The sequence below is a fragment of the Aegilops tauschii genome, chromosome 7 (genome assembly GCF_002575655.3).
Source record: "Aegilops tauschii subsp. strangulata cultivar AL8/78 chromosome 7, Aet v6.0, whole genome shotgun sequence".
NCBI lineage: Eukaryota > Viridiplantae > Streptophyta > Magnoliopsida > Poales > Poaceae > Aegilops > Aegilops tauschii.
The window spans coordinates 22,341,618-22,413,706 of record NC_053041.3 but is presented as its reverse complement, the minus strand read 5'-3'; the positions used below and the strand labels follow the sequence as shown (position 1 = coordinate 22,413,706).

Sequence of the window (72,089 nt, the reverse complement as noted above, 5' to 3'; positions counted from 1 at the left end):
ACCAGAGTACCATAGACATGCTTCGAGATAGCATTGACATGGTCAATAGGTAAGATCAGGCCATGGATTCGCAAAGGTTCCATCAGGAACAACTTATGGAATAAGTCTTACAATTTCCTCATGGAAGAAGGGCTAACCTTGGTAAGGAGGATACTATACCAATAGGTCATCCGGCCATGTGTGCTAGGCATGACATCATCTTACCGGGTTATAAAAAGACTAATGTTATAACTCTTGGAATTACGTTCCAACCATCATTTCTGACCAAGATTCGGATCAGATTGGTGTCAGGTTACCTCAGACTTAGGATGTCTGAGAAGAAAGGTGCAACACAAATTGATGGGATGACATTGTAAGATTCTCGGGAAATGAACCATGAAAGCAAGTTCCGAAACAAGAGTTCCTCATTAAACCAAGGAGAGGTGAGGAGGTGATTGATTGACTCAGCGACAATCCATTGAGACTTCCAAAAGATGGATTTCCAAAACTATGTGAACAAGGAGATAACATTAGCTAGATCGAATGACTTAATGAAGTAGGCTCGAGGAAAACATACACAGTTAAACATTGGCTGAAACGTGCACCCGAAATATGGGCTAGGTAGCACGATCAATGTTCGAAAGATGATTCATTAAGCCATAGACGTAGAATGGAACTATAGACCAATAACTTCAAAGCAATAGGGTTGCTAGAAGTTTAAAATCTACACATCACAGACCATTTGTCGGTATTTCGTTTAGAAACTACACGGGGACCAAGAAAGAATGGTGATGGTGAGAAGTATCACTGTACCAAGAATTCTTAAGAGGTGGAGTAATGTTCACGACATTCTTGACATCAAAAGTGGTAATACTCCACGGTAGAACATAACATAAGTTGGATAGCAGGGGAAATCAAGATACATCACAAAATATGAACAAGTTCGTGTTGGGGGGGGGAAGGTAAGAATATTGTCGATGATAACATAATTCATCGAGGGGCAAGGATGGTATTTCTCATCCTGAATTTTGACACACAACTTGGAAGAAGTCAAATTGTTGACGATGATCACGACAAATTTGTCGAGAGGTTTTCAAGAAGATGTAATTGATCGATGATGACATCAAGTCAAAGGAATGATGAAAGCGAGAGGTTATTGGAACCACGGGTAGCACACAAACTTGGGGTCAAGTATGTTGTTCGAGGTGAAACGATATGACGAGGAAAATCGACGTAAGCTTAGCTCATCGTCGAAAGTGGTGCTCCGGGAATAAGGACCAGGTAGCACAGTTAAAATCATCAAGATAATGATATAGCCAAACAGGCTAGGAATGACGCGATCGGGTACAAACTCGTAAGTAAGGAGCATTACTAAAAGTTGTTGAACCGTAGTGCGGACTCGATTCAATTATCGGTGGTTTTGAGTGTTTAAAAACTCAAAGCCCGTGAAAATTTGGAATCAATGAGAATGTAGCACTTGATGAAGAACTCATAAGAAGTTATGCAGTTCCATGATAATCTCGAGATACCAGGGGGTAATACTCGACGACAAACCAAAGTAGAGGTTGGACTGGGGTATTGCTCTTAAAGAAGACAAGTGCTTAAACTTGTACGAGAAATGGTATTTAAAGGAGAACATGGTCGGAACGACGTCCACGGATACCAGATGAACTTATTACAAGGGGGCAATTATTTTAAGAGAAGCTTCCATGATAAGGTATACATCGTGTCCATGGGCATGAACACAAAGGTTCAAGGTCGACTCCCACTTCTCCAATGCATAACCTTTCATTCACTTCTCATTTTTCAAATAAGTTGTAGTGTTGAAATTTTATATGGCAAAATACCAGAAGAGTATGACTCGTGAAAACTTTCGAGTTCACACATATTAAGGAAGGCATAGGTTCAAGCCATCAGGGCTTCTTAGAACATATACCACGAACTTCAGAAGTAAATAACACAAGCTCAAAAATAGAGCATGGTTGTCAAAGAAGAAGATACAATTTACCAAAGGCATTATATACCCGTGGAAAGGCTCACAAGGTTATTCAATATGAAGGACACTGTCGGATAATAATCTAACAAAGGATTTGGTGGTCCACAAGGGATCAGATGTGAGCATCGGTACTCAACTAGAGGAAGAAAGAATGCAAGGGGATCAGATTATAGAAACAACTGACTAACTCAAAGCTCAAATGCAAAGGAATTATGATTTCCAAATCAAGGGATCAGAAGCAAACGCTCTGATTAAGGATGGATAAGTTGAATAGCCTTAGGGGTACAATCGATGGCAATTCGATTCGTCGATACTAGCTCATGTTTAAAATGACGTTTGAGCCAGAAGGAAGAATTCTAGGATCTGATTGAGGATTGTGAGCATCCGCAATATTTTGAATCAACTGACTCAAAATGATAATGACAAGGAATGACAATAAGATTACGAGACTTATGGGATTAATCATAATGCAAACAAGCAAGAATTTCAAGAGCAATAGGCTGCTTAGGATTTTCGGAAGTTCAAATAGTATTTCAAAGACTTTTGTGAATTACTTGAATCAACTGGGGACGAGCGGATACTCGGTAAGTGCGAGAATTATCCGTAGGGGTATTCAGGTGACAAGGAACAGCGAGGCAGTAAGCTCAAAGGATTCTCGGAACAACAGAGAGAATTTCGGGGTATCTTGTAATAACAAGATCAACTGGGAAACATTGTATGAATGGCGAGTATACGTGGTTATCCATAGGAGTTTATCGATAAAAGGGAATTGCAAAAGCAATGAACACAAGTTCTCGGGTTATCAGCGGAGAGTATCTTCAGGGTCTTCACGTGCAGCAGACGATCATCAGTAATAAGGGGCTCTCCGGGTGAAAGTGATAACGAGATCCTAATGTTAGATTTAGTAAAATTCACTTAACCCGAATAGAAGAGAGATCAGAGTCCCAGAGTATAGACAAGGAGTAAAAGATCCTAATACCACCCAATGGCGACGTGGGCCCGTAAGCCACACAACCATGTTAGTAAAACAGTTTTCACTGACTAGACTCAACTTCGGCCAAGGAGTTGGAAAGGGGGATTCCTACAGGCAGTTGGCTCTGATACCAACTTGTGACGCCCCCGATTTGACCGTACACTAATCATGCACGCAAATGTGTACGACCAAGATCAGGGACTCACGGGAAGGTATCACAACACAACTCTAAAACATAAATAAGTCATACAAGCATCATAATACAAGCCATGGGCCTCGAGGGCTCGAATACAAGTGCTCGATCACAGACGAGTCAGCGGAAGCAACAATATCTGAGTACAGACATAAGTTAAACAAGTTGCCTTAAGAAGGCTAGCACAAACTGGGATACAGATCGAACGAGGCACAGGCCTCCTGCCTGGGATCCTCCTAACTACTCCTGGTCGTCGTCAGCGGCCTGCACGTAGTAGTAGGCACCTCCAGTGTCGTAGGAGTCGTCGTCGACGGTGGCGTCTGGCTCCTGGACTCCAGCATCTGGTTGCGACAACCAGATAGAAAGGAAAAGGAGGAAAAGAGGGAGAGAAGCAACCGTGAGTACTCATCCAAAGTACTCGCAAGCAAGGAGCTACACTACATATGCATGGGTATATGTGTAAAGGGGCATATCAGTGGACTGAACTGCAGAATGCCAGAATAAAAGGGGGATAGCTAGTCCTGTCGAAGACTACGCTTCTGGTCATCTCCATCTTGCAGCATGTAGAAGAGAGTAGATTGAAGTCCTCCAAGTAGCATCGCATAGCATAATCCTACCCGGCGATCCCCTCCTCGTCGCCCTGTTAGAGAGCGATCACCGGGTTGTATCTGGCACTTGGCAGGGTGTATTTTATTCAGTATCCAGTTCTAGTTGTCATAAGGTCAAGGTACAACTCCGGGTCGTCCTTTTACCGAGGGACACGGCTATTCGAATAGATAAACTTCCCTGCAGGGGTGCACCACATAACCCAACACGCTCGATCCCATTTGGCCGGACACACTTTTCTGGGTCATGCCCGGCCTCATAAGATCAACGCGTCGCAGCCCCACCTAGGCTCAACAGAGAGGTCAGCACGCCGGTCTAACCCTATGCGCGCAGGGGTCTGGGCCCATCGCCCTATGCACACCTGCACGTTGCGTACGCGGCCGGAAGCAGACCTAGCCCCCTTAATACAAGCGCGAGCTTACGGTCCAATGCGGCGCGCGCCACTCAGTCGCTGACGTCAAAAGAGCTTCGGCTGATACCACGACGCCGGGATACCCATAACTACTCCCGCGTAGATGGTTAGTGCGTATAGACCAAATGGCCAGACTCGGATCAAATACCAAGATCTCGTTAAGCGTGTTAAGTATCCGCGAACGTCGACCAGGGCCAGGCCCACCTCTCTCCTGGGTGGTCTCAACCTGCCCTGTCGCTCCGCCACAAAGTAACAGACGGGGGCCGTCAGGAACCCAGGCCCGCCTCTACCGGGGTGGAGCCACCTGTTCTTTCAGCCCCCTCATCAGAATCACTTGCGGGTACTCCTCGAGCCGACCCGACTTTAGTCACCTCATGTGTCATGTATATAGTATATAAGTATATACCCGTGATCACCGCCCAGGTGATCACGACCCGATAGTATAGCATAGCAGACGGACAAGAATGTAGGGCCACTGATGGAAAACTAGCATCCTATACTAAGCATGTAGGATTGCAGGTAAAGGTAACAACAGTAGCAGCAAGGATAGGCTATGCATCAGGATAGGATATCGGAAAGCAGTAACATGCTACACTACTCTAATGCAAGCAGTATAGAGAAGAATAGGCGATATCTGGTGATCAAGGGGGGGCTTGCCTGGTTGCTCTGGCAAGTAGGAGGGGTCATCAACTCCGTAGTCGAACTGGCAGCAGCAGTGTCGGTCTCGTAGTCTACCGGAGAGAAGAGGGGGAAGAAACAGTAAATACAATGCAAACATAAACATGACGATGCGTGACATGACAACGAGCGGTGCGAGGTGTGTCCTAACGCGACAGTAGGTGGTAACGGCGAAGGGGGGGGAACATCCGGGAAGTATTCCCGATGTTTCGCGTTTTCGGACAAACGGACCGGAGGGGGAAAGTTGCGAGTTCGATAGGTTAGGGAGGTGTGGTGGACGAACGGACTGCGTATCCGGATTCGTCTCGTCATTCTGAGCAACTTTCATATTGAAAATATTTTAATCCGAGTTATGGATTAAAAGATATGATTTTCTAAAGATTTTATTAATTTCTGGAATTTAACTAATTATTTAAATTAATTTGAAAGTGGAATTATGACATCGGCATGATGTCATGCTGACGTCAGCAGTCAACGTTGACCGTTGACCTGGTCAACCTGACAGGTGGGTCCCACCTGTCAGGGGTTGTTACCTGATTAACTATTGTTTAGTTAATTAATTATCTAATTAGATTAATTTAAACAGGATTAATTAACTTAATTAATTTAGTTAATTAATCAATTAATTAAATTTATTTTTATTATTTGTTTTATTATTAATTTTATTTTTATTTATTATTATTATTATTTTATTTATTTATTTATTTATTAATTTTTATTAATTAGTTTATTATTTTTATATAATTTTCTTTAATTCTTTTTTTTAAACGTTCAGGGGCATGGGCCCTTGTGTCATTGGCCCAAAGGCCATAGCAGGCATGGGCGCTAACGGGCATAGCCCCGAACGGGCGCTGGCCCGCGGGGGCGCACCCGACGGGGCGGTTGGCGGGCGCGGGCGCCGGTGTGCCGGCGAGCTGGGCGCGCGGGGCGGCGAACGGCGGGGAGCTACGGTGGAGCAGCGGCAGGGCCATCGTGGGGGGGAGGGGGGAAGCGGGGCGACGGTGCGGGGGGGGGGGGGTGAGCGCCGGAGGCGGACGCGTGCACGGCGGTAGGTGAGCGACGAGAGCGGGGCAACGCAAATCGACGGTGGGATCGACGGGGAAGAGGGGAACGGACATGGCTCACTGGGAGGAGGTCGATGGAGAGCTCGGGACGGTCGGAGTGGCGTCGGAGAGGTGGGCCAACGCGGTGGTGGTCGTGGCCGAGGCGGACGGGGACGGCGAGGCGGCGACGTCCAGCTCGGGGGGGAGTTGCGCGAGGGAGAGGCAGGGACGGCGCGGTCCGGTGCGACGGGAGGGGGGGTTTGGGGGCGAGGCGGCGGCGGGACGCGCCGGGCGGCGGCGTCGCGACGTCGGGGCTCCCAGATCGGGAGAGGGGGGAGGTGAGGAGGACGACGGTGGCGTTCCGGCGACGGAGTGGTGGGGCGGGGCAACCCGGCGACGGCGGGGCGGCGTCGGGCCCCCGCGTCGGGCTCGGGGGCAACGGGATCGGGGCGGCGATGCGTTGGGCGCCCCTGATCCAGATCGCGCGCGGGGGGGGGGGGGGGGGGGGGGAAGGAGAGTGGGGATCGTGGGGGTGTGGGGTGCGACTAGGGTTTCGGGGGGTAGAGGCCTAAGTAGGCCATGGGCATGGGCCGGCCTGATTGGGTCGTGGCCCAGTTGGGCCAAGGGGTCCAGTGGGGAGGGGGAGGGGTCTTTGTCTTTTTTTTTAGTTTCCTTTTGTTTTTTTGTATCTTATTTCTTTTCTGTTTTATTTTGTTCCTCATTTTATTTTAGTTTTGTAAAGTACAAAATGATCCCTAAATTAGTACTACCACTAAACCCACTGCGATAAAAAGTTTAACACCTAATTAGAATAGTTTAACATTTTATTAATTATAAAAGGCATTTCAATAATTGTTTTGACTACTATTTTATTCATTTAAGAGTATTTAAAGATTTTATATAAGTGTGGTTTTCTCCATCATAATTATCCATGATTTATTTGAATCCACCCGAACATTTTAGTTTTAATATTTGAAAACTTTTATTGTTTGCTTGATTTTAAACTTTGAATTTTGGACCGGTTTTGATCTAACGATAAATTAGCAACAGTAACGGAGGTAACGTGGCACCATTAGCGTGGGATTACTGTAGCTTAATTACCCGGGCGTCACAATTACCTCCGTCCGAAAACTGTTGGTTTAGATTTGTCTAGATACAGATGTATTCAACACAAAACGTGTCCAGACAAATCTAAGATAAGAATTCTGGGACAAAGGGAGTATGATATTAATTGGGTGCTAAAATTTGTTGGTGCTTAATATTGAAAAGTTTTAAATTGTTAGGTCGGGTGGATCGATGGTTGAGATGGTTTGTATCAGCCTCACTTATAACTTTATCGGAGTAGTTGATACGAAAATTGCTAAGGGAGCTCGAGCTACATGGAGCCCTTAAATTGAAAATTTTAAAAATTAAAAAATTTAATTTAAAAAATATCAAAAAACCAATTCACATGTACATATGGGTGTATACTACTTCTCCGCAAAGTCTCATGGCGAAATGCTTTTATATGCGAGCTACACAAAAATAAGAAAATCACGAATTTCTAGCACATGTACTACAAAAGTGCATGATTTTATATTTTTTATGGCTCACGTAACACTTATTTCTGATGAAATTTCACACATGTGTAGCATAAATATATACGTATGTGTGTGTATTTATTTTCAGTTTTTTTAACATAATAATTAATTTTTCAATTTTTGGAAATTTTGTGCTCCATGTAGCCCAAGAGAAAAAAATTCCACTCTCCAGTAGATTTTTTAGGGGAAACATGGTCGTTTATTGATTCAAAATATAAGGTACAATTACAGTATGATGTGGCTTGTATAAGCCAATTGTGGCGACCATGAGCTAACGACAAAACACTTTTTACAAAATTATGAGCCTCCATGTTGGATGCTCTACCCTCATGAATTATTTTCTTTGAACTCCCGCAAACCAAGCTTGATCTTTTGCGGTATAGGGCTTTATAAACACATGCTTCCTTCATTGATTTGCTTGACCTCGGCATCAGACGCGATAATGCAACGACTCAAGTTCAGATCAGCAGCGAGTGCTAACACCTCTAGGTGCCTGCTACTTCTTGAGCTTGCGTTGGTTTTCCCTTGAAGAGAAAAGGATGATGCAGCAAAGTAGAGATAAGTATTTTCCTCAGTTAAGAACCAATGTATAAATCCAGTAGGAGGAACACACAAGTCTCCAATAGTTGCACCTACACAAACAAACAAATACTTGCAACCATCGCAATAAAGGGTTGTCAATTCCTTCACAGTTAATTGCAAGGGTGAGATCTGATAGAGATAGGTATAAAAGATAAATAAAAGTGCAAAATAAAGTAAAGATAAATAAATTACAGCAATGTTTTTTTGTGTTTTTGGTTTATAGATCTGAAAATAATATGATGAGAATAGACCCGGGGGCCATAGTTTTCACTAGAGATTTCTCTCTTGAAAAAATGCATACGGTGGGTAAACAAATTACTGTTGAGCAGTTGATAGAAAAGCGCACAGTTATGATGATATCTAAGGCAATGATCATGAATATATGCATCACGTCCGTGACAAGTAGAGCGACTCTTGTCTGCATCTACTACTATTACTCCACACATCGACCACTATCTAGCATGCATCTAGTGTATTAACTTAACAAAAACGGAGTAACGCCTTAAGCAAGATGACATGGTGTAGAGGGATAGATCCAATCAATATGATACAAACCCCACCTTTTTATCTTTAATGGCAATAGTACAAATACGTGCCTCGCTACCCCTTCTGTCACTGGGTGAGGACACCACAAGATTGAACCCATTACAAAGCACCTCTCCTATTGCAAGAAAAATCAATCTAGTTGGCCAAACCAAATCAATAGATCGAAGAGAAATATAATAGGTCCCATACCACTGTCCTCCTAACCATCTCACCATAGATTGATTCAAATGATTTTGGATGTCTGGGCTTGCCTGGAGCAACAACCTGGGTTGTTTAGTCACATGGCTCAAGAAACAGGGTGTCAGGGGAGAAACTTAATTGCAATGTCAGAGGCAAAAGCAACTTCTGAGGCCCTTCCCAGTGCTTTCAGGTGTACTGGTGCTAAGGGTGCCACAGATTACATGATGCAAATAATGATTATAAGGTACATGTACTAAACCATAAGTGTTGGGGTTTGGGGTGTGGGGGGGGGGGGGCAAATGCCCCCTCTCCACACATAATATGACTCGATCTACTTGGTGGTGTGAGCTTTGCATCGGTACACCCCACTTTTGAAAGTTTACAATTTTTGATGTAGATTAAGGGACAAGATTAAAACCTAACCTTCATTTGAAAATGGTAGAATAGCTACTCGGTCAATGCGTGGACTAGAAGCTGTTACTTCTTGAGATTGCATTGGTTTTTTCCTTGAAGAGGAAAGGGTGAAGCAGCAAAGTAGAGATAAGTATTTCCCTCAGTTGAGAACCAAGGTATCAATCCAGTAGGAGGTACAAGCAAGTCTCCAATATATGCACCTGCACAAACAATCAAACACTTGTACCCAACACGAGAAAAGGGTTGCCAATCCCTTCACGGTCACTTGCAAGGATGAGATCTGATAGAGATAGATATAAAAGAAATAAAAGTAAATAAAATTGAGCGAGGTATTTTTGGGATTTTGGTTTTATAGATCTGAAAATATATGATGGAAAATAGACCCGACGGCCATAGGTTTCACTAGAGGCTTCTCTCTTGAATAAAGCATACGATGGGTAAAGAAATTACTGTTGAGCAATTGATAGAAAAGCACATAGTTATGACGATATCTAAGGCAATGATCATGAATATAGGCATCACGTCTGTGACAAGTAGATCGAAACGATTCTGCGTCTACTACTATTACTCCACACATCGACCGACTTCTGCATGCATCTAGAGTATTAAGTTCAAGAGAACAGAGTAACACATTAAGAAAGATGACATGGTGTAGAGGGATAAACTCAAGCAATATGATATAAACCCCCATCTTTTTACCCTTAATGGCAACAATACAATATGTGCCTCGCTGCCCCTTCTGTCACTGGGAGAGGACACCGCAAGATTGAACCCATCACAAAGCACCTCTCCCATTGCAAGATTGATCAATCTAGTTGGCCAAACAAAATTAATAAATCAGAGAGAAATACAAAGCTATCAAATCATGCATATAAGAATTTAGAGGAGACTCAAATAATATTCATAGATAATCTGATCATAAATCCACAATTCATCAGATCTCAACAAACGCACCGCAAAAGAAGATTACATCGAATAGAACTACAAGAATAGCGAGGAGAACATTATATTGAAGATCAAAGAGAGAGAAGAAGCCATCAAGCTACCAGCTATGGACCCGTAAGTCTGTGGTAAACTACTCAAACATCATTGGAAGGGCAGCAAGATTGGTGTCCGTGATTGAATCCCCCTCCGGCGGTGTGCCGGAAAAGTCCCCAAGACGAGATCTCACAAGAACAGAAGCTTGCGGCGGCATAAAAGTATTTTTGGTGTGCCCCCTGGTGTACGGAGAATATTTGGGTATTTATGGAGCCAAGATTAGGGTTAGAGGAGCCACGGGGGCCCTACAAGCTCTAGGGAGTACCCCCCCTAGGGCACTGCTACCTCTTGAGCACTGCGTTGGTTTTCCCTTGAAGTGGAAAGGGTGATGCAGCAAAGTAGCGTAAGTATTTCCCTCAGTTTTTGAGAACCAAGGTATCAATCCAGTAGGAGGCTACGCGTGAGTCCCTCGCACCTACACAAAACAAATAAATCCTCGCAACCAACGCGATAAGGGGTTGTCAGTCCCTACACGGTCACTTACGAGAGTGAGATCTGATAGATATGATAGGATAATATTTTTGGTATTTTTGTGATAAAGATGCAAAGTAAAATAAAAGCAAAGTAGAAAGCAAAGGAAATAACTAAGTGTGGTGCTACTTTGAAGCACAAGTGTGGTAAAAGGATAGTAACATTGTCCCTTCTCTCTTTTTCTCTCATTTTTTTTATTTGGGCCTTTTCTCTTTTTTTTATGGCCTCTTTTTTTTAGTCCGGAGTCTCATCCCGACTTGTGGGGGAATCATAGTCTCCATCATCCTTTCCTCACTTGGGACAATGCTCTAAAAATGATGATCATCACACTTTTATTTTCTTACAACTCAACAATTACAACTCAATACTTAGAACAAGATATGACTCTATGTGTATGCCTCCGGCGGTGTACCGGGATATGCAATGAATCAAGAGTGACTTGTATGAAAGAATTATGAATGGTGGCTTTGCCACAAATACAATGTCAACTACATGATCATGCAAAGCAATATGACAATGATGGAGCGTGTCGTAATAAACGGAACGGTGGTAAGTTGCATGGCAATATATCTCGGAATGGCTATGGAAATGCCATGATAGGTAGGTATGGTGGCTGTTTTGAGGAAGGTATATGGTGGGTGTATGATACCGGCGAAAAGTGCGCGGTATTAGAGAGGCTAACAATGGTGGAAGGAAGAAAGTGCGTATAATCCATGGACTCAACATTAGTCATAAAAAACTCATATACTTATTGCAAAAATCTACAAGTTATCAAAGCAAAGTATTACGCGCATGCTCCTAGGGGGATAGATTGGTAGGAAAAGACCATCGCTCATCCCTGACTGCCACTCATAAGGAAGACTATCAATAAATAAATTATGCTCCGACTTCATCACATAATGGTTCACCATACGTGCATGCTACGGGAATCACAAACTTTAGCACAAGTATTTCTCAAATTCACAACTACCCAACTAGCATGACTCTAATATTACTACCTCCATATCTCAAAACAATCATCAAGCATCAAACTTCTCATAGTATTCAACACACTCATAAGAATTTTTTTTTACTATTCTTGAATACCTAGCATATTAGGATTTTTAAGCAAATTACCATGCTATTTAAGACTCTCAAAATATTCTAACTTAAGCATGAGAGATCAATAGTTTCTATAAAATAAAACCACCACCGTGCTCTAAAAGATATAAGTGAAGCACTAGAGCAAAAACTATATAACTCAAAAGATATAAGTGAAGCACATAGAGTATTCTAATAATTTCCGAATCATGTGTGTCTCTCTCAAAAGGTGTGTACAGCAAGGATGATTGTGGTAAACTAAAAAGCAAAGACTCAAATCATACAAGACGCCCCAAGCAAAACACATATCATGTGGTGAATAAAAATATAGCTCCAAGTAAATTACCGATGGGAGTAGACGAAAGAGGGGATGCCTTCCGGGGCATCCCCAAGCTTTGGCTTTTTGGTGTCCTTAGATTATCTTGTGGGTGCCATGGGCATCCCCAAGCTTAGGCTCTTGCCACTCCTTGTTCCATAATCCATCAAATCTTTCACCCAAAACTTGAAAACTTCACAACACAAAACTTAACAGAAAATCTCGTGAGCTCCATTAGCGAAAGAAAACATAAGACCACTTCAAGGTACTGTAATAAATTCATTCTTTATTTATATTGGTGTTAAACCTACTGTATTACAACTTCTCTATGGTTTATAAACTATTTTACTAGCCATAGATTCATCAAAATAAGCAAACTACACACGAAAAACAGAATCTGTCAAAAACAGAACAGTCTGTAGTAATCTGTAACTAACGCAAACTTCTAGCACTCCAAAAAATTAGCCAAAATTGGACGAACTAGACAATTTGTATATTGATCAGCAGCAGTTGGAATCAATATTTTATCACGTTCTGGTGATTCTTAACAATTGTTTTCGTGAACAGAAAGTTTCTGGAAATTACAGCAAGATCAAATAACTATCATCCAAGAAGATCCTATAGGTTTAACTTGGCACAAACACTAATTAAAACATAAAAACACATCTAACCAGATGCTAGATCAAATATTTATTCCTAAACAGAAGCAAAAAGTAAAAAACTAAAAATAAAATTGGGTTGCCTCCCAACAAGCGCTATCGTTTAACGCCCCTAGCTAGGCATAAAAGCAAGGATAGATCTAGGTATTGCCATCTTTGGTAGGCAATCCATAAGTGGCTCTCATGATAGATTCATATGGTAGTTTTATTTTCTTCCGAGGGAAGTGCTCCATGCCTTTCTTTAATGGAAATTGGAATCTAATATTCCCTTCCTTCATATCAATAATTGCACCAATCGTTCTAAGGAAAGGTCTACCAAGAATAATAGGACATGAAGGATTGCAATCTATGTCAAGAACGATAAAATCTACGGGCACATAGTTCCTATTTGCAACAATAAGAACATCATTAATTCTTCCCATAGGTTTCTTAATAGTGGAATCCGCAAGGTGCAAGTTTAAAGAGCAATCATCAAAATCATGGAAACCGAACAAATCGCACAAAGTTTTGGGAATAGTGGAAACACTAGCACCCAAATCACACAAAGCATAGCATTCATGATCTTTAATCTTAATTTTAATAGTAGGTTCCCACTCATCATAAAGTTTTCTAGGGATAGAAACTTCCAACTCAAGTTTTTCTTCATAAGATTGCATCAAAGCATCAACGATATGTTTGGTAAAAGCTTTATTTTGACTATAAGCATGAGGAGAATTTAGCATGGATTGCAACAAGGAAATACAATCTATCAAAGAGCAATTATCATAATTAAATTCCTTGAAATCCAAAATAGTGGGTTTATTAACATCTAGAGGCAATAATAAAGTTATTATTTATTTCCTTATTTCATGATAAATGTTTATTATTCATGCTAGAATTGTATTAACCGGAAACATAATACTTGTGTGAATACATAGACAAACAGAGTGTCACTAGTATGCCTCTACTTGACTAGCTCGTTGATCAAAGATGGTTATGTTTCCTAGCCATTGACATGAGTTGTCATTTGATTAACGGGATCACATCATTAGGAGAATGATGTGATTGACTTGACCCATTCCGTTAGCTTAGCACACGATCGTGTAGTATTCTGCTATTGCTTTCTTCATGACTTATACATGTTCCTATGACTATGAGATTATGCAACTCCCGTTTACCGGAGGAACACTTTGTGTGCTACCAAACGTCACAACGTAACTGGGTGATTATAAAGGTGCTCTACAGGTGTCTCCGAAGGTACTTGTTGGGTTGGCGTATTTCGAGATTAGGATTTGTCACTCCGATTGTCGGAGAGGTATCTTTGGGCCCACTCGGTAATGCACATCACTATAAGCCTTGCAAGCATTGCAACTAATGAGTTAGTTGCGGGATGATGTATTACAGAACGAGTAAAGAGACTTGCCGGTAACGAGATTGAACTAGGTATTGAGATACCGACGATCGAATCTCGGGCAAGTAACATACCGATGACAAAGGGAACAACGTATGTTGTTATGCAGTTTGACCGATAAAGATCTTCGTAGAATATGTGGGGGCCAATATGAGCATCCAGGTTCCGCTATTGGTTATTGACCGGAGACGTGTCTCGGTCATGTCTACATTGTTCTCGAACCCGTAGGGTCCGCACGCTTAAAGTTCGATGGCGGTTATATTATGAGTTTATGTGTTTTGATGTCCCGAAGGTAGTTCGGAGTCCCGGATGAGATCAGGGACATGACGAGGAGTCTCGAAATGGTCGAGACATGAAGATTGATATATTGGAAGCCTATATTTGGATATCGGAAGTGTTCCGGGTGAAATCGGGATTTTACCGGAGTACCGGAGGGGTTACCGGAACCCCCCGGGGGTTAATGGGCCATAGTGGGCCTTCGTGGAGAAGAGGAGAGGCGGCCAGGGCTAGGGCCGTGCGCCCCTCCCCCCTAGTCCGAATAGGACAAGGAGAGGGGGGCGACGCCCCCCTTTCCTTCTTCTCCTCCACCTCTTTCCCCCTCTTCTCCTAATCCAACAAGGAAAAGGGAGGGAGTCCTACTCCCGGTGGGAGTAGGACTCCTCCTAGCGCGCCCCCTCCTGGCCGGCCGCACCTCCCCCCTTGCTCCTTTATATACGGGGGCAGGGGGGCCCTGGAGAAACAACAATTGATCATTGATCTTTTAGCCGTGTGCGGTGCCCCCCTCCACCATAGTCCACCTCGATAATATCGTAGCGGTGCTTAGGCGAAGCCCTGCGTCGGTAGAACATCATCATCGTCACCACACCGTCGTGCTGACGAAACTCTCCCTCAACACTCGGCTGGATCGGAGTTCGAGGGACGTCATCGGGCTGAACGTGTGCTGAACTCGGAGGTGCCGTGCGTTCGGTACTTGATCGGTCGGATTGTGAAGACGTACGACTACATCAACCGTGTTGTGCTAACGCTTCCGCTTTCGGTCTACGAGGGTACGTGGACAACACTCTCCCCTCTCGTTGCTATGCATCACCATGATCTTGCGTGTGCGTAGGATTTTTTTTGAAATTACTACGTTCCCCAACAAGACATACATCAAGTGTTCTCAAATCATTAAAGACTCAATCCGATAAGATTACTTCAAAGGGAAAACTCAATCCATTACAAGAGAGTAGAGGGGGAGAAGCAACATAAGATCCAACTATAATAGCAAAGCTCGCGATACATCAAGATCATGCCAAATCAAGAACACGAGAGAGAGAGAGAGAGATCAAACACATAGCTACTGGTACATACCCTCAGCCCCGAGGGTGAACTGCTCCCTCCTCGTCATGGAGAGCGCCGGGATGATGAAGATGGCTACCGGTGAGGGTTCCCCCCTCCGGCAGGGTGCCAGAATAGGGTCCCGATTGGTTTTTGCTGGCTACAGAGGCTTGCGGCAGCGGAACTCCCGATCTATTCTGTTCCCCGATCGTTTTAGGGTATATGGATATATATAGGTGAAAGAAGTACGTCAGGGGAGCAACGAGGGGCCCACGAGGGTGGAGGGCGCGCCCCCTGCCTCGTGCCTTCCTTGTTGCTTTCTTGACGTGGACTCCAAGTCTCCCGGGTTGCTTTCCTTCCAAAAATAACTTCTCCAGAAGGTTTCATTCCGTTTCGACTCCGTTTGATATTCCTTTTCTTTGAAACACTGAAACAAGGGAAAAAACAGGAACTGACACTGGGCTCTGGGTCAATAGGTTAGTCCCAAAAGTAATATAAAAGTGCATAGTAAAGCCCACAAAACATCCAAGATGGATAATATAATAACATGAATACTTCATAAATTATAGATACGTTGGAGACGTATCACGGCGCCAGAAATCCTTCTTGCTACCTCTTGAGCACTGCGTTGGTTTTCCCTTGAAGAGGAAAGGGTGATGCAGCAAAGTAGCGTAAGTATTTCCCTCAGTTTTTGAGAACCAATGTATCAATCCAGTAGGAGGCTACGTGCGAGTCCCTCGCACCTACACAAAACAAATAAATCCTCGCAACCAACACGATAAGGGGTTGTCAATCCCTACATGGTCACTTACGAGAGTGAGATCTGATAGATATGATAGGATAATATTTTTGGTATTTTTGTGATAAAGATGCAAAGTAAAATAAAAGCAAAGTAGAAAGCAAAGGAAATAACTAAGTGTTGGAAGATTAATATGATGAAGATAGACCCGGGGGCCATAGGTTTCACTAGTGGCTTCTCTCAAGAGCATAAGTATTTTACGGTGGGTGAACAAATTACTGTTGAGCAATTGACAGAATTGAGCATAGTTATGAGAATATCTAGGTATGATCATGTATATAGGCATCACGAGACAAGTAGACCGACTCCTGCCTGTATCTACTACTATTACTCCACACATCAACCGCTATCCAGCATGCATCTAGAGTATTAAGTTCATAAGAACAGAGTAACGCCTTAAGCAAGATGACATGATGTAGAGGGATAAATTCATGCAATATGATAAAAACCCCATCTTGTTATCCTCGATGGCAACAATACTATACGTGCCTTGCTGCCCCTACTGTCACTGGGAAAGGACACCGCAAGATTGAACCCAAAGCTAAGCACTTCTCCCATTGCAAGAAAGATCAATCTAGTAGGCCAAACCAAACTGATAATTCGAAGAGACTTGCAAAGATAACCAATCATACATAAAAGAATTCAGAAGATTCAAATATTGTTCGCAGATAAACTTGATCATAAACCCACAATTCATTGGTCTCAACAAACACACCGCAAAAAGAAGATTACATCGAATAGATCTCCACAAGAGAGGGGGAGAACATTGTATTGAGATCCAAAAAGAGAGAAGAAGCCATCTAGCTAATAACTATGGACCCGAAGGTCTGAGGTAAACTACTCACACTTCATCGGAGGGGCTATGGTGTTGATGTAGAAGCCCTCCGTGATCGATGCCCCCTCCGGCGGAGCTCCGGAACAGGCCCCAAGATGGGATCACGTGGATACAGATGGTTGCGGCGGTGGAATTAGTTTTTTGGCTCCGTATCTGATCGTTTGGGGGTACGTAGGTATATATAGGAGGAAGGAGTACGTCGGTGGAGCAACAGGGGGCCCACGAGGGTGGAGGGCGCGCCCTGGGGGGTAGGCGCGCCCCCTACCTCGTGGCTTCCTCCTTTGTTTCTTGACGTAGGGTCCAAGTTTCCTGGATCATGTTCGTTCCGAAAATCATGTTCCCGAAGGTTTCATTCCGTTTGGACTTCGTTTGATATTCTTTTTCTGCGAAACTCTGAAATAGGCAAAAAACAACAATTCTGGGTTGGGCCTCCGGTTAATAGGTTAGTCCCAAAAATAATATAAAAGTGAACAATAAAGCCCAATAATGTCCAAAACAGAAGATAATATAGCATGGAGCAATAAAAAATTATAGATACGTTGGAGACGTATCAGGCATGCCTGGTGAGCATGTGGCTCACCCATGGACCATCTGGCCTCCTCCCGAAGCTTCCTAGGTGTCTTCTGGTCCAAGAAAAATCTTTAAAAAGTTTCATTATGTTTGGACTCTATTTGGTATTGATTTTCCGTAAAAGACAAAAACAAGGAAAAAACAACAACTAACACTTGGCACTAGGTTAATAAGTTAGTCCCAAAAATGATATAAAATAGCATAATAATGCATATAAAACATCCAAGATGGATAATATAATAGCATGGACCAATCAAAAATTATAGATACGTTGAAGATGTATCAAGCATCCCCAAGCATAATTTCTGCTCGTCCTCGAGTAGGTAAATGATAAAAACAGAATTTTTGATGTGGAATGCTACCTAACATACTTATCATGTAATATTTCTTATTGTGGCATGAATATTCAGATCCATAAGATTCAAAACAAAAGTTTAATATTAACATAAAAATAATAATACTTCAAGTATACTAATAAAGCAACCATGTCTTCTCAAAATATCATGGCTAAATAAAGTTATCCCTATAAAATTATATAATCTTGTCGTGCTCTATCTTCATAACACAAAGTATATCATGCACAACCCCGATGACAAGCCAAGCAATTGGTTCATACTTTTAACGTTCTTATGCTTTTTCAACTCTCACGCAATACATGAGCGTGAGCCATGGATATAGCACTATAGGTGTAATAGAATATGATAGTGGAAGTTGTGTGGAGAAGACAAAAAATGAGAAAGTCTCACATCGACGAGGCTAATCAATGGGCTATGGAGATGCCCATCAATTGATGTCAATGCAAGGAGAAGGGATTGCCATGCAACGGATGCACTAGAGCTATAAGTACATGAAAGTTCAAAAGAAAACTAAGTGGGTGTGCATCCAACTCGCTTGCTCACGAAGACCTAGGAAAATTTGAGGAAGCCCATCATTGGAATATACAAGCCAAGTTCTATAATAAAAAAATTCCACTAGTAATATATGAAAGTGACAAAATAGGATACTCTCTATTATGAAGAACATGATGCTATTTGAAGCAGAAGTGTGGAAAAGGGATAGTGACATTGTCCCTTCTCTTTTTTTCTCTCATTTTTTATATGTTTTTTGGGCTCTTTGACCTCTTTTTTATTTTAAGTCCAAAGTCTCATCCCGACTTGTGAGGGAATCATAGTGTCTATCATCATTTCCTCACATGGGGAAATGCTCTAATAATGATGATCATCACACTTTTATTTACTTACAACTCAAGAATTACAACTTGATACTTAAAGCAAAAATATAACTCTATATGAATGCCTCCGGCGGTGTACCGAGATGTGCAATGATCTAGCGTGACATGTATAAAAAATATGAACAGTGGCCAAGCCACAGATACTATGTCAACTATATGATCATGCAAAGCAATATGACAATTATGGTATGTGTCATAACAAAACGGAACAGTGGAAGTTGCATGGCAATATATTTCGGAATGGCTATGAAAATGCCATAATAGGTAGGTATGATGATTGTTTTGAGAAGATATAAGATGGCTTATGTGTGAAAGAGCCATACGAGACAATCAAAAATAAATCATGCTCCAACTTCATCGCATAACGAGAGACATACGTGCATGCTTCGGGAATCACAAACCTTAACACAAATATTCTTACTAATCCACAATTACTCACTAGCATGACACTAATATCACCATCTTTATATCTCAAAATAAATACAAGGAAACAAACTTCTCATATATTCAATGATCTTCATAAAAGTTTTTATATTATCCCTCTTGAATACCCATCATGTTAGGACTAAATTCATAACCTAAGAAAATTGCCAAACTATTTTTAAGACTCTCAAAATAATATAAGTGTAGCATGAGAGTTTATCAATTTCTTTAAAATAAAACCATCGCCATGCTTTAAAAAGATATAAGTGAAGCCCTAGAGCTAGATACATCCATTTGAGCGAATATAAGTGAGAGGTTTTTGTGTTCCTTTTCCGGTTTTCTTCCGGTTCCTTTTTATCATTTTTCCTTGTTTTCAAATAATGTCTACTTTTTTATTACACATTATATATCTCTACTATTAAAGGAGGATCGAACGTCGTGATGGTTCGACCTCTCCTTCGCACCTACAACAGCCATCGATAAAAATCTCTGAGCGTCGCGCGAGGGCGGCTATCGCACCAGCCCAAAAAAACATGCCAACTCAGCCCACGTACATGAAACTGATCCTTTTTTCCCACGATCGATCCCACTCCCTTTTCTCCACGCGAGCCTCACGATGCACCCGCTCCTTGGCCACGATCCCCACGAGCCCCATCCTCGTTTTCGATCCCCTCGATCAAGGGGCACTCTCCCTACGCGACCTCGAGCAGCCGCCGCCGCCGCCATCACCATCCCAGCGTGGCCGCTCCCCGTCAGCCCTCGTGGGAGATCGTCGTGCGCATGCCGAGACTTGGTCTCCGGATCTCCACTACCAGCAGCAGTCGCCTGCTACCACGCCCCGGCCCTCCTCCGGTTCGTGGTCGGTGATGGGTTTAGCGGATCACGCCGTCCTAGGCCTCCGTTGGAGTAAGGTGACGACCACCATCGCCTGGCTCCGCCACCATCTTCGGTCGATATGCCGTACGCACCATACCCATCGCGTCTCACTCTCACCTCCTTCCCGCTTCCGACACACTCGCCCTGCCGGCCATCTGCGCCGCCGCCGACACTCCCACATCTCTCTCTCCCTCTCGATCCGATCGCTCTCTCAGTCGGACGCCGCTACCTCTCTCCCGTCTCTCCCGATCTGATGACGGTGATGGGAGGAGGAGCAGCGAGGTGGCGGAAGGAGACGAGATCAAGAGGAGCAGCGCAAGTAGCAGTGTCAATAACAAGCGGCAGCGGCCGATTTGGCAGGGAGCGGAGTCAACGAAAGGTTGTTGGCAGCTGATTCGGCTGGGAGCAGAGCAGCCTGAGCCACGGCTGGCCTCTTCCCTGCTTTTTTCTCTTGGGTGTTACCCTTTTACTCTCGGGTGGCAATGAGTTTGATGGGCAGAGGAATTGCCTATCTCTTGTGGACTGGTTGGTTCTTCGCTGAGGAATGAACAGAGGAATTGATTATCTTTGCAAGTCTACTGAATTTTCCACTCAAGCTATGTATGATTGATCTTTGTGCTTATGTTGATCGATGACGATACAGATTTTGGTGATATACTATTTTTGTTATACGTAAATAGGAGTGGTTATTAACAATCTATTGTTAGTTCTGGAACCTATTACTTATATACATAAAACCTTTCAGATTGGGTGGTCTCCGGTTGAATTTCAATGGTCAATGGATTCTGTATTAGTACAAAATTTCAAAGAGATAGGGCTCAGACATGGTCACAAGAATGAATGTGGAGTCGAAGGAGGAGCGGAGAGAAAGATGTCTCCCTCTCTCTCCGTCACAACTCACAAGTATGCCTCCATTATCTTTTTTTTATCTAACCATGTCAGTATTTCCTTCTATCACTATTTCTGTCACAAGACAAGTTTGTTTCCATGATGTAATGTTCACAAGGGGATGCCCATTCTATGCCTGCACAATATTGTCTTCCATTTTATACCTGAATAAATATAGTCCGAGGTTACTTAATCTTATACTACAATTTTAGAATTTCCCTGTATGTTTTTTACAGGTTCAAACGTCATTGGACAGTGGACACCATTCTTTTAAATAATTGGTATTGTGGTATTTGTGTGGCACTAATCAATCAACATATAAAGCATTGTAATCACCTATAATATATTGTATGATAGAAAAGCTGAAACTTAAAAACAACTAGGAACTATCGGTAGGTACTGAGTCCCAATAAATACATTTTGAACCTACTATCTTTGGGAGAAAGATCTCAGCATCTAAAGGTGTGGCAAAAAAGTTTGATAGATAGGTCAAGAGTAAGGAGCATAGGATGGGGACAAATTTTGTTCTCATGGTCCTGCTATATATTGTGTTAAGTTCTGTTTTCAAGGCTTTTATGGGATTCAAAAATAAGGACCATCAAAACATGAACTCTCTTCTTTATCTACTGAAATGTTCTTCCTTGCAGGTTATCATGTGAAGAACGACAAGAGAGGAGTTGGGCCATTTGGTATAGCTAGAAGTTAAAAAATTATCTTTGGTAAGTTTCCAAGATTGTTGTATGCGCTTAATAATAATAACTGGTTAAAGGTGATTTCTTTGAAGTTTTCAAGATTGCTGTATCAGCTTAACAATTTAGAATAGTACTCAGCTTCTTACTGGGATTTAGCAGCACAAACAGATTTTTTACACGCCGTCTATAGGGAGTTCTCAATTTCAAATGCAAGCAATTGTGTAGTAGTCAAGAATATCATCAAGGAATGTATATAGTTTAATAAGACATAATTACTTCTGTTTTTCACTTGGATACGGTGGAGAGCAGGGCGGTTGGCGGGATGAAAAACATAGGGCGCCATGGCGAAGGAGAGGTGGACGCCATCTGGTCTCGCTAGAAAATCAAGCGGGAAGGGGAGGTTGTGGCAAAAAAAGGGAAACGTGTCGTGGGGTGGTGCTTTTGTTGGGCCCGCGTGTTTGAGATAAAATGATAAATAGTCTGGACAACCACATTTCTCCTCCACGTATGGTCTGGATTTGGGAGAACCTGAACTGTATTTGGGGATCCTGTTGGGCGCCCGTTTAATGTTCAGACACGCCCGGACATATGTTCGACCTTGAAGACAACTTTAATCATTTGTTTGATTCATTTATATGTATTGTAGCCCGTAGCAACGCACGGGCGTTCTACTAGTTATTATACAAATGTGGAACTTTTTTAATGCACATTGAACATTTCTCAAATACATAATGATCTTTTTTAAGTACATGTTTTAATTTTTTTTGACATGTGCTAAAAAATTCTCAAATACAGGTTAAATTAGAGATAGATACATCCATTTGAGCGACAAGTAATTCCAGACGGGGGAGTATGTGTTTTTCAAATTCATGTTGAACATATATTTAATACTATGAAACATTGTTTCAAACTACGCGAACATTTTTTTACACTATATAAACAAAAAATTTAAATGTCACAAACACATTTTTGGAATGTGTGAATATTGGTTTTAAATGTCATGAACATTTTTTTTGAATGACACAAAAGATTTTTTTCTAAATGTCATGAACATTGTTTTTAAAATTTTGTTTACACAATTCAAAAAATGGTCGCGTGTTAATATAAAAAAATGAATTTAAAAATAGGGGGAAATTGGTCGCTACAGTGTAGGTGCTGCTACGGTGGAGGTCGCTACAGTAAAGTGACTTGTTTAAGTGACGCGCTGATGGGCCGGCCCACGGGGTGACGCCCCTGTGCCAAAAGCCAGCATCTTGACTCCTAGGCGTTATTTAGGGAATCTCATATAGAGGGGGGCAAACCCTACTTGGCATTTAAGGCACTCGTTATAGTAATTCGTGCAACATGGCGCATACCCTCTCCCCCGGCCGTGGTGGGATCATCCCATTTAACTTCTTTTTTCTTCTTTCTAAGCTCCAAAAAATACGACTGCCTTGAGGGAAAATCGAACTCAAGCCCTCTGCATTTAGACCTGGCGGCAATAACAACTAAGATCATACCTTGTTGTTCATAGTTTCTTCATTTTCTCTTCTTGTAGAAATGTGACGATAGTTTTTTTTATGTTTTGGTCATTTTTCTATGATTTTTTTCTTGTTCTTCTTTTTTTGTGTTCTTTTCTGTGATTCACAAACTTTCTTCAAATTCATGAACTTTTATTGTAAATTGTCTTCTTCAAATTTGATGAACTTTCAAAATCAACAAACTTTTTTCTAAGTTGATGAACTTTTTTTTAAAAATCGATGAACTTTTTTGAAACCGAAGAAGATTTGTTGAAAATCGATGAACTTTTTTCAATGAACTGTTTTGAAAATTGGCGAACCTTTTTTCAACTTTGATGAACTTTTTTTGAAAATCAATGAACTTTCGATGAAGTCCTTTTCAAAATCGTTAAAAAATTTATCGAAATTGATGATTTTTTTAAATTGATATATTTTTTGAAAATCAATGAACGTTTTTCTGAATCGACTAACTTTTTTAGGGAACGGTTCCAATGGTGAACTGATCTCGCGAGAATCGAACAAGCGAGCAATTTGGTTTTTTTTGTCAAGCGATCAAGCCAGCGATCGGTTTGTGCTAATTGGGCCGGCAGAAATGACCTTCAAGTGAGCGCCACTAGGCCTAAATAGAGCGCTGAACAGGAGGTGCCAATCTTGCTAATGGTCCAGGTACTTACTCCAGCGGGCTACATCGTCACAAGAAGGAACCCGTGTATCTCCAGCCCACTAGGGTTCAAATCCTGGTGCTCGCATTTATCCTGAATTTATTTCAGGATTTTGGGGATACTTGTTCAGTAGGAGCCTGGGAGGAGACGTTCCCGTCGACAGGCGCTTGCGATAATTTCGTAAAATCTCAAGATGACATGTCGGCTCAGTCTCTCGGAGGCGCTCATATGGGTAGGATGTGCATGTGTGCGTTCATAGGGATGAATGTATGCGCATATATATAAGCGCTTGCGCCTGTACTGTGTTAAAAAAACTTAAGTATTATACTCAAATCTGCTCAAAAGAAAAAACTTAAGTAGTATACTCCCTATCTCTAGTATACCCTTCATTCACAAATATAAGATGCTTTGAATATTTTAATATGAACTATATACGAGTTGAAATGAGTGAAACATCTTATATTTGTGAACAGAGGGTGTAGTAATGTAGAAGCAAATTAAAAGCTACTGCGTCTGGGTTTAGAAATGGTCAACCAGATGCGCCGAACCTGACATAAGACTATACGTGTGTGGAGCTGCGGATATCCACCAGCAGGCAGGCAAGAAAACGGCAGCTTGCACATTGTCAACCAAGCAAGCAGCTCAGTTTTAACAAACGAGCTGACACTATACCAAGTAATCAGATGCCACATATTTTTTTAAAATATTTTTCAGTGCCACCCTTCCATGATTCCATACATGGGATAAAATGTCAACGGCCACGAATGATAGAAAAGCTGGACATGGAGGCAATAGACAAACTTGCAACAAAATATCGGCTCCACTGCTACGAAACAGCAGTGCATCTTTTCGCTTGCATTGGACATATGCTAATGTTGGTATTTGGTTCTAGCTTCCTAATCCAGCCTTCTTGTTGTGTTGAGTGTCTTCATAGTTAAAGCAAATTTTAGTCGCGGTATTGATATATCAGTTTCTCCTATTGACTCGTGGGACATTATAGCTTCACTTTCTCCAATTTAAATTTTGGTCTTTGAACAAAACAAACCGGAAAGACCGAAAATTGCATTCTATCAAGACGCATGGATTAATGGGTGTGCGGTTAGTCATATTGCCCATGATCTTCTTCCCTTCGTGCGGGTTCTGGAAAATATATACTATTTGGTCGAGTATAGTTTGTTCTATTGCGAGTTAAAAATAATAATTTTGCCATAATTGACTATAGCATCGCTCCGCTTGGGGCGACTCGGGTGGCGACGAACCGCGTCGCTCCGCTTGGGGCGACAAACCCTAGCCGCCGAACCTTTCCTCCCGCCTCCCTCCTCCCCCCCTCGCCGCCGCCCGAGGAGACCTCCGGCGCCGTCCGCGGGGTCGTCAAGGACGGCGGCGGCGAGGATCTGTTGCTCCCGACTGGAGGGCTCCGGACGCCGAGGCGGCGGCCTCGGGTGGCGAGGCGGCGCTGTCTCTTCTGCAAGCGGCGTCGCAGGTGGTGGCCCTCCGTTTCCTCGGCCGCGAGGGTGGCGAGGGACGGCGGGAGCTGTCGCCGGTCGCAGCGGGTGTTGCGCCCTCCTCGCTCGCGGTTGGATCTGAAGGCAGTCTCCCTCCCCCACGCAACACTTTGCCCTGCCGGATCTGGTCGTCGGTGGCCTCTGGCCGCCGGATCCGTTGTCGGGCTGCCTGGAGGTGCGGTCCGAATCGGGAGAAATCCTTGGCTGGTGTGCTCTAGCCACGACGGCGGCGACACCGGCCGGTGCCATTCCCCTCCTCGGAGGCGCCGTCGAGGTTCGTGCCCTCTCCCTCCCGCTCTATGCCCAGGAGAAATCCCATGTCTTGCTGAGACAGGTCGACAACGGCGCGGCGTGCGCCTCCTCCTTCTTGAAGGTGCCGGCTTGGGCAAGGTGGGAGAGTGCTGTGGTGCTGGGCGGTGGTGGCTGGGTTGCTGCGTCTTCGGCGAGGGATTTGGAGCATGGTGCTTGGTCTCTGAATTAGTGTTGGTCTGTTGTCCTCTCGATTGGCCGTTGGCCGATCTGTGCTTGCTTGCTCAACGTCTTTGCCTTGGGCAGGGAGGGGATAGGGATCCTCTCCTTTGTGTTGGCAGCAACCAGATGCGGTTGCAAGGTCACGGAGCTGATTCTGCGGGTTGATCTGATTCCAGTTATGGATGCTCCATTTTCTCCTTGCTGTTTGTTTGTTCAGTGACAGCTCCCTTGTGCAGTTTTTCCTCTTCGTGCTTGTATCAGTGGGCTGCGGTGTGGACTTTCATCTGGTACCCTTCGTGCAGCGGCGTGTCGAGCTGAGTATCTCCCTTGGTGCCCAGAATCATGCCCTTTCCTTGCTCTAGGGAGGGCAATTCCATCTTCCGGCGGTCCGACGCCTTTCGAGCCAAGGCGAGGGGCAGGGGTCCCCTTCGGATTTGGAGAGGAGCGGCATGGTTTCGATGTGCACCTTCCAGGGTAGACGAGGGCTCGGTTCATCAACGTTGGGCAATGGCTCCGCCCGTAGTTTCCCCTCTGTTTGTCCTACTGATTATAGTTCACTTGGAGGACTCCGTCGACTACAAGCTAGTGCTTATTCTGATTATTTCTATAGGGCGTGTAGTCTTTGGTGCTTGTAAGCTGCTTCGGCATCACCGTGTACCTGCAGTTTGTTTTCTTTTGTGTTTCCAGTTGGTTGTATTGGTGGCCTTGTGTAATCCCTGGCCGGTTGATGGCTTTGTTAATTCAAAGTCGGGCTCTTCTTGAGCCTCCGTTGTAAAATAATAATAATTGACTATAGCATAACCCCAGGTGTGTTCAAATTCTCATGGAACAACCTATCGGAACACACCTGATATTGTTCTGTTTGGTTATGTGGTATTGTTCTGTTTGGTCATGACTAACCGCACAATTGACTATAGTCAAAATTTGGCCGTGAAAGAAACTTAAAAAAACATTTTTTTTTACCTAGATGCACTCGAATGTCCAAACACCGCAAAAATTTGCACTCTTCTGTCCACTTGAGCATCTTCGATGCCAAAGAATTTCAGAATTTGTATACCCTTTTTAATTTACTGTTCATCGAGTGCCGACGAACCCGGGTTCAGACACGAATGGCCACGGAGATTGCGCCACTTGAACCATTGTTTCCCCATACGACTCCATTGGGATCGGGTTCCACTATCGTGAGATAATAACAGAATAAAAAGTTGAAAAGCCTCTTGGCGCAACAACGGCAAATGGTGTTGTCTAGATGACGAGGCCAGGCCACCGTGAAGTTTTCGAAGCACGGGAGGGAACGAAGAGGGCCGTGCTACCATCATGGAGCTTGGTGCAAATGTGTGGTGTTCTCTATCAAAACTTGCTGTCCACTTCAGTAAATTTGTTACCGTGTGTGCATCATGGATTGACTTTGATTCATATAAACCGATAACCGCAAGACAGCAAGCAATCGAGCTCCCACACTGCACGGCGTCACCCATTTGTTTTTGCTAGGCTCGCTGTCATCGTCATCGTCATCGGTATTTATTATAATCTCAACCGGAGTATCCGACGTCGATGACGAAAGTACACGCACTGCTGTGCGTCATGCGCAAGCTATCTGAGCTGGCATACTCGTCACGTCGACGGTAAAAAAAGAAAGAAAAGCTGTGGCATTATTTGTTCACCTTTGTCACGATGGCATGCACGTATTGCGCTGCGTCATCTGTCATCTACCACATTCTTGGTAAATGTCTTCACATTATTTGTCTCGGATATTGTATTTATCAGTGTATCTATTGTAGTATTCTTATGAATCGTGACAATGACGGAATAGTACTGCGTATTTGGGCAGTGCCGTGATCTTTGAGCAGCACAATCTAAAACAAATCCGCATCCTTGTGGGGAGAAGAAGAAGCCGTTCCATCTTGTGGCCAGGGAATCCGATTCAAAAGCATTTGTTTGGACGGGGCAGGTGGGTCGAAGATGGGCACATGCAACGCAAATGGGGAATAGATGCATATGCAGCCTTGTGCCATCTGTGTTTTGGATGCTTTCGTCTCTATCGTATTATTTTCTTTTCTTTTGCCCACCCTAGCTAGCTTAGCTAGATCTCAATCATTAACGTGAGAGAATATAGAGAAAAAAAATTAATACAGAACGCAGCAGCACAGATGCTGTTGTTGGGGGAGAGAAACGGTCCATATGCGCGAGTATGCCTGGAACTGAAATAATAAAAGAACTCCCGCCTGGCTTCTCCTCTAAGCGAATAGGCGGCTAGAGTTTATGCCTTCCGTCGGCGGTGCCGCGGATCTACCTTGTCTCCTGTGGCCTCAAGGCCATGAGGCGCGGTGGATCCTGGCCCTTGGCGGCGGGAGGGTTTCGTCTTTTATGTTTTTTTTTGAATTTTGCTAAGGTTTTGTATACTATTCAAGTAGGCGAGACGGCGACGGCTACTTAAAGATGAAATAAGGTTCTCTTTGTCAAGCCCTAGGTAGGTGTGCATCTAACATTAACGGAGGGCGCGCGTGTGAAGGCGTGTCTCCGACGGATCTCGTAGAATTCGACCGGTGATTGTCTTTGATGGGTCTGCTCGGATCCCGCTTCATTCGTCTACGCCAGTATGTCTTTAGGTTGGGATCCTTCGGATCTATCCTTCTCTTTATCAGTGGCGGTTGCTGTTTCTGGTGCCCTCGTGCTATAGGGCTTTACCACACGACTTTGCGACTGTTCACTGCAGCAAGTTTGGCTCGGCTCTGGCAAGTGAGGGGTGATGACGGCGGCACGCCATCGGCTCGCTCCAGTGCTCGTAGTCGTCGCTAGGTGCTCTACAGAGCTGGATGCGATTTCTATCATTTCAGGTGTTTGTTGTACTGCCATGATTGAAGTTGAATAGATCGAAAGTTTTTTTTTAATAAAATAAAATAAAATAGAATAAGACTAAACACTCTGAGAAAAAGAAAGAAAGAAAGAAAGAAAGAAAGGAGATGGATCAGCTCGGCATAATAAGCATTTTGTGCGAGCACAGATGCGGCCGCCATATGCCAACCATCCGTTTTTATTTTTCCTTTTGTTTGAGAGAGGGAGCCAACCATGAGTTGACGCCGCAGCCCAGCCAGCCGCGCACGAAAGCAGCAGACCCCTTCCCCCTTTTATCACTGCCTCCGTCCCCCCCCCGAGCCCACGCCGCACGCACACATCCTCTCCTCACCCCCCGAGATCGGAATCGGCGCCCACCTCCGCCGCCTCCGCCATGTCGCCGTCTCTGCTCGGGGTCAGCTCCCCTCCCCCTCCCTCACCTTCTCTCTCTGTCTCGGTGCACGGGCAGGCAGGCAGGTGGTGCTGAATTGACCTTGTTTTTGTGGTTCCTTCCTGCTGCAGGGGCTCACCAAGTCGCTGGCCATGACCGTGCTCTCCGAGGTCGGCGACAAGACCTTCTTCGCCGCCGCGGTAACCCCACCCCACCTCCCCTCCCCACTAACCAATTCAGCGTCCCTAGTACTAGCATCTCCGCGAGTCCGTCCTGGAAATTTTCCTGCGCGAGCAGCCTGTTCGACGATATGCCGCCGTCGGCGGCGGTGGCTGTGCTGGGTCAGGGGACTCAGGGGACTAGGGGAGGAGGGAGTCAGGCGGTAGCAGCTGCAGATTTCGCCCAAGCGCTGACCCAATTCCTGGATTATTAGCTAGGATCAGCTCGTCAACAACTAGTAGATCTTAGCTGAGATTAGTAGCTCGGGTCATCCGCTCCTTTTTCTACTGCTAGAAAGCAGAGGATTAGCACCAGCTCGGTTCTCTGTTCCTCTATTAGTGGAAATCGGCTGTTTTCTTGGATGAATCAGCCTGCCTGCTACTGCTAGTAGTACCTTCAGCTCGCCGCACATGGTTTACACGCATAAAGAGGCGTCTGTTGTCCTTTTGTTTGTTTTTGATTGACTCCGGGGCTGCTTGCTGCGCTTCCCGATTTTGGCTAGCCGCACCAGCTGGGTTCTCCACTTGCGTTGGACTGTTGCTAGTTTCTGGTCAGACGCATGCTGCTCCGTCCGTCCTTTCCCACCGAAAACTGTTTCACCACCTGACCAGGGTAAACCTTCAGAAGCATCGTTCGTAGCTGGAGTGATTTCTGTTTACAGAATGATTGATGCGCTTCACAGGGTCTGGAGTAGCAGGACAAACACAGTCCTCTTTAGAGATACACTGACAGTCATTCCCCGCTTCTACAGAGATTTTCCTTTTTTTCTTTTTACTCTGCTCTGTTTCTGTATTGTGTGTTTCTTGATGTATTGGCTTATCATGTTTTTTCATTTACCTTTTACAAGATTCTGGCCATGCGCCATCCCCGGAAGCTCGTCCTTGCTGGCTGTCTATCGGCATTAACAGTGAGAATTTTCAAACATGCTCTAATCTAATGTAATGGCCTGTTTTTTTCTGCTTGACCGATCCAGTTGAAAATTCTAGGTGATGACAGCTTTATCTGCTTCTCTCGGCTGGGCTGCACCAAATCTGGTATATATGTTTTCATTTGCATATTCGCCTTAGTGTCTCCAAAGGCTTCTGTGTACGATACCTATATTCTGTAATAGTTGCTTTGACACTGTGGTGGTGGTCAGTATCTGAACATCAAGCAAGCAAGCAGAAAAGAACAAACCCATTCGGAGGAACTTATTATTGAAATTATGCTAAGCTCTATCCAATGTCAATACTTGATGATGGAAGTGAGCATGGAGAATCACATTTAGAACCCTTGTCCTCATTATAGCTTTACATTAAATCTTGCAATAGCAGTTATTACAATCCTCATACGTGTATTTGTTGGACCAATGGTGGGCTTCCTCTGAACCTGCTGGTGGATATTACCACCAACCCTGCTCCCTCAACTGTCTTGTTGTGATGATGATAGGCCAAAATTTTCTGCTTAAAGGGTTACCTTGCAAGAAAGCACAGTTAACGTTTTTTTGTTCGAACAGATATCACGTAAATGGACTCATCATATCACCACTCTGCTGTTCTTTGTCTTTGGCATCTGGTCATTGTGGGAAGGCTTCAAAGAAGAAGGGTATTGATCTTGCTTGATTGCTTGTTTGCTTTTATAGTTGGTTAACTATGTATTTGCTTTATATGATTGGCATTTTAGTGAAGGATTTCACTAACTCACTAACTTTTATCGCAGAGAGTCAGAAGATCTGGCTGAATTGGAAGCAAAGCTGGTTTGCATATTTCATTCTTACCTTACGTCCTATTGAACTGTAGGTCAAGTAGCTTATAGCCAACTTCTGCAATTTTTCAGGATGCGGACTTTAAGAGTAACAAAGGGGAATCGAAAAATAAATCAAAGGTCAGTGGCTCACTGCATGTGTGACATGCCCATTCAGATTATCTTTTCCTTGTATCAGAAAAAAAGGGCAGCCCGGTGCACGTAGCACCCGCTTGCACTCAAAATGTACTCCCTCCGTCCGGAATTACTTGTCATCAAAATGGATGAAAATGGATCTATCTAGAACTAAAATACATCTAGATACATCCATTTCAATGACAAGTATTTCCGGACGGAGGGAGTAGATGTCATGAGATAAAATGCAAAACACCTTTTCCCCTTCAACAGTTAGAAGAATGATTTCTGGTCTCCAGATATCCTCATTTATCTTGGGAAATGTTATACATTGGCAATTCTAATGTGCGAATGCAATTGTTGTTGCTTGCCCCAAGTTATACCGAGAATATGATTTTCATGTAATATTTGTAAAAAATACTAAAATGAAAATTCCACCTCCATGTATATCCCTTTTCGTTATTTGTGTGAACTAGTAATTTTATTTTAGCAGAAACACAGTTTTGAGAACCTGCTTATTGATGGGTGAGTGGAAACTCTCACTTTTTCACTACATTCTCTTTCTATTTGACAAGTTACTATCCTTTCTTTGGACGTGGATTTTGTGCACCTGGGTTATGTGCTCTCTTTAGTTCAGAAGATCCATTTTTTTCCTCTCGCATATTGAATGTAGGTACTGGAATTAACTGTATATCTGGAAGATCTCGTGTGAAATGTGTCGCTTGTAGTTTGCATGATGATGAAGACAAAATTGAGGAGCTAAGAAAAACTTTTTTGGGTGTTTAAGTTTGTTTTTTCTGCACAGGCTACATGAATCCAAAAGTTTGCACTAAACTTGAAATTAGAGCATAATAAATACTCAGTCATCAACACATGAGAATTTTGATTGTTTGCGGCTGTGCGTCCGGAGCACATGCTTCAGACCTCTATTGGGCTTCGCTGGCTTTTAATATGAGCTCATGGAGCATCACATATTTATTCTTCTTTGTATGTTTACCTGGACGTGCAACTGAAATATTCTTCACATATTAGGCAACTGAAGATACAAAGAAAAAGCAAAGGCCATTTCTCATGCAGTTCTTCTCGCCGATTTTTATAAAGGTATCAACTAGACAACTACTGATCTATGGAAATGGCAGACAGTTATGGTGCTTGTGGTTCAATCTTGACATTTACTTGTCCATTCATTTGTGTGCTGTAGGCATTTTCCATCACTTTCTTTGGTGAGTGGGGTGACAAGAGCCAGGTAAGTTGCACAAAGGGACTGTTCTATTCGCCCCCTTCCAAAGCAACTTTGATGTTATTGTTAGATGATCTGGTGTATTCCTTACCCTTTTCTTCTCAGATTGCTACAATTGGCCTGGCTGCTGATGAAAACCCATTCGGTGTCGTCATCGGGGGAGTCATGTGAGGGCCGCTTCTTTTGTACAGTCTTTAGAAATGGTTCACTCTGGGTTGCTGACAAAACCCCTCTTGTATTGTGCTCAGAGCTCAAGCACTCTGCACTACCGCTGCCGTGATGGGAGGGAAGAGCCTGGCCTCTCAGATATCCGAGAAGATGGTAAGAACTGCTGTCTGAAGCCTGTTTCGTTCACTCCCTACAAAACAACTCTAAACGCCCTTTACATCTAACGTGATGGTTTTCTCGTTTCAGGTTGAATTGTCGAGCGGGGTGCTATTCCTGTTGTTCGGCATAATGTCCTTGTTGTCAGGACCAGAAGGGCAATTGTAATTTGTCCCGGAACTTCGGCAGGACTCTGCCAGCCAGCATGGCCTCCTTCCTGGAGTAGTTACCAAGCTTACCTTATTTGATGGGTGATGGCGACGAAAGCCGGCCGTCCTTCACCAACTGGATGGTGATTCATTAGTTTAGTCAACACATCATTGTAACACTTGGCTTGCCACTCATAAATAACTTGATGTTACTGAAATCTCTGCTGATGGCTTTCCTGTTGGTTCTGAAACCTGGAAATATTCAGTAAAAACTGCTGAGAAATTGCCGTTGAAGTCTCTTGCTCGATGTACGATTCTGAACTGCAGGGCTTTGGCACTGAATCTTGAAAGGCGACGAGTAGCTTTGAGTTGGGTTATTTGCCTTTAAAAGGTCCAGATGAATTTTTGTCCTTTATTTCATCTTATTAGGGATGATACATCATACAGTACTGCTGCTGTCGTGCCTTAAAACCATCTAGGCTACATATTATACATCATAAATCTATCCCTTAAAACCATCTAGGCACATGACCACTGCAATATGAAGCAAGTGACGCTTTGATTGAGCTTTTAGGGAATTCTGCTACTACGGAACACTGTACATTTAGTTGTACACTTACCTCACCAAATAACCATCCACCAATGCTTCGCTGCTTCCATAAAGCATATCTCTCACTTAAAAAGCCCCAAAGTTTGAAATTTGAGCCATGTAAAACAAAGAGGGGATCAAACTGATGTAGTACCAGCCAGTATTAATACTCTTTTTTTTAGTACTAAATAGGAGAAAACCTGAAAAAAATACGGGATATTAAGAGGGTGATGTTCTATGGTCATGCAAATTTTCAAGCTCAAACACATTACGGGATGCGTTTTAACTTGAATTTTCACATGACAATAGAACATCCCACATTATTTTTAGATTTTTTTGAAACTTTCAAATATGGTTTCCACAAAGTTTTCTCTGAATGTTGGTTTCCGTGTGAGATATTCTTTCCCTACCACACACAGTATGTTCTTCCGACGGTCAGCTTGGCTGAACTCCCAAAAAATTGCAGACACTGCAAAATTTCTCTAGCAGAAATGTGCAGTGGACTATACAGCAATGACAGTTATATATGTTCAGGATTGAACGCAGCACCGCCAAGTTTGTTTTTTATCTGTATCCACTGACTACACCGAAGACATGCAGCATGGCCGAGTCCGCTAAATAATGTTACCCTAAAATGTCACCTCAAATTTGTTTCTTTTTTCATCGACGAAACACTATTGTTCCCTTTCGAATGAAAATTGTTAAGCATACTCGCGACACTAAAACGAACATTCACAAAAAATTCAGAATTTTTTAAAAACATTTTACTAGCTTTTTTGAGTTACTGTTCATCCGGGAGCCAAAACCCTTCACCTAGTGTAAGTTGCAATGTAATTTTTTTTTGTACTGGTCGATTTGCATCCAATTGTTTTTCCATTGTATTGGCTATTATTTTCCTTGATAAATATGAGATATAAGATCTCCAATGAATGTATTCCCTCCGTTCCAAATTACTCGTCGTGGTTTTAGTTCAAAATTTGAACTAAAACCACGACGAGTAATTTGGAACGGAGGGAGTATCTTTTAAGAAAATGAATTTACGTTGCACTCATGATTTTACCAAGTAATAATTGCTCAGGGTGTGCCCTAAAAAAGTATTTGGTCGGGGTGGGGTGGTTTGCCCGCGTGAGTGATGTCTCATGTTTGAACTGTTCGGCGTCCACTACCGGGGAATTCGGTCCAAGGGTTGTGGAGCACATGTATTGAAAGTAAAATTGACACATAGATGTAGGGGTAGAGCTCTTTTTATTATTCATTGATCAACCATATGTACATAGGGTGCTCTCCTCTCTATATAACTAAGGGGTGAAAGGATAAGTGTCCACTTTTTATTATTTGCATGTCTAATGTACTTCACTTCTTCATTTTCTCGTGGCAACAGTGGCCTTTATTAGGCAGCGGCTTATCCGAAGTAACATCTCGAACATTAACCAATGAATATGAACAGCGAAAGGTATATAAGAAACCACGCCTGGAGAAAATACTCTAGCATTAACAAGTGATCCTGCTATGCATCCTAATATATACAGCAAGGAGCACAATCCAAAAAAGAAACATCACATATAAAACAGAACAAGGACAACGCGCTGATCGATACCATTTATGAATCACAAGCCAACTCTGTTAAAAGGAAATAAATATCTGGTCATTATGAATCACAACACGAGTAGTATTTAACAGCCAGAACTGAAATAGGCGACAACATAGATGCTCCCTCCGTTTACAAATATATGATGTTTTGGGTATTTCAATGTAGACTACATACAGACTGAAATGCGTGAACAAACACATACAACGTGTCTACAATATATACATCTGATCTGTGAACGGAGGGAGTAGTTCACAACTAGCACACACAAATACAAACAGGTAATGCAAAATAGAAATATTCTGAATATGAGAACACGACCCAGTCTCAGTCTTACAATAAGCGTTTTAAAAGCCACAGCTTGAAACAATCAATAGGCAAATATCATGACAAGCAAAAGCACGCCAACAATAATAGTAGCAGGAGGGCAGTTGTAGATGGAGGTGGAAGTAGCAGCAAAGGGTGCCGTAGTGCTTCTTGAAACATCAGAGGAAACCCGGATGGTATAGTAGATCAGCAACAGAGGAAACACTGGTTGTACATGTAATGAAGCTTCTTTCTTCCTTCCAGCAGGTGACCTACATAACCAACAACATACGAACATTTTAGAAGTTGTACGATTAGAGATGAGGAAACCAGAGTAGTGATACTAGCTTACGCACGTACACATTGCCGACCACTGTGGCACGTCAACGACAGAGAGTATGCTGCCATTGTGTCCCTTCAATTGCAGAAAATTGGCACAGCAACATCAAGAATTCACTGCTGGTTTCATAAAAAACTAGACGCTGTAGGGGAACGAGGAACTCAATGCCAGGTGGGACCTCCATCAAGCTGCTGAGGTTGATTAAGTATAATCTTTCAAGGCTTGCCATGGCACCTTGTTGTATTTGTAGCTGATTCAGATTAGGCAGGTCTATTAGATAGAGAATCTTCAGCTTCGGAAACCACCCCGCGAAAAATGCCAGCTGCTCTCCGGTATATGCTCTGGTGAAATCCAGAAATGTCAGGTTTGACAAACGAGAAAGAGATGGCAGGGGGTCTTCTCTCAACTGTGACCAAGACAGAACCAATTCATGCAAGTTCTGTCCCCCAGCAGCTTGGAAGAGAGGAGACTCCTCCAACACCCCTTCCGCTAGTCGTCCTCTCAAACATAGCTTTTGTAGGTTTGGCAGGAGGACATTCAACAATAGAACCTCGTTTTCATCGCTTGCACTCACGGATAAGTCGGACAAAGATTGCATCTGAAACAAAGACTCACTGATGCGTCCACTGCAGATTCCCTTCACATTCCATAACCTCAAGCTTCTTAGTTGCCTCAGCACCCCTAAATGTCTAAGAGACTCATCCTGTAATTCCAATGCTTGTAGCGTCTGCAAGTTTATTAGATTTGCAAGACCATTAGGAACACGCACACCACGGCAACATTGCAACCCTCTCCAATATGGGTCAATTGTTTTCTCAGCTAATAAGTGCCTAAGCTTCTTCAGTTTCACAATCCCACTAGGCAACTCTTGTATATCAGATCGAGAAAGGTCCAATGTCAACAAATTTGAAAGCTTCTCAACAGACTTCGGGAGCATCTTCACTTTTGTATTACGCAAACCCAAATGGCGGAGATTAAAAAGATCCCCAATAGCATCTGGAATCTTCACAATGTGTAGACCACTTAATTCTAGTACTGTCATGTATCTTGACTCCTTACATAGCAGAGGTAGTAGAGTGGATGGTAGCATGCTACTGTCCAGTGTAATGAAAGTTCGAAGTTGGTGTATACTAGGAAAGGATTGCTGAACATCCTTATTTAGTTTGTGCATAACCAATCGACGTCCATCCGTCTCAAGAGAACCCCCACAATTATCCTCATATGTAACACCAAAACGGTTCTTCTTGCACAAGTCAACTGCCAATTCACGTAAGATATCGTGCATTCTGAATTCTTTCATCCTACCAAATGAGTTCCTCTCAACAAGTAGTAACATGTTCCTATCAATCAACTCCTTCAAATGGCCTTCTGCCACTTCTTCTAATGTGCTTTCACCCCTTCCCTCAATGAACCCCTCAGCTATCCATAACCTTACAAGTTCCTTCCTTTTGAGAAGATGGTCTTCTGGAAATAAGCTGCAGTACAAGAAACAACTTTTCAAGTGTGTTGGAAGGTAGATGAAGCTCAGATGTAAAACATTCCTTATCTGATCGAGCCTCGAATTATTATTTAGCTCCCAACTCAACTGACCATTTATTATTCTCCATTCTTCCACAGTTTTCTCACGCACACGCAAAAGGCTACCAACTAACACAATAACAAGAGGCAAGCCTTTGCACTTGCTAACTATTTCCTCAGACCAAGACTTCAACTCCATGGGACATTCATGATTTGTATCTCTTGGAAAGGTTTTCTTACAAAAGAGATCCCATGCCTTGTCTTCTGGTAAAGCTTCCAACGTTAAGATGTGCCCTCGAGAGGCCAGTGCAGCAACATCGCCTTCTCTTGTTGTGATTATTACTCTACTTCCCTTATCATTATGAATAAGCACCCTAGACATTTCATCAAATGCTTCTGGAGTCCAAATATCATCCAATATGATTAAATACTTGTGTTGTTCTAGGAACTTCTTCAATGTCTCTTCAGGGCATGTGATGTCCATATCTGCAGTGTTTGATAGAATGTTGGCTTTATTATCTTTGGAAAGTTCCTTACTTATATTCCTTAAGACATCTTCTCTAGAATACGTTTGAGAGATGGAGACCCAAGCATGGCACTGGAATCTCTCTCTCTCCTTCTTGTAGACAGTTGCAGCTAAAGCTGTTTTACCGAGTCCTCCCATTCCAAGCAGCGCAATCACCGAGCATTTCAAATTATCACCTGTCAACCACTGTTCAAGTCTTTCTCTGTTTTTATCCACTCCCACTAGATCTTCATCAAGGGAACGTGAGAAGTTTGCTAGATCTTTGGACCTCTTGACAATATAATTCGAGTTACTAGTATCCCCATTGATTGTCATTGGAACCCAACGTTTTTTTGCCTCGGACAAGTGTGAAAGGTCTTTCTCTATTTCCTTTGAAAGCTATCCGGTTCAAAGAAAGCATAAATCTTGGCTTTTTGCACCCTTTCTTCAGGTAAAAGCAACATCCTATATCATGTTCCCGACCAACTAGACACAAGTACTCATCCACTACATCCTCCATCACATGTGCTACTTTCCTCGCCTCCTCCAACCAGCCCTCATACACTTGATTGTTGCGGTTTTGTATGTCCATTTGACAGAGAACATCATGCATTATGCGAAGCTCACTGGCAACACGACTCATGTTGCCCTGTAGCTCTAGCAGTTGTGTCCTGTACTTTGCAAACTGTGTGTTTGCCTGGTCTACCACTCTAGTCGCCAAGGCTATTCCAATCTTCTTAATGGTCAGAAGAATCACAATCTCCGCCATTATTTTCTGAGAATTGCCAATATTCCACTACTGCGTGGTGGTCTAGCTGTATATTTTCCACAATACCATTGCAATGGCCACTGCAAAATGAAGTAAGTGATACATTAACTTGACTATTAATGCATTGCGCTAGTAACAAGCACTTGTGGAAATACTTCAAAAATCTCAAACCACAATGGAAAGGTGAAATACACATCTTCTCTCAATGTAATCCTCATAAACCACAATGCCAAAGTAATCCTCATAATGATTTCACAATTAACTTATCTAACTCTAACTTACGTAATGTCGTAATCAAACAAAATAGTACTTATGACAGGCAGATCCATGAGAATTCTAAAGCACTAGAGACTGTGCTATAGTCAAATGTGATAAACTTAATGTTATTGACCGGAAAAAATGAGTGATACTAAATAACTGACCATGCATGCTCCGCTTCGATATAGAGATATCTCAGCTTAAAAGGCCCCCAAATAAGTAGTCAACTGTAGCAAACTTAATTTTACTAACTGACAAGAAGGAGTGACAGGGAAATGACCTTTCATACATGCATCGTTTCTGTATAGGATATCTCACTTAAAATGCCCCAAGGTTTGAAAATACCAATCTGCCACACCAGCTAGCTCGCCAATATGAGTACTCTGCTTTTGGATAGTTCACTAATGTGATCGTTACATGTAACTTAGTCCTCTATTTCCTCACTGTCTATCTAATATATCAGATGTATGGAGAACAAATAGCTGCAAGAAACAACATACATGCTTTTTATTTGAACTGAAGGAGATTCTTCCGAGTACAACTTTAAGATAGCCAGAAAACTAGGGAAGAACAACGCACCTTCCTTGTCGTAGGTTAGACCCAGGTTACTCTTGGTAACCACCTTTTGCGCTTCTGAATCTGAAACCATCACAGCAATCTTGAAAAGAAGAGACTTGATGCTTGGCTGGTCTTGTTGTCACTGAAGCTTAATCGTGAAGATCCTGAATCCTTATGGAGAGATGGGTATAACTCGGAGTGTGGTAGCTTGTAACCGATGACAAGTGGCTGGATTTGATCTTCAAATCCCCCTTGTTCCTTTTACAAGTGAAAACCAAAGAATCACCACCATACCTGGCTTGTAATGGCAAGGAAAACTTCTTATTTTTCTGAATCGACTAAGCTACCCAGGATATTTACAAGAGAACTAGGAACTAAACCAAATCAAGGTCAACAGTCAACACACCTGGCTTTTAATCGATGTAGATCCAGCAAGATTTGGACCTGTGGTGACCTCCTCCTTGTGCGCTTCAGGAACATAATTAAATCACCAAACAGTGTCATGGTTTGGTGATTGGGGAACGCTTAGTCGAGTTGTTGAAGCCATCAAGATGCAGTCAAACAACCAGACAAAGCTCCCGTGATCCTAATGTGTTTCTGAGAAAAGCTGGGATGATGATTGACAAACTCTTGCTTCTCTCATCAACCCAATAATTGCTCTTACCAACCCTTGAGATTTCTTAATCTAAACTTTGGAGAACAACTCAAGATGACCAGCTCAAGGAAGGCATCATCAGGAAGCAGGCATCTTTAGTATAAAATGACACCATCCTGATCCTAGTATTATGTATGCCGTAATACCTGTCTCCACTCACCATGAAATTGTTATTAAATAGACAACTTTGGGTCTTTGCGGATAATTAATGATGATAGCTGGTGATGGCAGCGGGTGAAGCTGTACAAAATGAGCAACTCAGGATGCTGAATTTGGTTCATTGTTCAGGGTCGGTGACCGCTAAGAAATACAAAAATGCGCATTTTTCTTCTTCAAAACTGTCCCCACTGTAGGTAAAAGAGATAGATAGCGTCTTTCCACCGATATTTGCGCCTTAGTTTCCTCGAGGTAGTATCCCGTCTGACCAGAATTGCCATATGACACGTTCTATTTTTTCACTAGAAGCAACATCGAATCGAGTCAAATAATTTGCCGTGGCTAATACTGGTAATCAAAGCTTACAGATCAAGAGGGCAACGCTTTGGGGGATACTTAATAATTAATTAAAGGTCGAGCTGGTGGTTACAGAGGACAAAACAGGCTTTTTCAGGTTCAGATTCAGCAAGTTCATATTGTCACCCACGTCCTACCAACAACACAAAAGAAAAGAGGGCATGGATGTGTGTTACTGCGGTTGGCTGGCTTACCTCGCCGTCCTCGCCGCCGGCCGGGCGTCTACTTCGCGGCGGGCACGGCGAGAGGGGGTGTGAGTTGGCCGGGCAGCGAGGCCCTGTCGCCACACCAGGGGAAGAGGGCGTAGGTGGGTGGTTGGGGCGGGCTTGGCCGGAGACGAGACGCAGCATTATGCCCCCAATCCTAACCCTCGGCGGCGGCGGCGGTGGAGTCGTCTGCTTGCTTGCCGGGGTCTGTCGGTGCCGGAGGCGGAGGGCCTGGCCCCTTGAACAGAACAGAACAGAACAGCACAGCACAATACCAGTCAGTCAGAGCTGACCAAACGGGCCGTTTTTGGCGGCCAGCCTACCAGCACGCGTGTCGGGCATGGCCCAGCAGCAGGTAACTAAATCGGTCGTGCCTTGCCCGTCGGTCGGCCGAGCGCGCGGGAGGCCATGGCCTTGTTTTTTGATTTCCTTATTTTACTTTCATTTATTTATAGTTAATTTACATTCCCTAAAACAAAATCTACATAAAGCATTTGAAAAAATATTGACCAAGCATTTAATTTTTTTAAATGTGCATAGAGTAAATATTTCTCATGTATATGAAAAATTTATTCAAAAAATATACAATGTGTGTGAATAAAAGTTGATCATGTATTTAAAAAATGTCAATCAAGCATTTTCATTTCTCTAAAAAGTATTTGAAAAATATTAATAAAGCATTAAAAATATTAAACATGTATAAAAAAGTGCTGACCATGTATTTTTAAAAAGTTTATCTTGTATTCTTTTTATTAAATTAGAAGATATTAAACTTGTAATTAAAAACTGTTAAAAAACTATTTAATAAATGTTAAATTTATAAAGAAAAATGTTGACCATGTATTAAAAAATGTTAATATTGCATTTGGAAAACGTAAAATGTGTATAGAAACAATATTGACCATGTATTAAGAAATGGTAATCATATATTTGAAAAATCTTAATCAAGTATTTAAAATGTTTCAGAATGTTTATAGGAAAAATGTTGATCATGCATTAAAAAATACTGGTCTTTTATTTAATTTATATTAATCAAGCATTTGAAAAATGTTTAAAATGTGTACAGAAAAAATATTAACAATGTATTAAAAGATGTATACTTTTACTTGACATTTTTAAATGTGTATAAGGAAAATGTACTTGGCGTATATGAAAAATATAGAATGAAAACCAAAAGAAAAAAATAAAAATGATAAAAATAATGAGATCTCAAAAGAAGCAAAAGAAATAAAAAATAAAAGAAAAGAAAAAAACAAAACCAAAGAGACAAGTGCAAAAATAGTGAAAGATGATAAAAAGCAAAGGAAAAAAACCATTGAAAACCAAGAAATAAACAAAAAGTAAGAAAAAGTAATAAAATAACCAAAATATAACGACAAAAAGAAAACCAAACAAAAAAAAGGAAAAATTAAAGAAAACCCTAAAGAAAACAAACCATACCGAAACTGTGCAGTGAGCGAGCGAACATCGATAGATCGATGGGTGAGGACGAACAAACGAAGCCGAACCAGTGAGTGGGTAGCAAAAAAAAACCCAGCAACACATGCCGTCCCAGTAAACTACAGGAGGATAAAACCTCCGGGCGATGTTAGGGCAAATTTTGATGCCAGACAGTACGGTCGCCGATACGAGCAAACACTCTCGTACCAAAGACCGTCATCTCTTCTAGGCCTAGAAGGACTCTGAGAGCTGTTTGGTACAAGCTGTGGTATGAGCAGCCCCGCTTGTACTGCACCCTATTGTCTCTTCTGGACTTGGAAAACCACGGCGGAGGTATCAGTATGACCTGTGGCACGAGCTCCCGCACTCGTATTGTAGGTCGTCTATTGCTCTTTTACTTTAGCAGCTTTGCGTTGGTTAAAAAAAACCCTTTTTCTTTGGCTTGCGGTGGACTGTGGTACGACATATGGTACGAGCCCCCGCGCTCATACCATAGGCCGTCTTTTGCTATGATTTTCCAAAAAACCGCCTGATTTCTTCCAGCCAGTTTCGATTTCCTTCTAACTTCCTCCTCAAAGACAATCTTGGAATATTAGGGTTTATAATCCTTGTAAAAGCCAAGGAGGAATGTCCTTGGCTCATTGTCAATATATTCCCTTATCACTACCGTATGCCACCTTTCCACCAAACAGTAATCTACAAGATCAAGAAGGCATCATCTCTCATGGCCTCCAAGAACGCCCCATCCCTCTCCATTGTCAAGAAAGAGTCATCCCTTGCGAGCCCTTCCTCAAGCAAGATCATTTCTCTCTCGAGTGGGATCCTAAAATCTGGGAAGAACTTCGAAGGATGGGCGTCAAGGAAGAGAAGTGGGAGGAAGTGAAGCCTGAAGAAGAGAAGAAAGAGGAGTAGGAAGAAGAGAAGAAGGAAGAAAGGGAAGATGAGTATGCTCCAAACCCCTACAGGTACAATATTCAAGGATCTCTTCCTAGATCTCCTCTGGTGCTTGCACCTCATGAACGTGAGAAGGAAGCACCAACCCTTGATGAGATTTTTTTTAAAGGAGGAATACCCCCGATGAGATAAAGGAAAAGATCAACAAACTAGAGAAAGTTTCCAGAGCATGTGTTGATACAATTGGTGAAGTGATAGATGCTTATTGGATGATGAGCAAAGACCTTGAGAACAAGGTCGATGGTCTCTGTATAATAAGATCGATGCCTTTGCTGATGCCACTACTAAGCTTTCTTAGAGATTGAATTTCTAATGAAGGTGTTCTCTGAGCAGTAGAAGGAAATTTTAGGGCATCTCGCTTCAAGTGTTGCTCTCACATACACCATGGAAAAGAAGGAGGAATTAGCATCCATCGAGCCAGAGCACAACAAGGTATCAGGATCCCACCGACTTTATTGTCAGCTTGGGGGAGATTTGAGAATACCTTGTATCTTTATTATTCTGCATATTTATCTTCTTGCAAGTCAAGATTAGCTCACTTTAGTTTGCACAATAAAGCTGATATATGAAGTTATCTGTGATCAAGAAAGGAATTTTTAATTCAGTGAGTTTTGGATACTTATGGGTAGTTTCACTGCACTTCTAAGAAAAACATATTAGATGCATGATCAAGTATGCGTGTTACTGCATTTTTACCTTCTTGATAATTATAAGTCTCCACATCTTCGTGTCAATTTATTAGTGGAAGTAGAAAATTGTATGGGATAGTTTATTCTAATTTCAATTGTTCGAATGAAAATGTTGTGAGAAAATAAAAGAAAAATTCGAGACATAAGTCCGACAAAAATAACAAAGCAAGAGCAAGTGGCAAGAAAGGCGAAGCTCCCTAAACAAGAATTATTCAAGTTTTTATAATAAGCCTAATCTCATCCAGATCAAATTGGAGTCACTCCTTCATTCCATCCGTCCATCTATCTATCTGTCTATCTATCTATCTATACCTATACTAATTAGAGACCCCTAGAAATTACCACATTAATCAGAAAATAAAAGCTGTTCATATGTTGGGACCAAATTACTATAGTGTATATGAGCCTCCACATTAATCCTAGATGAAAAAACAATTTTATCCATTAATTTATTGTTTCTTAACTTCTATAAACTGTTGGATCATCAAGATCAGGTTGGAGTCACCCCTTCTTTCCAGGCCCCTAAATCTCCACGTCTAACACGTCTCCTCTCCTCGACCTCCTTCTCCGGTTGGAGTCATCTCTTCTTTCCAGGCCCCTAATCACAACGACTAACACGTCTCCTCTCCTCGATCTCCTTCCCCCACATGCCGCCGTCATGACACACCCATGACTTTTTTTCTCCATCACAACCCCGACTCTTCTAATCCAACCATCAAACCACAGCCACCCTTTTTCTAGCAAAAACTATCAACTCTCTAGGACGTGTTTGATTGATAACGAACTCGCTCTTATATTATAGGACGGAGGGAGTACTGATCAAGTCAATTCCTTTTGCCACAAAGACGGTGTGACGCAAACACATGAAGTGTTCCATAGAGTAAATAGCTATGGACCCAGCCATGTTGCTAGCACAGCCCGACCTTGTGATGCAACAAGCCAAGTTCTTTCTGGCGATCACGCACATACGGAAGCTAACTTGGTTACTTTCCGAGTGAAGCAACATTCCCTTCATCCTTTGGCCCAACACTATGGCGAGTTAAGCTGCATACATTGGGCACATATTGGGGCTCTAGTGTTGTCATAAGCCAATACAGTGTCAGACTCATTGTCTTCCTCAATGGTGATTGACGTTCTAACTGGGACGCCACCCACCAATCTTGCAGGTTTAGACTGCACTGGGGCAGTGTCTTCAATCACCATAGGAGGTACGTCTTTATGCACTTGGCATCTTCTTCAACAGTTTCCTCTTTGTCATAGGCTGATGCAGCCGGAATATCTTCAACTTGTTTTGCAGCAAGATCTTCACTATGCGGGGCATTAACTTCACCATGAGCAATCTCTTCGGTTGATGCAGCCAGTGCAACATGAGCATTCTCCTCTGGAATGCCAGCCATGGAGGACGTGGGCCTATGGCCTTTGCGAAGCCTTTTGTAACGCAGACGCGTATCATTGTCATTGACCTCCATTTCTTTAACTAGCAGAGAGGCCCGCCCGATGTGCGGGCTAGAATTTTATAAAGTATTTCCACCATTACACATTATTTTATTTCTCTACAGAAAATTGCAACCAAATGTGATGACATTCACAAATATGAGCCTTTTCCAAACATAGTTTTGACAGCATCTTTTTGTTCTCAAATAATCTAATATTATAATCCCAATTAGATATTTCAGATAATATGCTGTAATGAATAAACGTTGTTGAAGCTATTGTGTTTTACATAATATGATGTCCTTTTTTGAAGATTTAAAATATACTAATTCCTTCTTCACATGTGTCTATTCTACTGGAAAACGCAAGACGTAACGAAAAGCATAGCTAGAAACATAAACTTTGAATTGCATTTTTATGTAAAAAAAGTTCTTGTCGTATGACAGGTATTTCAGATTCCATGGCTATCCCGAAATGAATAACCCCAAAAAAATATTGTCTTCATCTTGTTGTTCTCCCTCCCTCTATGTCGGTTCCTCTAGTGTGCACGCTTCCTCTCATTTTGTCTCGCTTCTGTCTTAATTTCACTCTTTTGCAAGCTTTTTGTCCATGTCCTGTCCAAAGATAGATCTCTTGATATGTTTAATTATTGTAACATCACCATAGCTCTTCCATAATAAGGTTTGTAACTTTATGTCCGAATAATTTCAATGTAAAAGATGGCACTCTACATATTTATTGTCAGTGAACTAATATATTAGTCCATCTCCTATATCACAATAAACGAAATATAACAGTGGAGTAATTAAGGAGGTATTGAATAACATTTTTGATAGTTTATACTTCGTAGTCTCTAAGTTCGAAGTACTCTTCTTAAATCGTCACCATCTCAAAAGAAAACAAAGAGCAATAAACCACCTATGATGACATTGTACAGAAATCAGGTATAGTTGTTACTAAGTTGAGCAATTACCTGCCAAGATCTGTAGCAAAATTGTTCATTGATGTACCAATTCGCCCTGCTTTCCGAGGCCACAAGTATGACGATTGGTGGTCCAGTCATGCTAGACGAACATGGAGCTGGCCTTGCCACTTGCTGCTGTCAATTGGACTGAGCTGCGTGCAGTTCGTCCTCAACATAGCGTCCACTGAGTCTAGCATCCAACATCAACTTGCCAACATCTGTCAGATTAATTTGTAGGTAAAGGATAAAGATTCCCCAAGTCTAGTAGGAGTTCAATATAATATTGGAGAACAAAAATCCAACATACCAAAGAAGAGGAGGCTCTGAAGAGAACATCATGCTGCACAGCTAGTTTAGCTAATAGAAGCGCATGCCACAGATATTAATGCATTATAATCCATACGCAAATGACTTAAATATGTAAATCATATAACTTCTTCTAAAGACGAGTTAATTGGATTGCTATAGAGTTGGGCATCCACATATAACCTTGTCATTTGTTCAAATCCATCACATATACAAATGTGGGTGTATCAGGCCTACTATTGTTAATTATTGTTCTATGTAATTATTAGGTAATCAGATGTAAACAAAGCCCACATCATGTTCTCCTTTACGTGCGTGTGTAGATGGCTAGTGCAAAGCTAGCCTCACGTTCTAGCTAGCCTGAAGGCAATCGATCCAGCTGCATGCCTGCTTATCCAAGCAAAGTCTTTGGCACATGCGCGTATACTATCGTCTACTTACAAACACTGTGGTTTCCTTGCAAACAATGGTCCGGTCGGAACTAATGGAGCAGTACAATACATGCGTACATCGCCGGAAATAACTCGGCAAGTTGCGGCGGAAGATCAGGGCTGTGTCAAGAAATCCAACTGCCACAATCTTTTCACTTCTCAGTATGCTAGACATATTGATTAATTAAGAATAATCAATCAAGAAATTAAATTAAATTAATAGATAAGGCAAATTATTGAAGTTATCCTCGTCATGTTGATAGCCTGGAAGCAGCAAGAATACGAATTCCTGAAATTAATAACTGAGAGAGACGTACATCCTGGAAAATCATGGACGTGGCTGGCACCATAGGCTGGAACATAAAGGGGTTGAAGGTCCCTGCTCGCCCACCACGATCGGAGATCTAGCACAAAACCAAAAGAACAACAACACGTGAGATTAATTATCCTCATGCGATGGTCCATAGGGATCATATACAGAAATTGCCGGATACTTCCGTGATGGCTAATGGGAGTACAGATTACCTAGAAGTCGCTGGATCGCGAGGAAGGCCAAACTGATCATAATCTAAGATAAACCTAGGGGAGGACAACCACCTCGCTGCTGTAGCGGGACAAATTAAGGGAATTTGTGGGCTGCTACTTACCAGAGACGCCGGAGAGGAGGAGAAGTTCTGTAGAGAAGGCATCCCACAGTCTAATGTTGATGGAGGATGTAGTCGGCAGCGGCGGCACAGTCTGATGTTGATGGAGGATGTAGACGGCGGCGGCGGCACCAATGAGAGAGAGGATCGATAGGGGGAAGTGATCGTGAGTTATTGGGAGAGATGCGCAAGTGTATTTGTTTTCTTATATTGAAAAGGTATTTTTATGTAATGGTAATGGTGGGTAAATTTTCATTGATTTATGTTGTAAAAAAATTTGTCTTCATCCAACGGTTATATTTCTTTCTCTACAAATTAAGCGGACGGATCTATCTAATTATTATGGTGTTTGTAAAAAAATTTTTGTCTTCATCCAACGGTTATATTTCTTTCTCTACAAATTAAGCGGACGGATTTATCTAATTATTGTGGTGTTTTCTAGCATATTCTCTTTTTTCTGGTGAACCCATCAAGTACTTTTTATATATAAATAGATGTGCGACTCCGGTATTGTAAGCAAAGGAGTCGATGCTTCAGTAGGAGGAGTGTGGCGTAGCACTTCACCTTGAGGAGAATTGGGGTGTGCATGTTCCGAATTGTCATCAACAATGACAGGCGTTCTTGGTTCTCCAATGCTTATTACTCACTGACCTCAGGTGCAGGCGATGATACCATTTGGTTGTCAACCTGAGGAATAACCTCAGGCTCTTTCTCAACATTCTCTTCTTTGACATTGTCTTCAGCTTTGATGTTGTCAGTAGCTGGAATGTCTTCGCTCTGTTTGTCTTGAGTCTCTGTGGTAGCAGACTCATGAACAATCATCCGCCTTTCAGTATTGGCAGAGATAGGAGGAACAACTGATATGGGAGTCAGAAATATAGGCTCATCTTATTGAGGAGATGGTGCGGTTGTTTTGAGGCAGGAGGCACTGGGCTGACAAGAAGACTTTGTTGGCTTTGTCTTATACTTCTTTGGAGGAGGGAAGCACATCAGTTTGCGCAATCTTACGCTTCTTGGCTTCAGCCTCAACAGTCTTTGTCTTCTTGCTTTCAGTAGCAAGGGAAGATGCAGCAGGTTTGGGGTACGCAGAGTTGCGGGGAACACAATCTTTGGAGCCGTTTGGTTCGAGGGAGTAGGAGCAGGCTGGTTTGAAGAAATTTGATCAGACTTCTTCTTTAGCAACGATGGAGCTATTGCTGGCTGGCCTTGAGCTTTCCTCTTCAAGAACTCATTGTGCGCCTTGACAACTTTCTCAACATTCATCTTCAAATGGTTTCGAGCGCCTTTGACTTCCCCACCGTGCTGCTTGAACTCAGTCTTCAGATCAGACAACATTTGTTTATAGCCCTTAACGGAGGGTTGAAATTCGCACAGTAGAGACTATAATGTCATTAATACAAGAGCATATGCCCAATTGCCCATAATGTGCTAAGTATATCACCAGTAACGAGTATAATAAAACAACTATGCTACAGACTAATTCCACATGTTTTGTCAATCCAAGGAAAACAATATGGCATCTAGAACTTCAACATACAAACATGCCAGTTGCTGTAAAAAACCATGCCAGCTTACCCGACCTTGGCACCGTCACAAATTAAGCGCGTCCTTCTTCTAGAAGAAATCTCTATTGTGTTTATGGAGCTGGATGAAATCATAATACATTACACACAAAATATTTTTTTTGGAAATGGAGGCGTACCCCAGGCCTCTGCATCATAATGATGCATGCAGCCATCTTATTAAAAAATCCACGAAGTAGCACAAAGTCATAAAAGTATTACAGCTCGCAAGCGGAGCGAAACAAATGAAAAAGGAAAAGTACATGCTGACAATCACAACCGGTACGGCAATAAGAAGGATAAGCTCCCTAGACTCCTATCCTGTTATGCGACCACCATCCGAACCGGTTGAATATAGCCCGTGCTACCATCTCCCACTAGTTGCACCCAGTAACCAAAGGCTCCCTGGAGTCCATAGGAGTGAGTACGGACCACATACAGATCCATGCAGTAGCTCTGAAGATGACCTGCAAGAAAGTCAAAGTGTGTTGTCTGTTAAAAATCAAATCATTCCTACAGTTCCATATAGCCCACAGAAGCGCACATATTCCAATCCGAATATGAGCCGCAGTACTATGCTCAACCCCAGCTAACCACGTTCCAAACAACGACTCAATGTCAACTGGAGGATTAATGTTGAAGGCTATATGAATCGTTCTCCAAAGCAATTTGGCGAGTGGGCATTCAAGGAATAAATGTTGTATTGTTTCATCATGATCATAAAAACAATAACATGAACTACCTACCCATCGCCTCTTGATTAAGTTGTCCTTGGTGAGTATTACTTGCTTGTGGATGAACCACATAAAAATTTTAATACGCAAGGGAACCTTAACCTTCCAAATATGCAACGATCTTGAGATTAGGCTAGAATTAATCAAATCCATATAGAAAGATTTCACCGTAAATACCCCATTTTTTAGCTAATTTCCATTGCGTCGAATCCGGCTGGTCGGAGAGTTGAACATCTATCAATCTCCGAACCAAGTGCATCCAGACAGTCCATCGCTCACCAACTAACGCACGTCTGAACTGAATATTCAAGGGGATCGTTTGGAAAACTGTGCCTATGTAATCCTCCTTATGTTGCACAATGTTATAAAGGGTGGGATATTGTACGGCCAGGGGTGTCTCTCCTAACCACGTATCCTCCCAAAATCTTGTTGATATCCCATTGCCAACTAAGAATTTGACCCTACGAAAGAACAAGTCCTTCGTTCTCATAAGCCCCTTCCAGAATGGCGAGTCAGTTGGTCTCATGGTAACCTGAGCGAGCGTTTTCGACTGTAAATACTTATTGCGCAAAATCCGTGCCCACATGCCCTCCGGCTCTATCTCTAACCTGTAGAGCCATTTGCTCATAAGGCATTTATTTTTGATTTCTAAGTTCTCAATATCGAGACCCCCTGGTCTTTTGGTCGGCAAAGGATATCCCATCGCGCGAGATGATATTTCCTATTGGCCTCATCTGACTGCCAGAAGAACCGAGATCGGAAGAAATCAAGTCGCTTCCATACCCCTTTCAGAATTTCGAAGAATGATAGTAGGAACATCGACATACTAGTCAGTACCGAGTTAATCAGCACTAGCCGACCTCCATATGACATAAGCTTGCCCTTCCAGCAGCTAAGCTTTTTTTCAATTCGATCTTTGATACACTTCCATTCTTTATTGGATAACTTACGGTGATGAATCGGTATGCCCAAATAACTAAATGATAAAGAACCTAATTCACACCCGAACAGTTGTCTATATGTGTCTTGCTCGTCTTTGGCCTTCCCAAAGCAGAACAACTCGCTCTTGTGAAAGTTTATCTTTAAACCAGACAATTGTTCGATGAGACATAATATAAGTTTCATATTGCGCGCCTTAGCAATGTCATGTTCCACGAATAAGATAGTATCGTCGGCGTACTGTAAGATGGATACTCCTCCATCGACCAGATGAAGAACTAACCCCTCCACTTGACCATGCTGCTTGGCCCTGCCAATAAGAATGGCCAACATATCGGCCACTATATTAAACAAGAGAGGAGACATGGAATCCCCTTGTCTCAAACCCTTGTGTGTCTGAAAGTAATGACCGATATCATCGTTAACCTTGATTCCAACACTACCCTTCTGGACTTGAGAACACACTTGGTTCCGCCAGGCCTCACTAAATCCTTTCTTGCGAATTGCATGCTGAAGGAAAGGCCACTTAACTTTATCATATGCCTTCTCAAAATCCACTTTGAAGATAATCCCATCTAGCTTCTTCGAATGAATTTCATGTAGCGTTTCATGCAAAACGACCACCCTTCAAGTATGTGTCGCCCTGGCATGAACACTGTCTGGCTCTGTTGTACCACTGAATGAGCAATCTATGTCAATCTATTAGTACCCACCTTTGTGAAAATTTTGAAACTTACATTGAGAAGACATATGGGCCTGAATTGTTCGATCCGAACTGCCTCTTCTTTCTTTGGCAATAGCGTAATCATACCAAAGTTAAGATGAAACATCTCTAAATGACCGTTAAAGAAATCATGAAACATAGGCATAAGATCATCCTTAATAATATGCCAACATTTTTTACAGAATTCAACTGGAAACCCATCTGGTCCCGGTGCTTTATTCGGTTTCATTTGTGAGATTGCATCCAGAACCTTTTTCTCAGTAAATGGTGCAGATAGAATATGATTTTCCTCTACCTGGAGCTAAGGGATATCTCCAATAACAGATTCATCTAGGGCCACCGTGCTTGCTTCCGGAGGCCCAAAAAGTTGTTTATAATAATTAGAGATATAAGCTTTCAGATTCTCATGCCCCATAATTGTCCCCTCGTCCTGTTCAAGCTGTATGATTTTCTTCTTCCTATGTTTACCATTCGCAATCATATGTAAGAATTGTGTATTGTCATCCCCTTGGACAACCTTAAGTAGTTTAGCACACAATGCCCACTTGAGCTCCTCTTCTCTAAGAAGAGCTCGTAAGCCTTGCTCAACTTCGGACTTGGAGCTTTGCTCATTAACCGTAAGAAGGTTCGTTTCAGCTTTTAAATCTAGCGCTTCAATTAATTGAGTGAGTCACTCTTTTCTTGTTTGTAAATCCCACTCTTGTTTCTGGCCCAACCTCGCAAAAACTGTCTAAGATGTCTGATTTTGTTTTGCCATCTCTCAATGCTAGTTCTTCCACTAACAGGCTTTGCCCATTCGCGTGCAATGATCTCCAAGAAGTTTTCTTTCTCGAACCAACCTAGTTCTTAAGAGAAAGCATTCATGTTCACAACATGTGTAGCCTCTCCCGAGTATACAATAAGTGGTGTGTGGTCTGAGATCGCTCTCTGCATTGCATGAACCGACACCAGTGGGTACTTTTGTTCCCATTCCACACTAGCGAGTACCCTATCCAACTTCTCATAAGTCGGAGTGGGCAACGAATTGGCCCAATTAAATTGTCTTCCGGTGAGCTCAATTTCTCTCAAATTAAGACTCTCGATAATCATGTTAAACATCATAGACCAACATCCATCAAAATTTTCATTGTTCTTTTCATCTCTCCTCCAAATTATATTAAAATCCCCACCGACTAGGATTGGTAGAGTTTCATCTCCATAGATCCGTACCAAGTCGGCTAAAAAATCTGTTTTGAGTTCAGGTTGTGCTGCCCCATATACAGCCACGAGAGACCATCGGAAACCATCCAATTTTGATCTCACCAGAAACTTGACCGCAAAATCTTCCCGAACCACGTTAATCACCTCAAGTGTTTCACACTGAACCCCTAGTAATATCCCACCAGATCTTCCTCTAGGAGGTAACCAATCAAAATCAATTCCACCGGATAAAGTTCCAAGGAACTGTGAGCTAAATTTATCTCGTCGTGTTTCCAATAGCGCAATAAAATCTAATTGTTGCTCTATCGTTGTTTCAGCCAAGAACCTTCGTTTAGCCAAGTTAGCTAGACCTCTGCTATTCCAAAAGATTCCTTTCATAAGTCATCATGGAATTTTTTCTTAAGCTTAACCCTAGCACTTCTACGAACCGCCGAAGTAGGATAAATTTTCTGTTTCCAGGGTCGCTTGGGTTTCTCCCCATCACCCTTCGGGAACGTAGGATCGGCAGAACATGAGACAGTGCCCTCCATCATTAGAGGCTCTACAGTATCCATAGTCTCCAACCCCTCCTCATCTTCGTCGTCCGCACTAGGCAAGAGATTATTACATATGTTTTCAAGAGCAACCATTCCTAAATTCTTCATATCATCGTCATTCATAGGTTTGACTGATGCAAGATTTCGAATTATTTCTGAAGCCCGCTCCACTTCTAAGTCTAAAAGATCATTTACGGATTTCGCAACCTCCTTCTCTTTTGAACCCAAAGATATACCTAAGTCATTTGCCTTATCAACAATTTCATGCTCGGTGAAATGCATAATTGACCAACTCTTATCGAACGACATACCTGTAGTTGCCTCGACATCTCGAAGCATGGCCGCCTCTTGGCGCATGCTAGCTGCAGGTCATCTGCATCCGGCTGTCCCTGGATCCGGTTGCTGACACGCCTGCCAGCCGCCACCGGATCCGTTATCCCACCGAAAGCGGTAAGCTCCTCCACCGTCCTCTCCCGAGGCGCATGCACCCGACTCCCACACCCTTCCCTTAGTGCCGGTGAAGAAGGGTAAGGCGCGGTCAAGCGGGTATCGCCAATGGTAGTAATGGGGGAAGGAGACCGTGGAGCCACCTGCTCGATAGTCCCACTCCCCCCCTCACCATCAGCACGGCATGGCCCCCGTCTGTGCTGCTCGGCTAAGTCCCGCGAAGAGGAGAAGCCACGGACCTCCTGCCTGCGCCCCTCCCCCAGCTTGCTCGGAACCGCCGGAGGAGAAAGGGCTCCGCGGACCTTCTGTCCGGGCCCCTCCCCAGAGAAGCTCGAGGCCATCGCGGGTGGGCGGGCACTGTGGGCCTCCTGCCCATGCCCCCCACTCGCGGTCAGCATACCAGTGCCATCCGAACCAACGGTCATTGAGACCATCAGAGCACTCGTCCCCACCGTGACCAAGCCAACGTCAGAAAGTGTGTGTTGTGCCTCCTGAGCGGCCGGCTCTGTGATAACCATCGCCTCTCTCGGCGTGACCTTCAGCCTGGAGTCCACCCGCTGAGAAGAGAGAACCGTCGGCGACTCACAGTCAGGGAGCATTACTGGTGGTAACTCAAGTTCTGCCGGATCGTCCGCCTCTACTCGGTTGCTCCATAACCGACTAGGCACTGGTCTCGGTCCAAAAGTACCAAACCAAAGTGTGTTCATCGGAGTTGTGGACGGTGGCTGATACGTCTCCAACGTATCTATAATTTTTGTTTGTTCCATGCTATTATATATTCTGTTTTGGATGTTTAATGGGCTTTATTATGCACTTTTATATTATTTTTGGGACTAACCTATTAACCTAGAGCCCAATGCCAGTTTCTGTTTTTTCCTTGTTTTTGAGTATCGCAGAAAAAGAAAACCAAACGTAGTCCAATTGACCTGAAATTTGATGGAGATTATTTTTGAACCAGAAGAAGCCCACGGAGTATCGGAGATGGGCCAGAAGAGTCCCGAGACACCCACGAGGGTGGGGGGCGCGCCCTACCCCCTGGGCGCGCCCCCTACCTCGTGGCCGCCTCGGAGACCCCCCTGAGTTGTTCCGATGCCAAAACCTCTTCTATATATAGAAAACCTCAGAACATAACCTAGATCGGGAGTTCCGCCGACGCAAGCCTCTGTAGCCACCGAAAACCAATCTAGACCCGTTCCGGCACCCTGCTGGAGGGGGGAATCCCTCTCCGGTGGCCATCTTCATCATACTGACGCTCTCCATGATGAGGAGGGAGTAGTTCACCCTCGGGGCTGAGGGTATGTACCAGTAGCTATGTGTTAGATCTCTCTCTCTCTCTCGTGTTCTTGATTTGGCATGATCTTGATGTATCGCGAGCTTTGCTATTATAGTTGGATCCTATGATGTTTCTCCCCCTCTACTCTCTTGTAATGGATTGAGTGTTCCCTTCGAAGTTATCTTATCGGATTGAGTCTATAAGGATTTGAGAACACTTGATGTATGTCTTGCATGTGCTTATCCGTGGTGACAATGGGATATTCACGTGATCTACTTGATGTATGTTTTGGTGATCAACTTGCGGGTTCCATAACATTGTGAACTTATGCATAGGGGTTGGCACACGTTTTCGTATGGACTCTCCGGTAGAAACTTTGGGGCACTCTTTGAAGTTCTATGTGTTGGTTGAATAGATGAATCTGAGATTGTGTGATGCATATCGTATAATCATATCCACGGATACTTGAGGTGACATTGGAGTATCTAGGTGACATTAGGGTTTTGGTTAATTTCTGTCTTAAGGTGTTATTCTAGTATGAACTCTATGATAGATCGAACGAAAATAATAGCTTCGTGTTATTTTACTATGGACTCTTGAATAGATCGATTAGAAAGAATAACTTTGAGGTGGTTTCGTACCCTACAATAATCTCTTCGTTTGTTCTCCGCTATTAGTGACTTTGGAGTGACTCTTTGTTGCATGTTGAGGGATAGTTATATGATCCAATTATGTTATTATTGTTGAGAGAACTTGCACTAGTGAAAGTATGAACCCTAGGCCTTGTTTCCTAGCATTGCAATACCGTTTACGCTCACTTTTACCACTTGTTACCTTGCTGTTTTTATATTTTCAGATTACAAAAACCTATATCTACCATCCATATTGCACTTGTATCACCGTCTCTTTGCCGAACTAGTGCACCTATACAATTTACCATTGTATTGGGTGTGTTGGGGACACAAGAGACTCTTTGTTATTTGGTTGCAGGGTTGTTTGAGAGAGACCATCTTCAACCTACGCCTCCCACGGATTGATAAACCTTAGGTCATCCACTTGAGGGAAATTTGCTACTGTCCTACAAACCTCCGCACTTGGAGGCCCAACAACGTCTACAAGAAGAAGGTTGCGTAGTAGTCATCAAGCTCTTTTCTGGCGCCGTTGCCGGGGAGGTGAGTGCTTGAAGGTATATATTTAGATCTTGCAATCTTATCTTTTTGTTTCTTGTTTTATCACTAGTTTAGTCTATAAAAGGAAACTACAAAAAAATGGAATTAAGGTTGCCTCATATGCTTCATCTTTTTAATATCTTTCGTGAAAATGATGGGAAGGAAAATTGTGCTCAAGTACTAGAAGAAGAATTACATAGAATGCTTGGCATAAAATATGCGAATGATGAGCATGATTGCAATGTTGTTAGTATGAATTCTTTGAATACCCATGATGCTAATGATATGCAAAGCCACAACCTTGGGGATGCTATGTTTGATGAAGATGATATGTTTAGTCCCCCAATGCAAGTTTTGATGAGCAAATTTATTATGATGAAAGCATGCCTCCTATTTATGATGATTATTGTGATGACATGTATGCTATAAAGAATAATGATAACCATGAAACTTGTCATCATGATTTTAGTTTTCAATTGGATTATGCCTCACATGATAATTATTTTGTTGAGTTTGCTCCCACTATTATTCATGAGAAGAAATTTGCTTATGTGGAGAGTAACAAAAATTCTATGCTTGTGGCTCATGAAAAGAATGCTTTATGTGATAGTTATATTGTTGAATTCATTCATGATGCTACTTAAAATTATTATGAGGGAGGAATTTATGATTGTAGGAATTGCAATAATACCAAGTTTCCTATCTATGTTCTTAAAGTTTTGCAGTTATGCTTGTTTTGCCTTCCTACGCTAGTTGATTATTGTTCCCATAAGTTGTTTGCTCACAAAATCCCTATGCATAGGAAGTGGCTTAGACTTAAGTGTGCTAGTCATATTCTTCATGATGCTCTCTTTATGTTTCAATTCTTATCTTTTATGTGAGCATCATTGAAATCATCATGCCTAGCTAGGGGCGCTAAACGTTAGTGCTTGTTGGGAGACAACCCAATTTTATTTTTGTTCTTTGATTTTTGCTCCTGTTTAGTAATAAATAATTCATCTAGCCTCTGGTTAGATGTGGTTTTATGTTTTAATTAGTGTTTGTGCCAAGTAGAACCTTTGGGAAGACTTGGTTGAAGTCTATGTGATCTTGCTGTAAAAAAACAGAAACTTTTGCGCTCACGAGATTAGCTGCCATTTTTTACTGGAGAGTGCTTTTAGGTTGATTATTTTTGCACATGATTAATAGACAAATTCCTCAGGTCCACAATTTTATTTCGGAATTTTTGGAGTTACAGAAGTATTCGAATGATACAGATTACTACAGACTGTTCTGTTTTTGACAGATTCTGTTTTCTAGGTGTTGTTTGCTTATTTTGATGAATCTATGAGTAGTATCGGAGGGTATGAACCATAGAGAAGTTGGAATACAGTATATATTACACCAATATTAATTTAGAATGAGTTCACAATAGTACCTAAGTGGTGATTTATTTTCTTATACTAACGGAGCTTACGAGTATTCTGTTAAGTTTTGTGTTGTGAAGTTTTCAAGTTTTGGGTAAAGATTCGATGGACTATGGAATAAGGAGTGGCAAGAGCCTAAGCTTGGGGATGCCCAAGGCACCTCAAGGTAAAATTCAAGGACCACCAAAAGCCTAAGCTTGGGGATGCCCCGGAAGGCATCCCCTCTTTCGTCTTCGTTCATCGGTAACTTTACTTGGAGATATATTTTTATTCACCACATGATATGTGTTTTGCTTGGAGCGTCATGTTATTTTCTTTTGTTTTGCTTGCTGTTTGAATAAAATACCAAGATATGAAATTCTTAAATGTTAGAGAGTCTTCACATAGTTACATAATTATACTACTACTCATTGATCTTCACTTATATCTTTCGGAGTAGTTTGTCGGTTGCTCCAGTGCTTCACTTATATCTTTTTAGAGCACGGCGGTGGTTTTATCTTGAAGAAATAGATGAAATCTCATGCTTCACTTATATTATTTTGAGAGTCTTTAGAACAGCATGGTAATTTTCTTTGGTTATGAATTTAGTCCTAATATGATGGGCATCCAAGAGGGATATAATAAAAACTTTCATATAAAGTGCATTGAATACTATGAGAAGTTTGATTCCTTATGATTGTTTTGAGATATGAGGATGGTAATATTAGAGTAATGCTAGTGGAGTAATTGTGAATTTGAGAGATACTTGTTTAAAGTTTGTGATTCCCGTAGCATGCACGTATGGTGAACCGTTATGTGATGAAGTCGGAGCATGATTTATTTATTGATTGTCTTCCTTTGTGTGGAGGTCGGGATCGCGCGATGGTTAACTCCTACCAACCCTTCCCGTAGGAGCATGCACGTAGTACTTTGTTTCAATGACTAATAGATTTTTGCAATAAGTATGTGAGTTCTCTATGACTAATGTTGAGTCCATGGATTATACGCACTCTCACCCTTCCACCATTGCTAGCCTCTCTTGTGCCGCGCAACTCTCGCCGGTACCATAAACCCAACATATACCTTCCTCAAAACAGCCACCATACCTACCTATTATGGCATTTCCATAGCCATTCCGAGATATATTGCCATGCAACTTTCCACCATTCCGTTTTTATGACACGCTTCATCATTGTCATATTGCTTTGCATAATCATGTAGTTGACATCGTATTTGTGGCAAAGCCACCTTTCATGATTCTTTCATACATGTCACTCTTGATTCATTGCACATCCTGGTACACTGCCGGAGGCATTCATATAGAGTCATATTTTGTTCTAAGTATCGAGTTGTAATTCTTGAGTTGTAAGTAAATAAAAGTGTGATGATCATCATTAGAGCATTGTCCTAGTGAGGAAAGGATGATGGAGACTATGATTCCCCCACAAGTCAGGATGAGAGTCCGGACGAACATTTTTTTTAAAAAGAGGCCAAAAAAGGAGAAGGCCCAAAAAAATGAGAGAAAAAGAGAGAAGGGGCAATGCTACTATCCTTTTACCACACTTGTGCTTCAAAGTAGCACCATGATCTTCATGATAGAGAGTCTCCTATGTTGTCACTTTCATATACTAGTGGGAATTTTTCATTATAGAACTTGGCTTGTATATTCCAATGATGGGCTTCCTCAAATTGCCCTAGGTCTTCGTGAGCAAGCGAGTTGGATGCACACCCACTTAGTTTCTTTTTGAGCTTTCATAAACTTATAGCTCTAGTGCATCCGTTGCATGGCAATCCCTACTCACTCACATTGATATCTATTGATGGGAATCTCCATAGCCCGTTGATACGCCTAGTTGATGTGAGACTATCTTCTCCTTTTTGTCTTCTCCACAACCACCGTTCTATTCCACATATAGTGCTATGTCCATGGCTCACGCTCATGTATTGCGTGAAGATTGAAAAGGTTTGAGAACATTAAAAGTATGAAACAATTGCTTGGCTTGTCATCGGGGTTGTGCATGATTAAATAGTTCTTGTGATGAAGATAGAGCATAGCAAGACTATATGATTTTGTAGGGATAACTTTCTTTGGCCATGTTATTTTGAGAAGTCATGATTGCTTTGTTAGTATGCTCGAAGTATTATTATTTTTATGTCAATGTTAAACTTTTATCTTGAATCTTTCGGATCTGAACATTCATGCCACAATAAAGAAAATTACATTTAGAAATATGTTAGGAAGCATTCCACATCAAAAATTCTGTTTTTATCATTTACCTACTCGAGGACGAGCAGGAATTAAGCTTGGGGATGCTTGATACGTCTCCAACGTATCTATAATTTTTGATTGTTCCATGCTATTATATATTCTATTTTGGATGTTTAATGGGCTTTATTATGCACTTTTACATTATTTTTGGGACTAACCTATTAACCTAGAGCCCAGTGCCAGTTTCTGTTTTTCCTTGTTTTTGAGTATCGCAGAAAAGGAAAACCGAACGGAGTCCAATTGACCTGAAATTTTACGGAGATTATTTTTAGACCAGAAGAGGCCCACAGAGTATTGGAGATGGGCCAAAAGAGTCCCAAGGCACCCACAAGGGTGGGGGGCGCGCCCTACCCCCCTGGGAGCGCCCCCCCTACCTCGTGGCCACCTCGGAGACCCCCTGACTTGTTCCCGACGCCAAAACCTCTTATATATACAGAAAACCCCAGAACATAACCTAGATCGGGAGTTCCGCCGCCGCAAGCCTCTGTAGCCACCGAAAACCAATCTAGACCCGTTCCGGCACCCTGCCGGAGGGGGGAATCCCTCTCCGGTGGCCATCTTCATCATCCCGGCGCTCTCCATGATGAGGAGGGAGTAGTTCACCCTCGGGGCTGAGGGTATGTACCAGTAGCTATGTGTTTGATCTCTCTCTCTCTCGTGTTCTTGATTTGGCATGATCTTGTTGTATCGCGAGCTTTGCTATTATAGTTGGATCCTATGATGTTTCTCCCCCTCTACTCTCTTGTAATGGATTGAGTTTTCCCTTCGAAGTTATCTTATCGGATTGAGTCTTTAAGGATTTGAGAACACTTGATGTATGTCTTGCATGTGCTTATCCGTGGTGACAATGGGATATTCACGTGATCTACATGTTGTATGTTTTGGTGATCAACTTGCGGGTTCCGTAACATTGTGAACTTATGCATAGGGGTTGGCACACGTTTTCGTCTTGACTCTCCGATAGAAACTTTGGGGCACTCTTTGAAGTTCTGTGTGTTGGTTGAATAGATGAATCTGAGATTGTGTGATGCATATCGTATAATCATACCCATGGATACTTGAGGTGACATTGGAGTATCTAGGTGACATTAGGGTTTTGGTTGATTTCTGTCTTAAGGTGTTATTCTAGTACGAACTATATGATAGATCGAACGAAAAGAATAGCTTCGTGTTATTTTACTACGGACTCTTGAATAGATCGATTAGAAAGAATAACTTTGAGGTGGTTTCGTACCCTACAATAATCTCTTCGTTTGTTCTCCGCTATTAGTGACTTTGGAGTGACTCTTTGTTGCATGTTGAGGGATAGTTATATGATCCAATTATGTTATTATTGTTGAGAGAACTTGCACTAGTGAAAGTATGAACCCTACGCCTTGTTTCCTAGCATTGCAATACCGTTTACACTCACTTTTACCACTTGTTACCTTGCCGTTTTTATTTTTTCAGATTACAAAAACCTATATCTACCATCCATATTGCACTTGTATCACCATCTCTTCGCCGAATTAGTGCACCTATACAATTTACCATTGTATTGGGTGTGTTGGGGACACAAGAGACTCTTTGTTATTTGGTTGCAGGGTTGTTTGAGAGAGACCATCTTCAACCTACGCCTCCCACGGATTGATAAACCTTAGGTCATCCACTTGAGGGAAATTTGCTACTGTCCTACAAACCTCTACACTTGGAGGCCCAACAACTTCTACATGAAGAAGGTTGCGTAGTAGACATCAGTGGCGCCTCCTTGGCAGACATATCCGTCTTATCCGGTTCCGAATTCGGCCCCTTGATTCCTGTGGCGTATTCTCGGGCCCCTTATCCTGATTCCCAGGGGCTCCGTCTCCCTCAGTTGTGTCCATATCCTGATGCTCATCCCCCTCCTGAGAAATTGGTGTGTCCTCAATCTCGATCTCTAGGACGTATGTGACTCTGGCATGTGCCCACTTGACTACATCCGACACAAACTCAACGCTAACTACACTGACAAGTAACCTCGCGGCTCCCTGTGCATGAGTGAAAGGCATGTCAACCTGTTGCGTCTTGCCAATAAAAGATCCCAAGCTGCAAGCTACCACAAAGTGGTTAATCGGTTTGGGTGGTGCGCCATAGAACCGTACCCATACCTTCTCTAAAGGTATACCCTCTGGTTGTTGCTGCTTCCACTCATCGAAAGCCATGATAATGTTGGTACTCGGAACTCTGCACATAACCCACTTAAGAATATGTAATTGATCCTCTTTAGTGGGAAAATCCACCTTGTAAGTCTGTGATATGTCTCCAACGTATCTATAATTTATGATTGTTCCATGCTATATTATATTCTGTTTTCGACATTAATGGGCTTTATTATACACTTTTATATTATTTTTGGGACTAATCTATTAACCGGAGGCCTAGCCCAGAATTGCTGTTTTTTTTGCCTATTTCAGAGTTTCGTAGAAAAAGAATATCAAACGGAGTCCAAACGGAATGAAACCTTCGGGAACGTGATTTTCGGAACGAACGTGATCCAGAGGACTTGGACCCTACGTCAAGACATCAACCAGGAAGGCACGAGGTAGGGGGACGCGCCTACCCCCCTGGGTGCGCCCTCCACCCTCGTGGGCCCCACGTTGCTCCACCGACGTACTTCTTCGTCCTATATATACCTACGTACCCCCAAACTACCAGTACGGAGCCAAAAACCTAATTCCACCGCCGCAACCTTCTGTACCCGTGAGATCCCATCTTGGGGCCTTTTCCGGGAGCTCCGCCGGAGGGGGCATCGATCACGGAGGGCTTCTACATCAACACCATAGCCTCTCCGATGATGTGTGAGTAGTTTACCTCAGACCTTCGGGTCCATAGTTATTAGCAAGATGGCTTCTTCTCTCTCTTTGGATCTCAATATAAAGTTCTCCACGATTCTCGTGGAGATCTATTCGATGTAATCTTCTTTTGCGGTGTGTTTGTTGAGACCGATGAATTGTGGGTTTATGATCAAGTTTATCTATGAACAATATTTGAATCTTCTCTGAATTCTTTTATGTATGATTGGTTATCTTTGCAAGTCTCTTCGAATTATCAGTTTGGTTTGGCCTACTAGATTGATCTTTCTTGCAATGGGAGAAGTGTTTAGCTTTGGGTTCAATCTTGCGGTGTCCTTTCCTAGTGACAGTAGGGGTAGCAAGGCACGTATTGTATTGTTGCCATCGAGGATAACAAGATGGGGTTTATATCATATTGCATGAGTTTATCCCTCTACATCATGTCATCTTACTTAAAGCGTTACTCTGTCGGCATGAGTCGGTCTACTTGTCGCGGACGTGATGCCTATATACATGATCATACCTAGATATTCTCATAACTATGCTCAATTATGTCAATTGCTCAACAGTAATTTGTTCACCCACCGTAATAATTATGCTCTCGAGAGAAGCCACTAGTGAAACCTATGGCCCCCGGGTCTATCTTCCATCATATTAATCTTCCAACACTTAGCTATTTTTATTCCCTTTTATTTTACTTTGCATCTTTATCATAAAAATACCAAAAATATTATCTTATCATATCTATCAGATCTCACTCTCGTAAGTGACCGTGAAGGGATTGACAACCCCTTTATTGCGTTGGTTGCGAGGATTTATTTGTTTGTGTAGGTGCGAGGGACTCGTGCGTGGCCTCCTACTGGATTGATACCTTGGTTCTCAAAAACTGAGGGAAATACTTACATCGCTTTACTGCATCACCCTTTCCTCTTCAAGGGAAAACCAACGCAGTGCTCAAGAGGTAGCAAGAAGGATTTCTGGCACCGTTGCCGGGGAGGCTTACGCAAGGTCAAGTCAAGATTTGGACTCCCGACAACGAGCCATTTCTTGCGCCGTTGCCGGGGAGTCTACGCAAAATTCAACATACCAAGTACCCATCACAAACCCTTATCTCCCACATTACATTATTTGCCATTTGCCTCTCGTTTTCCTCTCCCCCACTTCACCCTTGCCGTTTTATTTGCCCTCTCTTTCTCGTTCGCTTTCTTTTTGCTCCTCGCACCTTCTGCCGTTATGTCTGAAATTGGGGAAATTATTGTCGATATGGACAATAATAATAAAATGGAAAATTCTGATGCTCTTGCTGAAGAACCCCCTATCTTACATACAAAAAAATTCCGAATTGGTAGTGGTAATATTATTGGAAAAGGAGTTATCCAAGGTTTCTTTACTTGTGCCGGTGCTTTGCCTTCTATGGGTAGTTATATTCTTCGTAGAACTAGTAGTCTTGCGGACGCTATCGCCGTGCTTGTGGTTGAACTTGAAAGACAATTTATGCACATGCATCCTTGCATACAAAGGATTTTCTATGAATTTTCTAATATTGAGCATTCTTCTGTTAAGCGTGCCACTACTATTTTCTTGGCTAATGAATTCAGATTTATAATAAAAGAGGCCAAAGAAATCTTTGCGCACTATAGGGTGGACGCCGGCCGTCCTCCCATAGAGGCAATCCTCTTTGTTCAAGAGGAAATAATGCATTTTCAATCTCTAGACTATGTTGCTTTTAATGAAAACCTTAGAAAAAAGGTTCCTACCAATGTTCTAGTTGATAGAATTTCTGAACTTAATAATGATTTTGCTATTCGAAATAATGAGCTAGGATATTCTCTCGAGTATAGGCTTACAAAGTTCTGTCAAAAGAATGCTTATAATAATGAATTGGTTGTGCAATACGAAGGGCCGAAGGAGGAACCTATACCTCCCAAAGTTGATCTTGGGGACTTTTGTCCCATTAAATTTAGCCCTTTTGATTACTTTTGCTTGCCTCAAAGAAAACTTCTTGCTGAACGTAGAGAATATGAAATGAGTTTTAATGATCTATCCTATTATTATGGCGATACCTAGATCTATCCTCGCTTTTATGCCTAGCTAGGGGCGTTAAACGATTGCGCTTGTTGGGAGGCAACCCAATTTTATTTTAGTTTTTTTGCTTGTTGCTTCTGTTTAGGAATAAATATTTGATCTAGCCTCTGGTTAGATTTGTTTTTATGTTTTAATTAGTGTTTGTGCCAAGTTAAACCTATAGGATCTTCTTGGATGATAGTTATTTGATCTTGCTGAAAGTTCCAGAAACTTTCTGTTCACGAAAATAATTGTTAAAAATCACCAGAACGTGATAAAATATTGATTCCAATTGATGCTGATCAATAAACAAATTATCTAGGTCTTCCTATTTTTTCTGAATTTTTGGAGTTCCATAAGTTTGCGTTAGTTACAGATTAGTACAGACTGTTCTGTTTTTGACAGATTCTGTTTTTCGTGTGTTGTTTGCTTATTTTGATGAATCTATGGCTAGTAAAATAGTTTATAAACCATAGAGAAGTTGGAATACAGTAGGTTTAACACCAATATAAATAAATAATGAGTTCATTACAGTACCTTGAAGTGGTGTTTTGTTTTGTTTCGCTAACGGAGCTCATGAGATTTTCTGTTAAGTTTTGTGTTGTGAAGTTTTCAAGTTTTGGGTAAAAGATTTGATGGATTATGGAACAAGGAGTGGCAAGAGCCTAAGCTTGGGGATGCCCATGGCACCCCAAGATAATCTAAGGACACCAAAAAGCCAAAGCTTGGGGATGCCCCGGAAGGCATCCCCTCTTTCGTCTACTTCCATCGGTAACTTTACTTGGAGCTATATTTTTATTCACCACATGATATGTGTTTTGCTTGGAGCGTCTTGTATTATTTGAGTCTATGTTTGTTAGTTTACCACAATCATCTTTTATGTACACACCTTTTGAGAGAGACACACATGATTCGAAATTTATTAGAATACTCTATGTGCTTCACTTATATCTTTTGAGTTATATAGTTTTTGCTCTAGTGCTTCACTTATATCTTTTAGAGCACGGCGGTGGTTTTGTTTTATAGAAACTATTATTCTCTCATGCTTCGCTTATATTATTTTGAGAGTCTTAAACAGCATGGTAATTTGCTTAAATTGGGAAATTGATCCTAATATGTTAGGTATTCAAGACTAGTAAAAAAACTTTCTTATGAGTGTGTTGAATGCTAAGAGAAGTTTGATGCTTGATGATGGTTTTGAGATATGGAGGTAGTGATATTAAAGTTGTGCTAGTTGAGTAGTTGTGAATTTGAGAAATACTTGTGTTGAAGTTTGCAAGTCCCGTAGCATGCACGTATGGTAAACGTTATGTAACAAATTTGAAACATGAGGTGTTCTTTGATTGTCCTCCTTATGAGTGGCGGTCGGGGACGAGCGATGGTCTTTTCCTACCAATCTATCCCCCTAGGAGCATGCGCGTAGTGCTTGGTTTTTGATGACTTGTAGACTTTTGCAATAAGTATGTGAGTTGTTTATGACTAATGTTGAGTTCATGGATTATACACACTCTTACCCTTCCATCATTGCTAGCCTCTTCGGTACCGTGCATTGCCCTTCCTCACATTGAGAGTTGGTGCAAACTTCACCGGTGCATCCAAACCCCGCAATATGATACGCTCTTTCACACATAAACCTCCTTATATCCTCCTCAAAACAGCCACCATACCTACCTATTATGGCATTTCCATAGCCATTCCGAGATATATTGCCATGCAACTTTCCACCGTTCCGTTTATCATGACACGTTCATCATTGTTATATTGCTTTGCATGATCATGTAGTTGACATCGTATTTGTGGCAAAGCCACCGTTCATAATTTTTTCATACATGTCACTCTTGATTCATTGCTATCCCGGTATACCGCCGGAGGCATTCATATAGAGTCATACTTTGTTCTAGTATCGACTTGTAATCATTGAGTTGTAAATAAATAGAAGTGTGATGATCATCATTCATAGAGCATTGTCCCAAATATAAAAAAAAGAGAAAAGCCAAATAAAAAAAAGAAGGCCCAAAAAAGGGGCAATGCTACTATCCTTTTTCCACACTTGTGCTTCAAAGTAGCACCATGATCTTCTTAAAGAGTCTCTTGTTTTGTCACTTTCATATACTAGTGGGAATTTTTCGTTATAGAACTTGGCTTGTATATTCCAACAATTGGCTTCCTCAAATGCCCTAGGTCTTCGTGAGCAAGCAAGTTGGATGCACACCCACTTAGTTTCTTTTGTTGAGCTTTCATGCATTTATAGCTCTAGTGCATCCGTTGCATGGCAAGCCCTACTCCTTGCATTAACATCAATCGATGGGCATCTCCATAGCTCATTGATTAGCCGCGTTGATGTGAGACTTTCTCCTTTTTTGTCTTCTCCACATAACCCCCATCATTATAATCTATTCCACCCATAGTGCTATATCCATGGCTCATGCTCATGTATTGCATGAAGGTTGAAAAGGTTTGAGATTACTAAAGTATGAAACAATTTCTTGGCTTGTCATCGGGGTTGTGCATGATGAGAGCATTCTTATGTGACGAAAATGGAGCATGACTAAACTATATGATTTTGTAGGGATGAACTTTCTTTGGCCATGTTATTTTGAGAGGAGATAATTGCTTAGTTAGTATGCTTGAAGTATTATTACTTTTATGTCAATATTAAACTTTTATCTTGAATCTTTCGGATCTGAATATTCATACCACAATTAAGAGAATTACATTGAAATTATGCCAAGTAGCATTCCACATCAAAAATTCTGTTTTTATCATTTACCTACTCGAGGACGAGCAGGAATTAAGTTTGGGGATGCTTGATACGTCTCCAATGTATCTATAATTTTTGATTGTTCCATGCTATATTATATTCTATTTTGGACATTAATGGGCTTTATTATACACTTTTATATTATTTTTGGGACTAACCTATTAACCGGAGGCCCAGCCCAGAGTTGCTATTTTTTGCCTATTCAGAGTTTCGCAGAAAAAGAATATCAAACGGAGTCCAAACGGAATGAAACCTTCGGGAACGTGATTTTCGGAACGAACGTGATCCAGAGGACTTGGACCCTACGTCAAGACATCAACCAGGAAGGCACGAGGTAGGGGGCGCGCCTACCCCCCTGGGCGCGCCCTCCACCCTCGTGGGCCCCACGTTGCTCCATCGACGTACTTCTTCCTCCTATATATACCTACGTACCCCCAAACTACCAGATACGGAGCCAAAAACCTAATTCCACCGCCGCAACCTTCTGTACCCGTGAGATCCCATCTTGGGGCCTTTTCCGGGAGCTCAGCTGGAGGGGGCATCGATTACGGAGGGCTTCTACATCAACACCATAGCCTCTCCGATGATGTGTGAGTAGTTTACCTCAGACCTTCGGGTCCATAGTTATTAGCTAGATGGCTTCTTCTCTCTCTTTGGATCTCAATACAAAGTTCTCCACGATTCTCGTGGAGATCTATTCGATGTAATCTTCTTTCGCGGTGTGTTTGTTGAGACCGATGAATTGTGGGTTTATGATCAAGTTTATCTATGAACAATATTTGAATCTTCTCTGAATTCTTTTATGTATGATTGGTTATCTTTGCAAGTCTTCGAATTGTCAGTTTGGTTTGGCCTACTAGATTGATCTTTCTTGCAATGGGAGAAGTGTTTAGCTTTGGGTTCAATCTTGCGGTGTCCTTTCCCAGTGACAGTAGGGGCAGCAAGGCACGTATTGTATTGTTGCCATCGAGGATAACAAGATGGGGTTTATATCATATTGCATGAGTTTATCCCTCTACATCATGTCATATTACTTAAAGCGTTAATCTGTTCTTATGAACTTAATACTCTAGATGCATGCTGGATAGCGGTCGATGTGTGGACTAATAGTAGTAGATGCAGGCAGGAGTCGGTCTACTTGTCGCGGACGTGATGCCTATATACATGATCATACCTAGATATTCACATAACTATGCTCAGTTCTGTGAATTGCTCAACAGTAATTTGTTCACCCACCGTAATAATTATGCTCTCGAGAGAAGCCACTAGTGAAACCTATGGCCCCCGGGTCTATCTTTCATCATATTAATCTTCCAACACTTAGCTATTTTTATTCCCTTTTATTTTACTTTGCATCTTTATCATAAAAATACCAAAAATATTATCTTATCATATCTATCGGATCTCACTCTCGTAAGTGACCGTGAATGGATTGACAACCCCTTTATTGTGTTGGTTGCGAGGATTAATTTGTTTGTGTAGGTGCGAGGGACTCGTGCGTGGCCTCCTACTGGATTGATACCTTGGTTCTCAAAAACCGAGGGAAATACTTACGCTGCTTTACTGCATCACCCTTTCCTCTTCAAGGGAAAACCAACGCAGTGCTCAAGAGGTAGCAGTCTGGTTCTCCAAGTTGTCAAGATGCCACTGGTACTTGTCCGTTACCAACTCTCGCAACTGCCTGACAATCTAAGCCTCTGTCATATGCCCATTGGTAACCTTAACCACTGCTCGGAAAGAGCTCTCCACCACCTAGGTCAAAGGTGCCACATCAGGTGACTCAAAAAACATCAACTCTTTGCAGCACACTCCGAAAATATTAACCCCTGGCTTAGGACCGGACAGGAGTGGGCAGTCACCGGTCACATGCTGCGATCTGAGGTAGTAGTCACATAGTTCATTAGTACACTCTGCGACAAAGTGTCCCGACTCGCCACATCTATAGCAAGGTAGTTTCTTCTTATTAATGGCTCACTTCAAAAGCTTTTCTCCATCCTCTTTGTCCGAACCTTTGTCCGCCCCACCATCACTTATCTTAGCAGCTCCAGTGGCCTCCGGAATAGTGACCGCTGCTAGGGCCCTGACTGTGTCTACAGCCACCGCGGGCAAAGCAGGTATATAAGCGGCCGCAACTGCATTGGTATCCATCACCGCCCCTGGGGGTGTGTGTGTGTGTCGTGGCGACAGCTGGGGGTGGTGGTGGTGGAGGTGGACGCGGTGGAGGTGAGCGCCTCTGAGGGAGTCCTGGATTAAGGGGTCCTCGGGCGTCCGGGCCATGCAACGTCGGCCGGACTAATGGGCCATGAAGATACAATACAACAGACTTCTTCCTGTGACCGGATGGGACTCTCCTTTGCGTGGTAGGCAAGCTTGTCGTTCGGATGTGAAGATTCCTTTCTCTATAAACCGACTCTGTACAACCCTAGGTCCCTCCGATGTCTATATAAACAGGAGGGTTTAGTCCGTAGAGGCAAGGATAATCATAATCATATAGGCTAGACATCTAGGGTTTAGCCATTACGATCTCGAGGTAGATCAACTCTTGTAAACCCCATATTCATCCAAGATAATCAAGCAGGGAGTAGGGTATTACCTCCATCAAGAGGGTCCAAACCTAGGTAAACATCGTGTCCCCTGTCTCCTGTTACCTTCGATCCTCAGACGCACAGTTTGGGACCCCCTACCCGAGATCTCCCGGTTTTGACACCGACATTCGTGCTTTCATTGAGAGTTCCGATGTGCCGTCATTAGAAGGTTCGATGGCTCCATCAGTCATCTACAACAATGCTACCCTGAGGGAGGTCTTTCTCCCCGACCAGATCTTTGTGTTCGGCGGCTTCGCACTGCGGGCCAACTCGCTTGGCCATCTAGAGCAGATCGACAGCTATGCCCCAGGTCACCAGATTAGTTTTGGAAATCTAGATTATGTCGCCGATATCCGAGGAGATTTGATCTTCCAAGGGTTCGTGACCCCAACCTCCGCTCTGGCCTTAGTTCCGGAGCGCATCACCAGTTCCGAAGACGGGATTTTCGAGCCCGCCAAACTCTTTGCGGCTATTGAGCCTAGTACGGGAGAGCCGGAGGAAGTAGAGTCACCGGCAATCATCCTGAAGCCGTACTCTTCTCCGAACACTGGCTTCGAACCCTCGGAGTCAGCATCGTGTGAGCTCGGCTAAGGAGTTTCCTTCCCGCCGTACTCCACGGACTCTCTTCTCCCCGGCCAAACCTCGCCTTTAAGCGAGGCTCTAGACTTAATGCGACCCCTCGTCATTACAGAGGGGCAACGTCCGAACTACGCCCAACCCGGACAATGGGCTGAGAGCGGGGAATTTTACGTCCCACCCACCACCCACTTCATAGCCACTGTCGAGGACTTAACCGACATGCTCGATTACGGCTCCGAAGACATTGACGGTATGGACGACGATGCCGGAGAAGAACAGGCCCAAAACCCGTCGTTTACCTGATGCTGGATGACCACCTCTTCATATGACATGTACATGGTGGATACACCCAAAGAGGGTAACGGTGATAACGAGAAAAATCCAGTTGAGGATAAGCCTCTTGAAACACAACCCAAGCGCCGGCGTCAGCGGCGCCGCTCTAAATCACGCTGTGGAAAAGATAGCAATACCGGCACCGGAGACAACAATACTCCGGACGACGCCGAAGACCAAGAAGACCCCGTCGAGCCAACCTCCGAACAGGACGAGCGGGAAGATGGGCAAATTGGCCCTGATGAACAGGCTGTAAACGAAGACTCGGAGGATAGTAATTATCTTCCACTCTCCGAGGATGACGGGAGCCTCGGCGACGCAGACTTTATCGTGCCCGAGGAACCCCTTGAGCAGGAGCGCTTTAAGCGCCGGCTATAGCCACTCCAAGGAGCCTGAAAAAGAAGCAGCAACAGCTTCAAGCTGACCAAGATCTGCTCAACGACAAGTGGACTAATGTCCTGGTAGCCGAGGAATACGGCCTCGGGCGCCCAACCAAGAGTTACCCGAAGCGCAAGCTGCTACCTCAATTCGACGATGAGGCGCCGGAGCCCATACCATCAGCGCGTAATGCGGCCGACCGGCCACCACATGTCTGCGACAAAACGGCAACTCAAGCCGAACACCATCCCATACTACCTCGCCATAAAAGCAGAGACACAACAGCTCGGGGATATACGTACGACCTACGGCAGGACTTGGAAAATAGAGCAGGTCAGACCAGATCAATCTATGAATCGCGGGGGTGTGCCCCGGCGGGCGAGGACGGCTATCTAGCCGGGCGCGACAAGCATATATAACCACGTCCGGGCGGAAAACCGCAGACGGACTCCATCCGAGCTGCGTCGCGACTTGGGCAGATATAGAGGCGCCGCACACCCCCTCTGCTTCACTGACGAAGTAATGGAGTACCAATTCCCAGAAGGGTTTAAACCCGTGAACATCGAATCATATGATGGAACAACGGATCCCACAGTATGGATTGAGGACTTTCTTCTTCATATTCATGTGGCCCGTGGTGATGATCTTCATGCCATCCAATACCTCCCGCTAAAGCTCAAGGGACCAGCTCAGCACTGGTTAAACAGCCTGCCACAAAACTCCATTGGCAGCTGGGAGGACTTGGAAGACGCCTT

At 42.7% G+C, this 72,089-nt stretch overlaps 1 protein-coding gene and 1 pseudogene across 2 annotated transcripts; one reads left to right on the top strand and one right to left on the bottom strand.

Annotated features, from left to right (window-relative positions):
- The first annotated feature begins 28,910 nt into the window (after positions 1–28,910).
- LOC109763016 (GDT1-like protein 5) lies at positions 28,911–33,213 on the top strand. 2 transcript variants are annotated; one of them, XM_020321887.4, is made up of 12 exons: positions 28,911–29,154; positions 29,262–29,330; positions 30,197–30,256; positions 30,336–30,383; positions 30,845–30,933; positions 31,048–31,084; positions 31,165–31,212; positions 32,239–32,307; positions 32,408–32,452; positions 32,552–32,613; positions 32,695–32,767; positions 32,861–33,213. In XM_020321887.4, exons 1-12 carry the CDS (start codon positions 29,134–29,136, stop codon positions 32,936–32,938), a joined length of 699 nt encoding a protein of 232 aa, XP_020177476.1. In that variant the 5' UTR covers positions 28,911–29,133; the 3' UTR covers positions 32,939–33,213. The 2 variants fall into 2 exon arrangements, with proteins under 2 accessions (XP_020177476.1, XP_020177475.1); XM_020321886.4 differs by having other exon boundaries at positions 32,408–32,613.
- A 1,943-nt stretch (positions 33,214–35,156) lies between these two features.
- On the bottom strand, positions 35,157–40,978 carry LOC109763024 (disease resistance protein RPM1-like; annotated as a pseudogene).
- Positions 40,979–72,089: the final 31,111 nt, after the last annotated feature.

Bases quoted from the DNA above. Each gene is read 5' to 3' on its own strand.
- LOC109763016 (XM_020321886.4), top strand. From the start codon at position 29,134: ATGTCGCCGTCTCTGCTCGGG. The intron at 29,331-30,196 runs GTAACCCCACCC...ACCTTTTACAAG, and splicing joins AGACCTTCTTCGCCGCCGCG to ATTCTGGCCATGCGCCATCC. The intron at 32,614-32,694 runs GTGAGGGCCGCT...TATTGTGCTCAG, and splicing joins GTCGTCATCGGGGGAGTCAT to AGCTCAAGCACTCTGCACTA.